The sequence below is a fragment of the Microtus pennsylvanicus genome, chromosome 1, assembly GCF_037038515.1.
Source record: "Microtus pennsylvanicus isolate mMicPen1 chromosome 1, mMicPen1.hap1, whole genome shotgun sequence".
NCBI lineage: Eukaryota > Metazoa > Chordata > Mammalia > Rodentia > Cricetidae > Microtus > Microtus pennsylvanicus.
This window is the reverse complement of record NC_134579.1, coordinates 47,505,953-47,566,900: the sequence shown is the minus strand read 5'-3', so window position 1 is coordinate 47,566,900 and position 60,948 is coordinate 47,505,953. Positions and strand designations below refer to the sequence as shown.

At 40.5% G+C, this 60,948-nt stretch overlaps 1 protein-coding gene and 1 long non-coding RNA gene across 7 annotated transcripts; both read left to right on the top strand.

The window, feature by feature from the left end:
* Positions 1–271: 271 nt before the first annotated feature.
* Positions 272–8,524, top strand: LOC142839185 (uncharacterized). The gene is made up of 3 exons (XR_012908709.1): positions 272–381; positions 6,467–6,521; positions 8,363–8,524. It is a non-coding gene; the product is annotated as an uncharacterized LOC142839185 (long non-coding RNA).
* Positions 8,525–12,154: 3,630 nt separating this feature from the next.
* On the top strand, positions 12,155–37,825 carry LOC142844878 (OX-2 membrane glycoprotein). 6 transcript variants are annotated; one of them, XR_012909784.1, is made up of 7 exons: positions 12,161–12,309; positions 19,536–19,617; positions 23,252–23,578; positions 25,555–25,827; positions 28,036–28,179; positions 33,272–33,359; positions 36,483–37,825. XR_012909784.1 is itself a non-coding variant. In XM_075963674.1 (6 exons), the coding sequence occupies exons 1-6, from the start codon at positions 12,298–12,300 to the stop codon at positions 36,488–36,490; spliced, it is 810 nt and encodes a 269-aa protein (XP_075819789.1). In that variant the 5' UTR covers positions 12,161–12,297; the 3' UTR covers positions 36,491–37,825. The 6 variants fall into 6 exon arrangements, 5 of the variants coding, with proteins under 5 accessions (XP_075819793.1, XP_075819789.1, XP_075819784.1 ...); XM_075963674.1 differs by lacking the exon at positions 33,272–33,359 and having other exon boundaries at positions 28,036–28,143; XM_075963669.1 differs by lacking the exon at positions 33,272–33,359.
* The last annotated feature ends 23,123 nt before the right edge of the window (positions 37,826–60,948 follow it).

The window sequence follows — 60,948 nt, the reverse complement described above, 5'->3', positions numbered from 1 at the left end:
AGAGAGGATTAAAAATTCTGTTTTAAACAGTCATTTTTAAATGCCTATTTTATACTTGAGGGAGTATGTTAATTATCTACATGTATGAATCTGGGATTTGCGCAGCAGATGATAAGTTTTGGAATATAGAGGATATGATCTCCATGGAGACACATTATAAAGTATCGCTCTCTAATTGGTACCCTTCACTGACAATGTGCTGCCAGGAGGGGGAGTGTTAGGTCAGTATTCGGTTTATTTCTCTAACAGTACCATGGTATCTCCAGGTCAGAGAACACACAGCAACAATCAACACAGATGCATGGCCAGTTATCAAAGCCGGTGACCACATGGCCATCAACAGAGACTGAAAAGTTAATGAGCCAACCTTGTCAGACGAAGGTATAATTTGTAGAATGTGATTATTTTCTGTCACTGTATTCTTTAAATTTAAGAAGTAACCTTACAAATTTGGTCATGCAGTGCCTAGTGGCAATTATCATTTTGGAGAAAAATAGTTCTTTCAATGTACAATTCTATTCTGAAAGCAGTGAATTCAAGTGATGTTATGCTTTTGTTAACGCCCTTACATTTTGACATTAAGATTAGGTTTAACTGATACATAACAATTATAGATATTTTTGGAGCACCATGTAGATTTGATCATGTCATACCTATCTTTCTGTCTGGATTTTTTTTACTTAAACATAGATGAACCCCAAGTTCTGTCCATGTTGCTGCAAATGGCAGGCTTTCCTTTTATGGCCAAATACTGTTCACAAGGGTGTGTGCACCACACTTCTCACTCTGGTCATCATTTCCACACAGGCAGTCGCTTCATCTCTCACCTGTTATAAATAGTGCCCAGACATCTCTTCAACATTTCAACATTGATTTCTTTTCCCTTTGAATGTATATCCTGAAATAGTATAGCTTTATCACATAGCACCTTTGTTTTCAACTTTTGAGAAGTTTTCATGCCGTTTTTCAAAATGGCCACTCTAATTTCTACTTCACCTCCACTGTGCAGGGGTTGCCTTCTTCATCTGCACACCCACTTTTCTTTGGTGTTTTTAATAGTACCTATTTTATTTAATAGTAGCATACTTTTGTGGAGTAAGCTGTTATCTTCTGGTGGCTTGATTGGCATTTTCCCGATGATTAGTGATGTTAAGAATTTCTCATGTGCCCACTAGCCATTTTGTATGTTTTTTTTTTGAGATAGGTCTATTTAGGTTTATTGTTCATAAAACCAAGTAGTTTTTTTCCTAAGTTCCTTATATGTTTTCAAATATCAAATCCTTTTCAGAAGTGGAGTTTGTAAATATTTTCTTCTTTTCAGAAGATATTCCCCTTCTTGCTACTGATGACTATTTTCCTTGTTGACCAGAAGTCTTTTACTATCATGTAATTTGGTTGTTTATTTTGCTTTTGTTGCCTGGGGTTTTGGAACCTTGTCTGAAATGTCCATAGTCCTTACTGTTTCCACTTCCCCGAATGTTTTTCCTAATATTTATTCTAGTGGTTTTATCATCCTATATTTATAGAATTTTGTATTTATATTTTAAAACCTATATTATGTATAAACATATATGCAATATATAATATTCATATATTGCACATATAAATGTATAATATATAAACTTATATATAATATAGGTTTTCAAATACTATATTTGAGCTGTCCTTCTGGTTGTATTTGATTTTTACAACTTGTGTGAGAGATCACTCTACTTTTATCCTCTTGCATGTGAGTTATCCAATTTCCCTAACATTATTTATTTATTTATTTGCTGTCTTTTCCCAATATGTTCGTGTGCTCTTAGTACTGTTATTGAAAATTGATTTTCTGTAAATGTGTGGGTTTATTGAAGTCTTTATTCTGTTCTGTTTATCTATGTGTCTGTGTTTTGCAAATAAATACCATGTTGCTTTGATTACCTCCAGTTTCATGGTATCTGTTGAAGTCAGGAGGTCCAGTGTCTTTAAGGTTCTTTTACTAGTTATGTGGAGAATGTCATAGAATTTGTATGGCCTCTGGAGCACATTGAGTTCTATAGACTATTTAAACTCCCCCAGTCTATGAAAACAGAGTGTCTTTTCAGTGTGTGTACCTTCTTTGACTTCTCTGTCTGATATTTGATGATTTTTTTTTCACTGTGACAAGCTTTGGGAAGACTGATGACCTTCTAGTGTTATTTGTCTCACCTCATCTTTGCTATATGTTTATCAAGTCTTTCCTTTGTAGGAAAACTCACATTGTTCTCTGTATATGAATTTTGTAATTTTCACTGATCTAACGCCTTGGTTCTTTTTATTTGTTCACTGTCATGAATGGAATCCTTATTTGTACTTGGAATCTCAGTGGCTGTCAGAAATAAAGGAAAGTTCCTTGGTAGTACCGGCAACATTGTGTTTGGAATGCTGGCAAGGTCTATATCTACTTGACACTAACTAGAGTCACTGGAGAGGAGGGAACCTCAACTGAGAAAGTGCCTTGAAAAGATCGGGCTATAGGCAGGCCTGTAGGTTCTTTTCTTTATTAGTGATTGATGGAGGAGGGCCCAGTCCATTGTGGGTGGTGTCACACCTAAAATGGTGGCTCTGGGTTCTACAAGAAAGCAGGGTTTAGTGTAATGCCTGCATTACTCTCTATGGTACAGTTTGTGCTACTGTACCATTCGAGAGCCAGGCAAGGGCCTGGAGATTAAAGGAACACACAAGAGACATGGGTCATTCCTGAGGAGAGAATGCCGAATGCCCTTTATTCAAGCTTAGGAAAAACCTTATATACCTAGCTGCTGCACAATGGAAATCCCCCCAGGCAGGTGGAAAATTACGAAGCCCATGAGAGAGTAAAGAGTGGCCCTATAGCTAACCATCAGGGGCAGAGGGAGCACAGGAACAAACACGATGTTTAGCCGAAATCTGCAACAAGATGTCTGGCCAGAAGCTGTCCTCAAGATGAACCCCGAGAGGAGGGGTAGACCCGTGGGCCCTACAGCTGAGATTTCCATAAAGAGCAAGCCAGTAATCAGCACCCCTGCATGACCTCTGCATCAGCTTCTGCCTCCAGGTCCCTGCTCTGTTTGAGTTGCTGCCTGACTTCCTTTGATGATAAACAGTAATCAAAGTATAAGCCAAATCAACACTTTCTTCCCCAACTTAGTTTAGGTCATTTTGTTTCACTAAAGAAGCATAAACTCTAAAGCAAGTTGATACCAGCATTGTAGGGTATTTCTGTGACAGACTTGACCATGTAGTTTAGTGGTGGATTGTGGAAAATTTTTTAGAACATTGTGTAAGAAAAGCCATTGCATGTTCATTCATTGTTTGATTCAGTAAGAGAATGGAGGATGTTGAGAGCAATGAAAAAGATGGAGGAATGGCTTGTGAAGTTTTAGAGTTAATTTTAAAGACTTTATTGGGGATATTTGTTATTTTGCATTAAGATTCTGTGTTTCTAGTTAGCTGGGGCTGAAGAATCAGCTGTGATTAACAAGATACCTACTACAGTAAAACCTTTGCTTTGCTGGGGTAATTGAAGCTGGATTACTGGGACAGAGAAATTTAATGGTGAAAGAGATATCTTGATTGAGGGAGCCACTGTAGGATTAGCATCAACCTGGCTCTGGAGAAATCCCCAGGAATCCACAAGGATGACCCCAGCAATAGAGGAGAGGGGGCCTGATCTTGACTTGCCCAGTAGTCAGACTTATGAATGTCTTAAATATCATCGTAGAATCTTCATTCAGCAACTGATGAAAACAGGCAGAGACCCACATTGGACTACTGGACTGAGCTCCCAAAGTCCAGCTGAAGAGTGGAAGAAATGAGAATTTGAGCAAAGAGTTTAAGACCATGATGGGAATACCCACTAAAACAGTTTACCTGAGATAATAGGAGTACACCAACTCCAGCCAGACTGGGAAGGCTCAAACACGGGAGCAAACTGGTCTCTCCAAGTGTGGTTGTTTTGTGCCTAGACTCTTGTCCCCAAAGATACCACTAGGGATCCAGGACTTAGATGGAAAAAAGCAAGGTTTATTTCAAAGCACCGTATTAGCCTAGGCAAGGAACTCATCCAGTACACTCAACGCAGTGAGCGTGGGAGGAGCTGCCTCCCAAAGACTTTATAGACAATCTTGCAGGACCACCAGTTCTCACCTAATTTGCATAAGTAGTCCTAATTGAGGACAGCAAATGATTACAAAAGGGCGTGGAATACAATAAGCATGATATCATTATGAAAATGAAGCATGGACATAAGTATGTTCTCAGTTGTCCTGTTCCTACTTGTCCTTGGATTGTGCAAATGAAGCATACTATGGACATATTTTTAATTGGCCAGTTCTTGGCTATTCTTGAGGCAATGCTCTCCCAGTTGTCATCTGCTGTAGCGTTGGCCCTTGTCATATGTGAAGTGTTTTTCAGAATAGCCTAGCCTAAACGTGTGGATCAGGCGGAAAGCGATTAGGTCACTCTGACGCTCTCACCAGTTTTTCATTTCTCTCAGTTGACAGTCGCATGGCTGGGGCAGACTGAGGGGCCACTGGCAGTTGTACCAGGATTTATCCCTACTGCTTGTACTGTCTTTTTGGCAACCTATTCTCTTTAGATGGATGCCTTGCTTAGCCTGGATATAGTGAAGAGGGAGGCCCTTGGACCTTCCACAGGGAAGTGTCCCTTGCCCTCTCTGGTGATTGGACGGGGGTGGGCTGGGAGGGTATGTGGAGGGAGTGGGAGGAGGGAAGGGAGTGGGAACTCGGATTGTGGAAAAGAATAGTTTGTTTTCAGATAGATAGATAGATAGATAGATAGATAGATAGATAGATAGATAAACCTTCATCATTGAGGAGAAATCTTCTGGGAAGATTTTATGAGATTCCCCACACAGAAGTTGTGTTACAGAGGTGTCAACTGCTGAACATGTTGCTAGCAGCTGAACTTAATTGTGTGAGAGTCACTGAGGTGATATTGGTTTTAAATGAATAAAGAGACTATGGAGAACAGCTGAGTCTTGGTACTATGAGAGGCCAGGAGAGGACTTTAATGGCAGAGAATTTAAGGGCTCGTGGAGATAAGTTGAGGCTTGTCACTCCAAAGAGAGCCTAGGAGAGGCTATTGGTGAAAGTGGAGCGCAATTTTAGCAGAAGAACTCAGAATTTTGGAGATACAAGAACCACGAGAAGACCTTTGAGAACAGCAGCAGCAGAGGAGTGGAGCCAATGGGAGCCCAGAAGACAAGCTGTGTGGGCTGCAGAAGGCAGAGCTGGGGAAGTGAAACAAGGCCTTTAGAGGAGCTAAAAGACTGTGTGTAAATTGTAGACTTTGGATGTTGAGTTATTTTGACTGTTGGAGTTCGGTTTTGCTTCATATTGTGACTCTGTCCTGGTTCATCCCTCGTGAAATAAGAAAGTATTCCTTTTTTTTTAATTTTACAATACTATAATACAATCAAGAAATGGCATTTGAAGAAACTTTAGGTTTTAAGAGACTTTGGATTTCTTAAAGAGACTGAATTTTAAAGTGTTTGAATTTGTAAAGACTGTGGAACTTAAGTGATTATTGTTTTTAAAGGGAAGATCTTGGGGATGAATAAAAAAGGAAGGTTATGATATAATAGCGATGTATTTACAAGTGTAGTTGACAAAGGGTCATTTGTGCTGGTTAGTTTTATGTCAACTTGACACAAGATAGAGTCACTGCAGAAGCCTAATTTGAGAAAATACCTCAATCAGATTGGAGTATAAGCAGGCCTCTAGGTTATTTTCTTTATTTGTAATTTATGTGGGTGGGCCCACCTCTGGGAAGTTGGTCCTGGGTTCAATAAGAAAGCAGGCTGAGCAGACTGTAAAGAGCAAGCCAGTAAGCAATACCGAGCCATGACCTCTGAATCAGTTGCCGCCTCCCGTTCTGATCCTGCCTGAGCTCCTGTCCTTTGATGATGAATAGTGATATGGAAGTAAAAGCCAAATAAACGTTTCCTTCCCCAGCTTACTTTTGGTTATGGCATTTCATCACAGCAATAGAAACCCTCACTAAGACAAGATGCAAAGTCTTTTGACTGATTCTGATTGTTCCCTATGCACATGGTCATCTCTCACAAATAACACTAATGTGGGATCTCTGAATTTAAACATAATAATTACGACATTTGATACATGCTGGCTGTTAAGAATCTTATTGTGTGTAAGAAATGTCTTACTATTCTGATTTTTAAAATAATTACCATAGAAATGCAATTGATGGCTGGGGAAATAACGTTCTAAGTAAAGTGCCTATCTGGCAAATATGAGAACTTGCATTCTACCCCTAGAAATCACATAAAAATTTCAGATATAGTTCAGAAGTCTACTGCTCTTCTGGAGGTCATGTTGGGTACCTAGATTCCCAGGTAAGACCCACCCATCCTAGGCATTCAAAGATGCCTCAGATCCCACCAAGTTTTTCCCAACAGCACCCTTTACCTCACTTCCATATCCAGGCCCACAACCCTGGAAGAAGCCTACAACTCTACTGGAGGCTATGCTGGTACCAAGGTAAGACCTGCCCTCCTCAGAGCTGCCCACCTTACCCAACAGCATTCCCCGCATCTCTGTATGCCAGTCCACAATTCCAGCAGAAGCACACTGCTCCACACACTGGTTCCCAGAGCCCCAGAAGTCATGCCAGTATACAGAATCCCAGGTGCCACACCAGCTCCCAGAACCCCAGTATCCCAGAGGCAATACTGGTACCCAAAACCTTAGTGGAGATACCCTATTGGACCCAAGGACTCATGGATCACCAGAAACACAGGCCACTCAGACTTGCAAAGAAAGAGAAAACAAGGAGAAAAGTATCCATCCAACAAAGATACATGCAGAAATCAGCACCTAAACCTATAATTACCCTAAGTCCAGATGTCTAGACACCAATGGAAGAACACAATCAACAACAGAGCACTATGCCAGAGCCTAGCTATCTTACTGCAGCAATCTCTAAATATTCCAACACAGCTGGAGCACAAGAAAACAACCTTAAAACCAACTTTATGGTAGGGGTTCTTAAAGAGGAAATGAATATATCCCATAAAGAAATCCAGGAGAACACAAACAAACAATGAGAAGAACTGAATAAATCCCTTAAAAATGTCTCTCTCTCTCTCTCTCTCTCTCTCTCTCTCTCTCTCTCTCTCTCTCTCTCTTTATCTATCTATCTATCTATCTATCTATCTATCTATCTATCTATCTATCTATATGTGTGTGTGTGTGTGTGTGTGTATAAAGGAAATTAATAAAACTATTCAAGACCTCAAAATGGAAGTCAAAACAATAAAGAAAACACAAGCTAAGGAAATTCTGGAGATAGAAAGTCTAGTTAAGTGAACAGGAACAACAGTTGCAAGCATGATCAACAGAATACAAGAGATGCAAAACACTGTCTCAGCTTTAGAATGTATAGAAGAAATTGATTCAGCAGTCAATGAAAATGTTAAGTCTAAAAAATTCCTGACATAAAACATTCAAGAAATCTAGGCCACTATGAAAAGACAAAACCTAAGAATATTATGAATAGAAGGAAAAGAATCCCATCTCAAAAATCCAGAATATTTTTAATAAAATCATAGAAAAAATCTTAGCATTGAGAAGGACATGCCTAAAAAGGTACAAGAAGATTACAAAACACCAAATAGATTGGACTGTAAGAACAAGACATCTCCCATCCTAATCAAAACTTTAAACATACAGAACAAAGAAAGCTGCAAGGGAATAAGGCCAAATAACATAGAAAGGTAGACCTACTAAAATTACACCTGACTTCTCAAACCCAGAATGACATGGACAGATATCTTACAGACTCTGAGAGACCTCAGATGCCAGCTTAGACTGTTCCCAGCAAAACTTTCAATCACCATACATGGAAAAACACAATACTCTCTATCAAAGTCAAATTTAGCCACTTGAATTTCTTCTGTTGAGAATTCTCTGTTCAGTTCAGTGCCCCATTTTTTAATTGGGTTAATTAGCATTTTAAAGTCTAGTTTCTTGAGTTCTTTATATATTTTGGAGATCAGACCTTTGTCCATTGTGGGGTTGGTGAAGATCTTCTCCCAGTCAGTGGGTTGCCTTTTTGTCTTAATGACAGTGTCCTTTGCTTTACAGAAGCTTCTCAGTTTTAGGAGAAACTAAATTCCCATTTATTCAATGTTGCCCTTATTGTCTGTGCTACTGGGGTTATATGTAGGAAGTGGTCTTCTGTGCCCATGTGGTGTAGACTACTTCCCACTTTCTCTTCTGTCAGGTTCAGTGTGTTCAGATTAATATTGAGGTCTCTAATCCATTTGGACTTGAGTTTTGTGCATGGTGATATATATGGATCTATTTTCTTTCTTCTACAGGTTGACATCCAGTTATGCCAGCACCATTTGTTGAAGATGCTTTCTTTCTTCCATTGAATATTTTTAGCTCCTTTGTCAAAAATCAGGTGTTCATAGGTTTGTGGGTAATAGCTGGGTCTTCTATTCAATTCCATTGGCTGATTTCTCCATTTTTATGCCAATACCAAGCTGTTTTCAATATTGTAGCTCTGTAATAGAGTTTGAAGTCAAAGAAAGGGAGGGTGTGGAGAGCTTGGGGGAATGGGAGGGTTCGGATGGAGTAAGGGTGAATATGGGAACATGGAAGTATATATCTTAATTAAGGGAGCCATTTTAGGGTTGGCAAGAGACTTTACTCTAGAGCGGTTCCCAGGTGTCCAAGGAGATGTCCCCAGCTAGTTCCTTGGGCAGCTGACAAGAGGGAGCCTGAAATGGCCCTATCCTATTGCCATACTGATGAATATCTTGCATATCACCATAGAACCTTCATCTGGCGATGGATGGAGATAGAGACAGAGACCCACTTTGGAGCACTGGGCTGAGCTCCCAAAGTCCAAATGAGGAGCTGAAGGAGGGAGAACATGAGCAAGGAGGTCAGGACCACGAGGGGTGCACCCACCCACTGAGATGGTGGGGCTGATCTAATGGGAGCTCATCAAGGCCAGCTGAACTGGGAATGATAGAGCATATGATTAAACCGGACTCTCTGAACATGGCAGACAATAAGTGCTGACTGAGAAGCCAAGGACAATGGCACTGGGTTTTGATCCTACTACATGTACTGGCTTTGTGGGAGCCTAGTCTGTTTGGTTGTTCACCTTCCTAGAACTGGATGGAATGGGGGAGGACCTTGGACTTCCCACAGAGCAGGGAACCCTGACTGTTCTTTGGACTGGGGAGGGAAAGGAGGGGAGTGGGGGTGGAATGGGAGGAAGTGAAAATTATAATAATAACAATAATAATAATAAACAACAAAGTCAAATTTAAGCACTATCTATCCACATATCCAGAACTACAGAAGGTACTAAAGGGAAAACTCCATTCCAAGGAGGCTAACTCCACCCAACAGAAACACAGGAAATAAATAATCTCACACCAGAAAAACCAAAAGAAGGGAAGCACACAATATGTGAATGCACTCACTCATATGTACACACACACATTCTATTACCACCATCACCAAAATAACAAAACTTAACAATAATTGGTTATTAATATCTCTCAATATCAATGGGTTCAATTTTATCAAAAAAGACAAAGGCTAGCAGAATGGATGTGAAAACAGGATCCATTCTTCTGCTGCATACAAGAAACACACCTCATCATCAAAGATAGACTGTACCCCATAATAAAGAGTTGGAAAAAGATTTCCAAGCAAATGGACACTAGAAGTAAACTGGTGTAGCCATTCTAATATCTAACAAAAAAGATTTCCAACCAAAATCAATCAAAAGAGATAGGGAAGGATACTTCATACTCATCAAAGGAAAATCCACCAAGGTGATGTTTTAATTCTCTACATCTATGCCCCCAAAATAAGGGCAGTCACATTTGTAAAAGAAACATTACTAAACCTTAAATCACACTTAGAACCCCACACATTAATAGTGGGAAACATCATCACCCTACATTCTCCAATTAACAGGACCTCCAGATGAAAACTAAACAGAGAAATAATGAAACTAACAGGCATTATGAATCAAATGGACCTAACAGATATCTACAAGATATCCCAACCACAAAAGAATATACCTGCTTCTCAGTACCTCACAGAACTTTCTCCAAAAACTGATCACATACTTGTTCACAAACTAAGTCTTGAGAGATACAATAAAATTGAAATAACCCCTGAATCCCGTCAGACCACCATGATTAAAGTTGAATTTCAACAGCAGAAACAACAGAAAGCCCACAAATTTATGGATTCTGAACAAGTCTCTACTGAATGACCACTGCTTCACAGAAGAAATAAGAAAGTAAAGAGTTTCTAGAATTCAATGAAAATGAATGCACAACATATTCACACTTATGGGACACAATGAAAGTGGTACAAAGAGGAAAGTTCATAGCATTAAGTGTCTACATTAAAAAGTTAGTGAGATCTCATACTAGCAACTTAATAGTATCCCTAAAATCTCTAGAACAAAAAGAAGCAAACACAGCCAAGAGGTGGGAAATAATCAACCTCAGAGCTGAAATCAATAAAATAGAAACAAAGAGAACAGTACAAAGAATTAAGGAAACAAAGAATTGCTTCTCTGAGAAAACTCAACAGATACACAAACCCTTATTCAAACTAACTAAAAGACACAGAGAAAATATCCTAACTAACAAAATCAGAAATAAAAAGGGGACATAAAAAGAGACAAATCCAGACAATTATTAAGTCATACTTCAAAAGCCTATATTCCACAAAATCAGAAAATGTAAAATAAATGGACAATTTTCTTGATAGATATCACTTACTAAAGTTAAATCAAGATCAGATAAACAATTTAAATAGACCTATAACCCACAACATAGAAGCAGTCATAAAAAGTCTTCCATCAAAAAACAGCCCAAGGCCAGATCAATTTAGCATATAACTCTACCAGACTTTCAAAGAAGAGCTAATACCAACACTCCTAAAATTATTTCACAAAATAGAAACAGAAGGAACATTGTCAAATTAATTGTATGAGGCCAAGTCACCCTTATACCCAAACCACACAAAATCACAACAAAGAAAGATAATTACAGACCAGTTTGCCTTGTGAACATTGATGCAAAAATACTCAATAACATACTCTCAACCTGAATCTAAGAACACATCGAAAAGATCATCCACCATGATCAAGTAGGCTTCATCTTAGATTGATAGAGGTACTTAAGAGTCTCTGTTATAGAAGCACATTTGTATCCTATTCTGTGGGATTCTGTAGTGCACAGTGCTAATGATTTAATTGTTCTGAGTTAACCTGTCATCTAGGAAGCTTGAGAGGAGAGCGTTATTGGCCCTAGTGCTTGGGAGCCTCCTCCACTGCACAGAGATGATGAAGATGGGCAGTAGGTTTGCCCCTGCTACACAGAGAAGACAGCAAAGAGAAAAGACACACAATGTCGATCTCAGTGACAAGACTGAGCACCTGACCAGAAGGGACAGCCTAACTTTAAAATGATTCACTTCCTGTTTCCATTTGCCACATCATTGGGCTAAGGAAGGAATGGAAGAAAGATTTTTATTATGTGTGTAAACGTAAGTCACAAAACAATCCCACACAAGTTTGGAATTATGATTAATAAAAGGCTCATTTATTTAAGGGTAAAACTTACAGATCACTGTCCAAGAGAGAGAGGGGGAGGGGGAGGAAGGGAGGGAGAGAGGGAGGGAGGGAGAGAGAGAGAGAGAGAGAGAGAGAGAGAGAGAGAGAGAGAGAGAGAGAGAGAGAGAGAGAGAGAGAGGCCTTTAATACACCAAACTGTAAAATAAAGCTGTCCTCTTCTCCAGAGTGTCTGTATGAATTCCCTCATCCCTCCAGGCCATTGCTCTTCTCTCCAAGTTTTCTCTTTTGCTGGTCAGGACCACCTTCCAGCTGTACGATGGACTGTAATCTGGCGCCCTCTACTGAAGCAGAGAGGAATTTGAGCTGACGCACGGAGACAAAAACATTCATTTGCGTAGGAAAAAAAGATAAATAAATCTAAAACGAGCAAATAAACAAAATCTATAGAATGATTCTTTTACGTTTGCTCAGTCGCAATAACAGAAGCGAGGGAAAAACCTGGGTCCGTGGCAGGGGTGGGAACAAGGGGTGGGAGGGAGGGCGTGTCCACGACTGCGTAGACAGCGAGACCGAGGGGGCTTTACAACATCGGATTGCTGAATACCGTTGCTGACAGGTGTTGCTACGATACCCTCCACAGTGGAGGAGCTCAGACCCCAAGAAGCTGGTGTCTAGCTGCGACCCAGAGCAACGATGGGCAGTCCGGTGAGTGGAGTCTGGGATCTAAGGAGGGCGGAATGGGTTATTCAGACCCTGTGGCTCTTGGGAGCCCGCCTAGTCAGGCAGCGAGGGAGGCATGGGATTCTGTTCCTTGGAGAAAGGATCTCTGGGACTTGGGACTGCCTAAGCGAACATGGGCCAGGAGAAAGCCCAGGATCGCGGGTCCCACGGGGTGGGCGGCTTTGCTCCTGGCTGCAGATCCCACTGCGAGGAAAACATAGCTAGTGCTCAATGGCTCCCAGAAGGGGAAGGGTAGCGCTGGGTAACCCCTGTGTTGGTTCTTAATCTGCATCAGAGAACAGCCCAGTGATACTGCTGCTTGCTGCATTCTTGGCCCTTGCCTGGGAAGCCATGAAGCATCATCCAATAGAGCTGCAGCAACCTTCAGAAAGGATGTCAGCTCCGTGGTCGTGTTAAAAGCCAGGATATTTAGAGGGGGCCGACATTTTGAGTCTTCAGTACTGTTTACAAGATAAAAAATTTTAAAAGGATGGGTGGTCATAGGCCCTATTCTTTATACACACGAAACTGGTAGAATGGTGTGAAAATCTAAATGCAGTTAAAACCCAAGGTACTGTTTTCATAGGACTGGCAAGACCACAGGCCAGATTTTGCTTTACCTTTCTTAACAAAGGAGAATGGTGGTGTGTGGTGTCTCCTGCCCAGCAGATGCTCTTAATCTTTGACCAAGGCATTGCTTTTCTGTTTCACAAATAAACGGGCAGGTGGGGGAGGCTTATTTCTTCCAAGTCCTTGTGGCTGCAATGAAGATACAAATTTAGACCTAGAAAGAATTGGGAAATGAGATCTATATACCTAGTAGGTGCATAGCTGTCAGGTAAGACCCAGGCTGTAATGAACATCCACCTTCTTGGTGAGAATTACTGGAGGATTTCTTTGTCTACATGATTGGGTTCTCTAGTCAATTCTTGATTGGTTCATCTTTTAGCATCGGCTAAATTCTGGACACTGTACTGGTGTTTTAATCATGGGAATTGTTACCTTACCCCCGTGATATGACTGCTGTTTTTGCAGCAGACAGGATCCTAGGATTTTTATCATCAGAATGCTATTTTAGATTTTAGAACATTTGCATATGCACAATGAGATCTCTTGGAAGTGGGGCCCAAGACTAAGCAGGAAATTTACTCCTCTTTCATGTAGATATCTTCTGTGCAGACCCTCGGATAATGGCATGATTATACAGTTCCTTTCGGTGACTATGACCATCACACGATGGCAAGTGTGGAATTTTCTATAGTAATATCCTGTCAGTACTCAGAAGTTTCAGATATTGAAACATTAGGATTTTTCAGTTTGTCGCCTATGCTTCATTTAACCCTGAGAGTGTACTGTCATCTTCCTCCAGGCTCCAGGGAGGTTAAATAACGTGTCTTACCTAATGCATCTCGGATCCACTTTTGGCTTGGGTCTGCCCTGGTTAACACCCAGCAATCCCCTCCCCTTCCTGGGAAACAGGCAGCCATTATTCTGCATGAACCAGAAGAGAATATAAATAAATACTACGTGATTTTTTTAACAGTGAAGCCTCACGCTTGGCTGCCTGCTCCCCAGTCTCTGTGGGTTTTTTGTTTTGTTCTGTTTTTCACCATCCCTAGGCCCACTTCTCAATCTTATATATGCATCTGTTTTTTTCTCACCCAGAACACAGTTTATTTTCATTACAGAAAACAGATAATAATTTTCTTATTACAGCCTTTGCTAGGGCTTTGGTTTCATTGTGAGAGAAAGGCATAATATGTAAAAGAAAAAAAAAACCAATACCGCTGAACTAACACACCATAGTCTGTCCCTGGGAATTTCTTAAGATAAACTAAAATGTATTGACCCTTTGGCTGCAGAGTAAGAGGATACATTTTCTGGATTTTTCTAGCTTTCCAACAAAATAAGAAAGGATATAAAACAGTATCAGTAATATAAAGAAAAATTTCTGGAAGTCCCTAGGGCACTTCAGAGTTCAAGCCCCTTTGAAGGTGGTGTCTATGAGCATAAAAAGGGGGAGGCAGAGCAGGTACTGTGGAGGCTGCATCCTTATAAGAAGCTTGCCGCTTTTAACTTCCTAAAGGGTAGTGACTTTGTTGTGAACCTTAGAACAACGAAGTCAAGAGATGTCACAGGTAGGCATGGCATATTCATCATACACTAGAGTATCCCAAAACAAATTGTCCATGCAAATGAAAATTTGCAAATATTAATCATCACTCAGATGATGGGATTTTTAACTTCCTGCAGCCTTAAGAATGTTAGGAAACCCAAGTATACCATACAGATGGATATTGCTGCATAAACCTTTATGGCTCTCTCTTGGGTTCCAGGCAGAAAGTCTAAGACTCTGGGGCTCCGTAGGTGAAGACAGTAAAGCACTCAGGGATATGGTGGCATTGGAGATGACCACAGGGTTGAGACCTCATCTCTTTCAGGGCATCCATCCTGAAAGAGCTCCAGGAATACCAGGACAAGGTCTGTGATGGAGGTTCAGGATCTATGACACTTTTAGTGGGTACAGGCAGAGCCAAGTCTCCCTGACTGTAATGCCAGTTTTCTTTCTCTCGTCCTCCTCCTATCCCTCACCCCCCCCCCCCCACAACTACCTACAGGGTACTGTTGGCCTCAAGAAAGCCAGACATAATTTGTTCATCTTCCAGGATACCAAACCACAGACCCTGTCAAGGACAACTAGGCTTCTATTGCTGCCTAAACTCTAAGAAAGACAGTGTTGATCTCTACCAGTTAATTTTACATAATGAGATTAATGTTCATGACAATGAGATGTGTGTGTTACTTCTCCCAGTAACACTTTCTCCATTCAGCCACTAAGTTTTAGGCCATAGCTCTTTTGTAAGAAGGCATCCATGAACAAAAACAATTCCATACAGTGGAAAGGAAGACATTAAAACTGGGGTGCTCCCACTAGGTAGGGAAGGGAATAGAAACCCTTGTAGCAGACTGAAATTATTTCCAGACCTTCAAACACTTGTTTCCCAGGTCTGGGTGTGGCAGCATATATCAGTAGCTCCAGCACTCAGAAGGCTGAGACAGGAGGATTAGCAGTTGAAGGTTATTCTTGGCTACATAGCAAATTTAAGGCCAGCCTCAACTATGTACTATTCTAGCTCAACTTACCTCCCCACCCCCAGAGTCATTTTTTAAAATACACCACCGTCTTCCTCTACCATCTAACCCTAATTCCACAGGAAAGCAGGTATTATAAGTCAAAGATATTTTATCACAATGAGAATGCCCCACCGTAGAGGAGTGGCAAAAGCACACCTTGAAAATGAAGTGAGTCAGATGATAAACCACTCTTTCACACTCACTCTGATGGGAAACTCCAAACCAAGGTCATTTAAGTGGTTTCAGTTCAACGGTTAGAGATAAGCTTCAATTTACCATGGTAGCAGAGACTGTGGCTAAGCAGAGGCTAATACCTCATTAATATTCAGAATGGTATGTGCACTCTGGGTTTGTTATAGCAATACATTGGAGCAAGAATAATGTGGTCAAAATATCTTGTTGAAGCAACTAGATTTGGTGAATTTGGGCATTCTTGTGGGTCAAGGGGGACAAAACAGAGTCAAATGACACACTGACCCCATGTACATAATATATGCCCCAACTCCAGGAACCCGATGTTCTCTGGGAGTATAGTATTTTCAAAATTGTTCAATGACACTGAAGTATTAGATTTTCCCATTTAGGAAGAAGAAGGAAGAGATTGACAGTTTTGGGGATGGTGAAGGGAAAATGCTAGGCAGGTAATGAAAATATTGTGGGCAAATGAATTCTAGGGAGACGATAGATAGATAGATAGATAGATAGATAGATAGATAGATAGATAGATAGATAGATAGATAGATAGATAGATAGATGGATGGATGGATGGATGGATGGATGGATGGATGGATGGATGGATGGATGGATAGATAGATAGGTAGATAGATAGATAGATAGATCGATCCCTATATGTTTTTTCAATTGGGAAAATTTTAGGTAGAAGGAAGAGGCAAAGGAACTCCAGTACAAGAGGGCTTGGCTATTTAAAGGGACTGAAAGGAAGGTGTGGCAGAGCTTGCTATGCAAGGAGGAGACACAGCAATATGAGGTCTGAGAGCATGCATGTAGGCACTGAGCTCCCAGTATTTGCAAATGAATGGGCACCTAGGACTCCATGAGGCTTCAGGTGGGAACTTATAGCCAATTTCATAATGGCTGTCCGATTGTTTGACTCTGGAAACATCATTAAACGTGATCATCTTGTCCTGACAAATCAGCAAGAGCTCGATAATCCTCACAACCATGGTTTTGAGACAGACGGTACAAAATAATTTTATATTTGTGCTTCATTTTTAAAAAGAACAATGCTTTATGCACTGGGAAGGCTGTGTGGTGGCATGCTTATGGTTGTGAACTGTGTAGCCCGTGCCTGGGCTTGGGTCTTGTCTCTACCACTTCCTAGCTACGCTACCCGAGAAAAGCCAGTTAGTATCTCCTTCATGTTACTCACTGTGTAAGCGTTGGCCTCAACAGCACCTTCTTCGTAGGTTCTTGAAGTGTTGGGCGAAGTATTTGATCTGAAGTGTTAAGAACAGTGCCAGGTACATAGTGTGTTCAAGAAATGTTAGTTTTAGGATCATTAGTAGTTCAGGCACCTAATAAAAGCTAAAAGCTGAAATAAATATTTTGGTACATTTTTCCTGTGTGTGTCTGTTCCTGTCGTTTATTCTTGTACCCTGGTCTTTCAAACCTGACAGTCATGTATCTACTACCATAGAGGAAAAAATCACAAAAAGGTGGAAATGTTTCAGAAAGCAAAGTTTTGCAATGATAATGGTCCGAGACATTCAAGCTTTAAAACCACACAGGCTGAAAGAGGAGGAGAAAGTTCATTCCACAGGCTTGCGGAATTCCAGGGTGGTGAAAGAACCAACGTTTCTGACCCCGGGGAGATAAGTATTTTCCAGTCTTGGAGAAGGGAAGGGCTGACTAGGGTCTATGGCCACACACTAGCATGAATGCATAAAGGAGCATTATATCTAATACCAGCCGTAGGCAATAAAAAATAGAACCTGCACAGAGGTCTTGGGGTCCAGAAGAAGGAAGGGTGCAGTGTAGCAAAATGCCACAGGCACTTAGAGAGGGCATTCATGAATTTCTTTGCCCAGCATGAAGAGAACCTGGGAGAGTTGACAAGAGCACAAGAGAACTGCCGTTTGCCTTTGAAGCGGGGATTGTTCAAATATATGGCATGGTGGTTGAGGGAAACACGGCTGTCTTAGTGAACACGAGGGGGAGAGATGGCTGTATGGGAAACCTGGTAGTCCCATGCTGTAGCATGGTGTGCTGTAGGTGCTCACAAGTTCCGGGAGTGCTAATGCAGTGCCGGAGATGGGCACCTGTGTAGAGCGCTGGGGTGGTGGGAGGCTGAATGGTCAGAGAAGGCACAGCATTGGTGGAAATCAAGTTTCTACCCCCAGTTGTAATGTGAAATAAAATGAAATTCAGTTCATGAAAATTACAGAGAAAATTGGCATGTCTTGCATTCTTTTAGTATAAAATTATAGAATTGTGGCCATGAAAATGGCTCAGTGTGTTGAGGTGCTTGCTACACAAGACAGGTGACCAGCTTGTCCAGCAAGTGCCTCAACACACTGAGATCATATAAAGGTAAAAGGAGAGAGAGCCAAATCCATGTCGTTGTCCTCTGACATCCACACATATGGATAACATGCAACCCCACCCCCATTCCACATCATGGACATACACACACACACATACACACACACACACACATACACACACACACATACACACATACACACACACACACACACACACTGATAGTGAATTAATTAAAACATAGAAATATAGGAACTGGGGCTGGAGAGATGGTTCAGTGGTTAGGAGCATTTCCTGCTCTTCCAAAGGTCCTGAGTTCAATTTCCGGCAACCACATGGTGGCTCACAACCATCTGGAATGAGGTCTGGTGCCCTCTTCTGGCCTGCAGACATACACACAGACAGAATATTGTATACATAATAAATAAATAAATAAAATAAATATAGGAACTTATCCATCTTCTGCTTGTGTCCTTTAAAATGAGCGTACTTTAGATCCAACGAAACAATTCCGAGGCAACCAAAAGGCTGATCAGAACAATCTATCTCTAGCAAGCCAATGCCCAGAATAATATTCCCTTAAATCATGCCGGGGTATCTTTCAGGGCAGAGGATTCCTGGGCACATAAAGAAAAATAAAGCAATGAAGTAATAAAAAAGTTAATATCCGTACTGGCTTCTAGTATTTACAACCTTGGCTGCATTTTCGGGAGTCTGCCTCAGCAAAGCCCAAAGAAGTCACAGGTTTCTGAAAAGTGTTTTCCTTTTGTGTTTTGTCCTTAATATTAGCAGCGGCTGATTATTTGGGAAGGGTAATCTGTCTGACATCTGTATTTTCTCTGACAACTTAAGGCAGCGTGACCCAGAGAGGCTATGTGTTCAAGACTTTGCTCTGGACAATGGTAGCTTCAAAGCAAGGTTCACAGTGCCAGGGCCCACGAAAGAGCCACTCTGTAGCTTTTCCCTCCCCACATCCTGAGTCCTCTGCTATTTAGTCCTTTTATAGCCTTGGGTTCTGTTTCCATGCAACTCTGGTGAGTAAACTCTTGTGATGGAGGAAGGTCATTGGCTAATAAAGGAACTGCCTTGGCCCATTTTATTGGTTAGAACATAGGTAGGTGGAGTAAACAGAACAGAATTCTGGGAGGAAGAGGAAGTGAGGTCAGACTCCACATCTCTCCTCTCGGGAGCAGACGCCTCAGAGAGACACCATGCTCCCTGCTCCCGGGAAGATGCACACGATGAAGCAAGCTGCCAGGTCAGACATGCTGAATCTTTCCCAGTAAGACCAGAGCTACACAGTGTATTAGAGATGGGTTGATCGGGATATCAGAATTAGCCAGTAAGGGCTAGATAGAAATGGGCCAAGCAGTGATTAAAAGAATACAGTGTCCGTGTAATTATTTCGGGGCATAAGCTAGCCATGCGGGGCGGCTGGGTGCGGGGACGCAGCCCCGCCGCTCTTACTACAACACTCTTGGACTCCAGCATTTCCTATAATAGGTGCTACAAGGAGGCTTGCCTGGCTCCATCCCAACGCAATCCCGTTTCTATCGTTTGCTTTCTGTCTTCAGGTATTCAGGAGACCTTTCTGCCATCTCTCCACCTACAGCCTGATTTGGGGCATGGCAACGGTAGCGCTGAGCACAGCTCAAGGTAAAGATGCTCAGTTCTTCACCCAGAGACCTTCTGGGGTGGAGGCTGGCCACTCCTGTGTGTGCTAGGCTAGCCCACTTGTCTGCATGAATTCCTGGAGCATGCCACCCATCCCCCTTGGGGTAATGAGAGTGCTTCTGCCCGCTTTCCACACTTTTGTTTTCAAAGTAGCGGGGCAGTTTGGCATTCTGAGGCTATCCCTGCCTGTAGATAAACTAAAGTTAAGAAAAACATCCTCTCCCAAATAAAATATGACGTCAGTGTTTCACCCACAGAACTGGGTGGAGAAAGCTATGAAAACAATTCCCTGAACTTGATTTTATGGACCTGGGAAAAGTTGGAGTGAAGGAATAGATAGACGTATTCTTCCTGGAAGGCAAGCCTTAAAATTGAGTTCACCCACTTTTTACAGAAAGGATGTTTTAGAAAAATGCTGACTCTTAGAGGTGCTTAAGCTTACCTTATCTCCTGTTCAAAAACTATGCTTGGACCACCTTCTCCCAATTTCCTAATTTGTCTTGTTGTTTATGGGAGGTCACTGCTCAGTTCATGCTGGTTTTGTTGTTGTTTCTCACTTTTGGTGTGATGTCATTCATCATTAGTCTCTGGAGAAGGCACTGCCTGTGTAGCACTGGCTTTACCCCCACCCACAGCCCCGGCACACTATGTCCATTACAGGATTTACTGACCGAGTAGCAGAATCGAAAAGGATTCCAAACTAGCACTGAATTTCTACGTTTCTAGCCAAAGTTTCTACTAAGGGAGATCCTCTAGAGTCAAACATAGGCTTACCCATGTATTCAGCTCTAGTTTTGATCCACTTTCTAAAAGTGAATCTGCATTCTAAAAGTAACACTTTTTTTCCCAAATATATTCTGTAAAATCTCCAAAAGTTTTCAGGCAACCTCAATCTCAGAAATGGGTTCTTAATACCAGAACTTCCTCATCTTTAAGGAGTTCCCATCATTAAATTACCAGCTATGTAATACTTAGTGGTCAAAGTTATAACTGGATGTTACTCCCTCATTTGTTTTCTGTTATCTAGGGAATGTTTGTGTGGGTTCTATTTCCTGGTCATACTTGTTAGTATTTCTTCTTTTTGATTATCTGCAAAGAACAAATTTTAGTGTTTTGTGCAAGTCTATATATTGTCTATCATTTTATTATTTAATTCCCTTCTGTTGTTTGATGTAAGAAGGAGGAGGTTTGGAAGCAGGCATCTATTCATGTTCAGTCTCTTTGGTACCCAGTAAATGTAGTTAGTATTAAACCTGTCCATCAGATAGATACTTTCAAGTTTTACAGACACTCAGTGCATTATGTTCTGGTTACCATTTGATTATGATAATTTATGAATCTTGCTTTGAAATTAGCTATAGAGTTGAGAAGGATTGGGGGAATTTCTGGTTTATTGCAGTGTAAATAGTGTTCAGAAAGAGTAAATTTTTAAGGCCAATTTCAAATTCTGTTTGGGGAAATATTTTATGTGTGCTTTGAAAAGATGATATATTCTCTCACTAATTAGTGTACATATCTGACTAATATATATTCATAAATATAAACACATATGATGACATATAGATCTAGTATATTCAAATTAAAAATAATACCACATATAAACATGTTTATATTTTCTACATTATACTTGAAATTTTGCCTTAATGATTTAAAATTATGGATTTGAGGATTCTGAGAGATGTATAGGAATCACTAATATTATGACTAAATTTATAAGTTGCTATTGTAATTGCTTTATATATCCCAGTGTTAGGTTGTCAGGCACATGAGACTTTATTAATACTATGTTGTCTGATGTTGAATTGCTCCCTTCATCATTTTATAATTTTTTCTTTTCACATATGAAAAGTCCTATTGGGTAAATGTTAGAATGCATAAGTCTATTTTTTTTGAGTTTTACTTTAATCCTTTGCTTGTAAATATCCTTATAGGTGACATTTGGGGGGAATGCCATGGTCTGGCCTTCTGGTCTGCTAATTCCTCATTCAGTAGTATCTATCTGCTAAGTTGAACAGTATTAAGATTTTTTTATTTCTTGTTCTCTAGATCCGATGCAGGATGTCCTTCTGTAAATGTGTTGCTTTTATTGGTTAATTAATAAATTTGCTTTGACCTATGGCAGGATAGAATATGAAGGCTGCAAAGGACATAGGGAGAGTAGGCAGAGTCAAAGAGATGCCATGTAGCTGATGAAGGAGACAGATGCCAGATCCTTACCAGTAAGACACAGCCTTGTGCCAATACACAGATTAATAGAAATGGGTTAATTTAAGATTTAAGAGTTAGTTAATAATAAGCCTGAGATAATAGACCAAGCAGTGTTGTGATTGATATAGTTTCTGGGTAAATCTTCGGGTCTGGGTAGCCTGGAAACATAAGAACAATCTCTGGTTACAGATGGGCATCATTTGTTGACATAGGTTTCTGTCCTGCCTGGTCCCACAGCTATTCAGTCCCAAAGAAACACACAGAGGCCTACTTTATTTATAAACTGGTTGGCCTTAACAGGCTCAGTCTTCTTGTGAACTAACTCTTACAACTTAAATTAACCCACAGTTCTTGTCTGTGTTAGCCTTGTTACTTGATACCTTTTATCTGTGAGGCATTCTCATCTTGCTTCCTCTGCGTCTGGGTGACAACTGCAGACTGAGCCTTTCCTCTCCCCAGAATTCTCCTGTTCTGGTCATCCTGCCTATATTCCTGCCTGGCTACTGGCCAACCAGCATTTTATTAATCCAATAAAGTGACAAATCTTTACAGGGTACAAGACCACTGTCCCACATAGATATTTAATTTACAATGTTGTTTTTTTACTCACCCATATTCATGCCAAAATGCTTATGGATTTAATGCCTGCATTCATTTGTTGTGAGTTCTTGGGTATAGCATTTATTAATCCTCTTTTATTATATTCCCTTTCTCAAATTTTCAGTAATTTGCTATTGGTTATTTATTACATAGATACTAATGCATTAAGTTACTTGTCATGTATAAAAGGCTGGCATTGTAGAGAAGAAATAATTACTATAACATCTGATGAAAATAGAGAATATGAAGATTATCAGTCGGTGTCAAAACCTCTTGATCCTGTTTGGTATATCAAGCCTCCCAGTGCATCATCCTGTACATCACTCTCCTTGTGTGTTTGTGCTCAGTCTTGCTTTCCAGAGCATGTGTCATCTGTGATGCTTCCTTTGTCTTTGATGTTTCCCTCCTCTGTGGTGTTCCCTTTCTCTGCAGTGTGTGTGTGTGTGTGTGTGCACATGAACTCACCTAATGATCTTATTCCAGTTGACATTTTCCTGCTCAGTCATCCTACTTATTTTCAAACTCACAGTGATTCTTCATGGTTTCTGGTCTCTAAGCATTTTCTTGTTATTATATTCTGCCTCTGCTTTTAAAAGTCAAACAAACACATTTCTCTGCTAACATATAGGCATGTACATACATTTTGTTTTTGTCTTTGCCTTTTTCGTTCATTTCTATATTTGAGTTTCATCCTATTTGTTCCCAACTTTTTTGTTACCAGAAGTCCATGTGTGTGTGTGTGAATGTATGTGTGTATGTATATATGTAATGAGGTTCTGAATATAGAAATATTCTTTTTTGTTTGTAGTGGAAGTGGTGACACAGGATGAGAGAAAGCTGCTACACACGCCTGCATCCTTAAGATGTTCTCTGAAACGCTCCCAGGAACCCTTGATTGTGACATGGCAGAAAAAGAAAGCTGTAAGCCCAGAAAACATGGTCACTTACAGCAAAGCCCATGGAGTTGTAGTCCAGCCTGCATATAGAGACAGGGTAAACATCACTGAGCTGGGACTCTGGAACACAAGCATCACCTTCTGGAACACAACCCTGGACGATGAGGGCTGCTACATGTGTCTCTTCAATACTTTTGTTTCTGGGAAGATCTCAGGGACAGCCTGCCTCACCCTCTATGGTGAGAATCTGTGAGAATACATTCTTTCCTTTTCAGAAATGCTATACCTTTTCCAATAGCATTGGGAATGTGGTTGTAGTGCCTGGATTTTCTGTGTCATAAGCATGGACAGGTTCACTAGAAGGCACTTAGCCTTTCATGCCTATTGTGGCTGCTACTGCAGGGTTTGGAGAGCTCTAGGCACTGCACTAAATTGGTTGGCAGGAACTGTCTTCTCTGTGGGGTCTTCATGTCACAAAATTTAAGACAATGATGAGGGCAACAAGTTCTCCACAGAAGTGGTTTGATTTCTGACTTGATGTTTGGACAGCAAATATGCAATATGTTATCTCCACAGCCCTTGGCAATTTCTGGACCTAATGACAGAGGCAGATTAGTCTAACCTGTAGCCAATATCATATCTTTCTTATTTTATTTCAAGGAAGCTGTTTTAAGATCACCAAGGGCACAGCCAGAATAGGCTTTTCATAATGAACTGGCACCACTGATAAATACAAGAGGGTACAAAGCATTCTTTAAACATGCCCTAGGTTTAGTATGGTGATATTATTGCCCCGTTGCTGACACAGGGCTGTGATGGAGCATTAGGAAGTGGTACTAAGGATAACTTTGTAACATTGCACATGAGGTAGAGGTTTTAGGAGGGAGAAGAAAATCCTGGCAGAGTCATTACACATATTGAAGCAAGGCTTTAAGAATGCCATGGAAAAGAAGGGGGTCCACTAGGTAAGAGAATGTGGGAAATGTGTTGGATGCAGGGCTCTTCTACTTACTTCATCTACGATAGACTATCTCAAATAGTATATTAGGCTTTCTTCTTGATTTTCACATCTTTGTTTCTCTCATTTCCTTCCTTCACTTTCCCCCACCCCTTTTCTCTCTCCCTCATTCTTCTCTTCTTTGCTCTCCTTTATGCTTCTCATATTTTCTCTTTTCTATACCTTTTCTTTTTTTCTATGGTGGGTTTTTTTCTCCTCATTTTTTTTCTCTATCTCTCAAACTGGGAATCCTCTTCTCACTTACAATGAATGACCCTTTCTACATCATATTTATAAAAATCACATTCGTTTTTCCTTACTTTTGTCTCTCCCAGCACTTACTGATGCTTGGATTTTGGGCACCCTTCCACAGTTCCGCTTCCCCAGCTACTGGGATCTACCTATCTCCTGAACCTACAGGCACAAACAAGCTTCCACTTACCACTGGCTTCTAATTAACTTGTGAGCTTTCAGGCCAAGTACAAAAGCATTTGTTTGTAGAGGTTGGCAGAAATAAGGTTTACATTCCAGTAGAAATGAAGTTGTTAGCTTGGGAGGCCTATTGACAACAAGAACAGGCTGAAGCTAGTGGGAAAATTAAATGACTTTCCCTGCTCTGTAAGGTGATCCTTGGGGCCCTCCCATTAGTCCCTCTCTGGTCTTCCTAGTTAGGAACTCAGGGTTTCTAGCCTGCATTTTAGGTATGTCTTCCAACCAAGTTTTTCTTTTTTTCCTTTCCATCTCTGCCTCATTCAGCTTTTTGCAGAAAATGGCTATTCCTTGAAAACAACAGGCTCAGGAAGCTAGGCCCCGCCTGGTGCTAGTGATAGGTACAGAGTACACATGCAGAGGTGCTGATGAGGGGATGATGTCAAATTCTTTCTGAGAAACATTGAATAGAAGATATTGCTCACACAACAGATACAGACTTATACTGTGTAGAAGAGAAAAGGATCATTTCCTGTCTTCATCTCTCTCTCTCTAAGCAGTCAGTTTTACTAGAGAAAAACTATGGACATGGTATTTCTCATGAGAGGTTTGGACTCTGTGCTCTCCACCGGAAGGGTTGGGATTTATTCAGGAGAGGGGCTGTCACCTCATCTGTCTAGCTCCCACTGTATTTCTGTAAGGCTCCTTCTCTCATCCCTGTGGGAAGACACAGGACCCACATGAGGGGCTTAACTGATGGCAAGCCATGTTGTTTTTCTTTTGTCCCAGTACAGCCCATAGTATTCCTTCACTACAACTATTTTGAAGACCACCTAAACATCACTTGCTCTGCGACTGCCCGCCCAGCCCCTGCTATCGCCTGGAAGGGCACTGGGACAGGAATTGAGAATAGTACCGAGAGTCACGTGCACTCAAATGGGACCACGTCTGTCACCAGCATTCTCCGGGTCAAAGACCCCAAGACTCAGATTGGGAAGGAGGTGATCTGCCAGGTTTTACATCTGGGCACTGTGATTGACTACAAGCAGACTCTGGACAAAGGTAAGAGAAGGTGGGCAAGGGAGACTGGTGCTTCTATGTTTATGTACCTGGAAGAGGGTCATGGTCTTCAGAGACTTTCAACTGCTCAGCAAAGGACATAATTGAGAGAGAACGAGGCAAGTGTAGGAAGAGTTGAGGGAGCAATAAAGCAGGTTTCTATGTAGTCTTCCCATTCAAAGAGGTGACATTCTAAGACCTCCAGTAGCTGCATGAAGCTGCAGAGAGTATTGAGCTATATGTTTCACACACAAACACACCCCTGTAATTAAGTTGGCTCTCTAATTAGGCATGGTAAAAGATTAAACAACAAACACCAATCAAGAAAATACAATTATAGCAATCTGCTTTAGTAAACATTTGTATTTAAAATCACTTTAAGAAAAAAAAATACATTGAATATAAGCATGTGGTGGGAAAAAAAGAAGTTGATCTGAAAATCAAGGCAGCTACTCCTTCACTAAGAGAAACAGCATACACAGTGTGGATACACTGGGCAATACACGTGCTTTGTGGGGTAGGATGAGATGATGTGGGCTGTGGTCACACTACTCAGAATAGCCCATGAGCTAAAATTTGTGAATTGTTCCTTTCTGGGATTTTTTAAAAATATATATAATTTTGGATGACCCAATAGCTAACCGAAGTTTCAGAAAGTAAATTGCCAGCAAGGGAAGATGGGAAAACAGCGTATTGATTTACACACATATAGCTGATAACAATCAACGTGGAACTATTTTCTAGGCAGTCACAAAACCGTGTGTTCAGTACTGTGGTAAGAAAGCCAAAGTAGACCATGAAAGTACCAACAGTGAAGGATATGGGTTCTCAGATCATTCTGGAGAGTTAGGAAGGTTTCCTGGACAACCCCATGTCTGTGATGAAATCTTTGGATAATCTTCACTGAGAAAGGCCCTATCTGAAGGGTCATCAGTCTTTCAAGAGAAATTGCTTACCATTCATATGGTTTTCTATTCTCTCAGACGATTCTTTCCAAATCTTTCCTGGAACTCATGGATGCCAGGAGTGAGGATTGTGTGTAAGTGACTACAGAGGGCTTGGTTTCAGAGTTAGGAGCTTGACAAGCATGGCTTTCTCTCTATAGTTTTAAGGCATTGGCTCTGGAGTGACACACAGTGGTAAGCATCCTAAAATAATGGCTACTGTACAGGGCATGTTTCAATAAATACAGCCTAGAAGAGCTGTCCATGTCTTGAGCAGTGGCCTCTGGGAAGTAGCTCATATGGCAGTATCTGGGCTCCCTAAAAATTCAAGGCTAGTTTGAAATTGGGCAAAGGGCCTCGTGAGCTGCATTTGGACATTCATGAAGAGAGCTTCAGGATCAGCCAAGGCCAAGAGCAATGTCTTGAAAAACAAGAGCTTGAATAGGAAAATTAGTTCTTTTCCAAGAATTCTGAGTTTGACCTACATGAAATGTTTGCTCTTGTTTGCACAGTGTTTGTTTATTCCACGGAACTTTTATTGATGATGCCAAGAGCATTGTATGCAGCTCTAGAAACCAAGGAAATGAGACAAACCCAAAGGCTTTGAGTTCAGTCATGAAAAATCTATTATAGAGAAGGTGTGCGAAGCTTTCTCTCCCTTTGTGTTATCAACGCCAAGGAGATAGTGTTTTGCTCCATTGGGCACTACTGGAAAAAGATTTAGTAATGAGGACATAGATTGGAAGAAATGCAATAAAACATTGAATGAATTGTTTCTGATGACTGGCATCATAGGATTCATAATTTCCCCTTTATATCTCCTAATATATTTACATTTTTCTTTAATGAATCGGTCACCATAGTGTAACCTATAGCAAGGAATATGAGTTTTGGAGGCAAAATGATTTGACTAAGCCTTGGCTTTTACATTTTCTACCCTGGTATTAAGCTCGGTTAGTCTTCCAGGTTAGGAGTGGTATCATTTTGAAGTTTGTTAGATATTAATAACATTTAACCCATTGACAAAGATCTTGTTATATGTAACTGCATGAAATATGTGTGCTGTCACTAATATCTAAATGTGTTACAAATTAATGAGGTTGTGACTACAGACATAACCAGGTCTGTGTTTCAGGATAATTTTAGGTGAGAATTCAGTTGTCTTTAAAAGTGATTGTACTTGTGGCTTTGTGGTTTTTTTTCACTTTTTGCCTCTGTGGCCTCCTCTTCTGAGTTCCCTTTCCCATTCTCCCCTCATCCCCTGCAGGATTTTGGTTTTCAGTTCCACTGTTGCTAAGCATCGTTTCTCTGGTGATTCTTCTGGTCTTGATCTCAATCTTATTATACTGGAAACGTCACCGAAATCAGGAGCGAGGTGAGTCGTCACAAGGGATGCAAAGGATGAAATAAGGTAAATATCATTCTTTTATAATAACTTGGGGTTGTTTGAATATATAAATAAGTGGGAACAGCACTGTTGTATTTGTTGTTCATAAAATACAAATATATTATGAAATATAAAATTAATGCTGTTTAAGAAAACCTGTAAGCTTTCTTTCTCACAAGTGGACATTTCTTTCTGCTTTTCATTTTCTAGGATAATTTAAAGTTTATCCCAAAAGTTAAGAGTTATGGTTCTTAGGAAGTCAGTAGGGAAATATTGATTGAATCACATTGGGATCTGGTGACATCAAATAAAGAAATCTGGTACCCATACAGGGATCTCTCCACCAGTTAATAAGGACAAACTTTTCTCATTTTACAGCAACCAAAGGCCTTCAGACCAATTAAGAGACTGTGATCACCCAATGCCATCACCCAATAAATAGCACTTCTAGGATGCCCCAAACACTATCAACACAGAAGTGATTCACACATGTATTTGGTATTTCATAGTATTCTGCCTGCCTTCCCAAATTGGGAATTTCTCTTTATCCCTTCATAACATTTGCCATGGCATTATATATAAGTAGCTATATATTTCTCAATAAATACTCATTTATTAAATGAGTGACTATATGGAGCTAGCATAAATAAATTTTCCTTTTTTAATTTTTTTAAATTTTATTTTACATTCCAACCACATTTTTGCTCCAACTTCACCTCCTTTCCCCCTCACTTCTTCCCCAGACCCACCCCCCCATCCATTCTTCCCAGTGTGTAAGGGATCCCATGAGGAGACATCAAAGTCTGGCACATTAGGTTGGAGCAGGACCAAGCCTTTCTCCTCTGCATCAAGGCTGAGCATGGCATCCCACCACAGGGAATGGGCTCTAACAAGCTAGCTCATACACTAGGGAAAGATCCTTATCCTACTGCCAGGGGCCTCTCAGATAGTCCAAGCTTCTCCACTGTCTCCTACATATGGAGGGCTTAGTTCAGTCCCATGGAAGCTCCACAGCTGTTGTCTAAAGTTCATGAATTTCCACTAACTTGGTTCAGCTGTTTCCATAGATTTCTCCATCATGATCTTGACTCCCTTGCTCATATATTCCCTTCTCCTTCTCTTCAGTTAGATTCCCAGAGCTCAGCCTAATGCTTAGCTGTGGATCTCTGGATCTGGTTCCTTCAGTTACTGGATAAAGGATCTATGGTAATAGCTGGGGTAGTCACAAATCTGATTACAGAGAAAGCCATCTGTGCACCCTCTCCTCTATTGCAAGGAGTCTTAGCTGGGGTCATCCTTGCAGATTCTTTGAAATTTCCCTAGCACCAGGTTTCTTGCTAACCCCATAGTGGCTCTCTACCCAGATCTTTCTTTCATTGCTCTCCTACTCTGACCCTATCCCCACTTGAACACCTTTACCACCCTTTACCACCACCTCCCTCTCCCCAGTTTACCTAAGAGATCTCATCTAATTCCCCTTCCCAGAGTGATCCATGTGTCCCTCTTAGGGTCTTCTTTGTTACCTAGCTTCTTTGGAGCTGTGGATTGTGATTTGGTTATCCTTAGCTTCACATCTAATATTCACTTAGGAGTACATACCATTATTGTCTTTCTGGCTCTGGGTTTCCTCACTCAGGATGGTTTTTTTTCTAGTTCCATCCATTTGCCTGCAAATTTCATGATGTCATTGTTTTTTTTATAGCTAAGTAATACTCCATTGTGTAAATGTACCACATTTTCATTATCCATTCTTCAGCTGAGGAGCATCTAGGAAGCTTTCAGCTTCTGGCTATTATGAATAATGGTACTATGAACATTGTTGAGCAAGTGTCCTTGTGGTATGATTGAGTATTTTTTGGGGTATATGCCCAGGAGAATACCTGGTCTTGAGGTAGACTGATTCCAAATTTTCTGAGAAAACACCATACAAATTTCCAAAGTGACTGTACAAGTATGCACTCCCATCAGCAATGGAGGAGTGTTTCCCTTACTCCACATCTTCTCTAGCATAAGCTGTTCTCAATATTTTTTTTATCTTAGCCATTCTGACATGTGTAAGATAGTATCTCAGATTTATTTTGATTTGCATTTTCCTGATGATTAAGAGTGTTGAGCAATTACTTAAATGTCCTTTGGTCAATTGACATCCCTCTACTGTGAATTCTGTTTAATTCTGTACCCCATTTTTAATTGGATTGTTTGGTGTTTTATTGCCTAGTTTCTTGAGTTCTTTATATACTTTCGAGATCAGTCCTCTGACAGATTTGAAGTTGGTGAAGATCTTTTCCCATTCTGTAGGCTGTCATTTTGTCTTATTTGCCATGTCCTTTGCCTTACAGAAGCTTTTAAGTTTAAGGAAGTTCCATTTATTGATTGTTGCTCTTGGTCTTTGCTATTGGTGTCATATTGAGCAAGTGGTCTCCTGTGCTAAGGCATTCAAGGCTACTTTCTACTTTCTTTTCTATCAGGTTCAATGTAGCTGAATTTATGTTGAGGTCCTTGAACCATTTGACTTGAATTTTGTGCAAGGCAATAGATGTGGATCTATTTGCAATCTTATACCAGCACCATTGTTGAAAATGCTTTCCTTTTTCCATTGTACCATTTTGACTTTGTCAAAAATCACTTGTTCATAGGTGTATGAATTAGTGTCAGGGTCTTCAATTCGATTCCATTGGTCTAAGTGTCTGTTTTTATGTCAGTACTGAACTGTTTTTATCACTATAGCTCTATAGTTGAGTTTGAAGTCAGGGATTGTGATGCCTCTGGAAGTTCCTTCATTGTACAGGATTGTTTTAGCTATTCTGAGTTTTTTTTTTTCCACATGAAGTTGACTATGGTTCTTTCAAGGTCTGTGAAAAACTGTGTTGGGATTTTGATGGGTTTGCGTTGAATCTGTAGATTAGTTTTGGGAAGATTATTATTTTTATTATTTTGATCTTACCTATCCAAGAGCATGAGAGATGTTTTCATTTTCTGATATCTCCTCCAATTTCTTTCTTCAAAAACTTAAAGTTCTTGTCATACAGGTCTTTCACTTGTTTGGTTAGAGTAACCCCAAGATATTTTATATTTGTGACTATTATGAAGGGTGGTATTTCTCTGATTTCTTTCTCATCCCATTTATTATTTGTATATAGGAGCGTTACTGATTTTTTTTTAGTTAATCTTGTATCCCAACACATTACTAAAGGTGTTTATCAGCTGTAGCAGTTCCTGGGTAGAGTTTTGGAGGTCACTTATGTATACTATCATATCATCTGCAAATAATTTTCAAAGGTATTTTCCCAGTTCTCTTCCTCTTATTGTAACTAGTACCCCATGAATGTCAGCCAAGTCTTAAACAATATAAGGCATCAGAAAATAAGATTGCCACTAAAACAAGGGAAGTGAGAGAAGTGAGCTATGTTTTGAGAAAGAATTATGTTTTTTTTTCTGAAGGCTATGTACAACCTATTAAGCACAAATCTGCCATTTTTATTTTTTGATGTATTGTGCTTTGTTTTGAAATGGGAATTTCCTTGGGTGAAGGGGTAACATGGGAGTTTTTTTTCCATTTCAGATAACTGAACTTCAGGGTCAGGAAAGAAAACAAATGTTGTCTTTGAGTGATATTTTAGGATTGAATTTAAAATATCCCTCAAATTCTACCTTCTTTTCCTTTTCGCTTGATGTTTTGAGGGTTAGTTTTCATGCCCTCACAACTTTTTTGAACAGTTTATCTTGCCTAACCCTTAAGTCAACAACAGATCAATTTATATGACTTGGCAAAATAAGCAATGAGCCACCAATGTCACTGACCCATTTCTGAAAGTAGATGAAAAGATTTGTTCTGTCTGCAAGATTATAGATCAGACAATTTCACAGCATATATGCATAAATAGAGCATGAACTCTCCCCACAATATCAAAGGCAGAAATCTCTTTGATTTTATTTATCCAAACATTTCTGTTTTTCAATTAGGAAATGGGAGGCCAGATAGAGAAACCAGCCTCCTCGCAAGTCATGGGCAGTTCTCATAAGCAGGATGGAACTAGATTGCTGCTCTCCTGCCCCTCTCCTGCCTGGGAAGGAGCTCCTGCTGCCCTTCATTATAAACTGTTCTCTGTTCCAAAGAAAAATGTATGAAGTATTCAAATTCATTTCTTAAAGTTCATTTTGACCAAGAGTTATATTTGTTTAAGCCCAAGATAAATTTCACTAGACAGGTATATTTGAAAAGTAATATTTCTTAGTTCATTAAGCAAGTCTTAGATTTTCAGAAGAATATAATTGCTAAATAAAAAAAAGGCAGTTATTCAAATTGGAAGAGGTTGAGTTACGTTATAAAGGTACACTAATGACGTGGCCAAGGAAAACAAATACTGTTTTTTCTGTTGTTTCTCTATCAAATTATCAAAAACATTATAACTTACACCATAAAAATTCATTGTCCTACAATTCTTTAGGTCAGAAATCCAACACAGGAGTCACTGGGCTAAAGTCAAGGTGTCTTCAGGGCTATCTTCCTTTCTGCATGTTCTAGAAGAAAATCTATTTCCTGTATTTATTCACGTGTCTCAAATGGACCTCGTCCATTGCTTTTATACCCCCTTACATATGCAGAGCTACTGATGACCACTTAGGTCATTTTCAAGTTGAGTGTCTCCCTGGCTCTTTTTCCTCCCTCTTACACACATATATTTCTGGGCCGGCAATTAAATTGCATGGAAAACCTCCTCATCCATGTAACAGATTACCTTCCCACATTCCTGTATTAATGATGGGAATGTTATCGAACACCCCTGTTATAGTACCACAAATGCAAAGACAGGCTGGAGTAAACAGAGACAGCTGGTACCTGGCTTCCAAATACAAGCATCCAATACCCGTAATTTCTTAGCTTCAGCTTTATTCAAGGCAATGCTATATCAAAGGACATGAAAAACATGATCAGACCCTCTGAACACATCACTTTGGCTTTCTCATTCAAGCTTCATTTATTTCCAACCAAACAAAACTTTGTTTTCAATATTTTCAAAATCATATTTTGTGTTTTAAGTCTTTAACGTAAAAATGTAACTTCTGCTTTCTGTTCTTTATTAATCATCACTAACTGTAACATTACCAACACCAGTTCTTTTAATTGGAACCTCAATTCTAACTACTTCCTGCTTCTCTCGACTCATATGCTCCTCAAAGCAGCAAGTATTGCTTAGTCATAGGTAAGTCCACTTGGATTTTTTGTAAGAGAAGGTAAAATGATGTTAGACAGGGCCAAACTGGTCTTTCCCATCTATCGTAACTTAATAAGATGGAAATTTCTGACTAGGCATGACAGCACACGTTTGTAATGTCAACTGCTGAGAAGTTAACACCAAGAAATCTCAATTTTAAGGCTAGCCTGGTGTATATAATCAAAGACTGTCTAAAGAAAAATATGTAAAGATTTCTGAGTCTCTAATATTGAGAGAACAATATTATGAAGCCATTATAGGTTTTAAGAACCTGAGTATTTTCTTTATCAGTCCTTAAAATCCCTACCAATGAACCTCAATTGATATCAGCAGGTAATACACAATATAACTCTTAAAAAATTCTTAGAACTAATAAGTACCATACTTGTGATACTTTAATGTACACCACACACACACACACACACACACACACACACACACACACCCCTCATGAATTTTTTTCTTCCACAACTTTAGTGTAATCTTCTATCCCACAATATAATATTATGAAAGCTTTAACAGATCAGAAAGCACCACAAGGCAGCCTATTTTTTTTTAATAAGCAAACCAGAAAGAACTCACTGTGACCTACCAATGCTCCCAGTTCTAAGACTGTTGTTCCTGGTTTGCAAAATATACAACTTTCCCTCATATTTATATAACAAAGACAAAAGATTAGACTTGTATTTTGTAAGTCCTTTGATGATTATTTTAAACTAAATATCACTTGGGTTTTCATCTTTGAAAAATGTGTGTACTAATAATTTCAACTTCATTATTTATATTACTTTTTAGACTGTTAAAATTGTATAAACAACGTATAATACTGTGCTTTGAATGTGTGTACAAATTGTGGAATGGGTAAATCAAGCTAAAGAATACAACTTCTTTATTATACTTTAAACCTTTTTATAATGAGAACATTTACAAGCTAAAAAATAATAAGAAGAAAGTTGTGAAGATTTGAAAAGAAGTGCATGCTATTAGAAAAATGCTAAAAGCCAGCACTAACTAGCTTAGGGGACAACCAGTAGAGTTATTTTTGCCAAATTATTTAGTACAACTGTTTTGGTCATGGTAAATTTCAAGCTACCAGCAATTTAATCAGTGGCCTACACTATTAAAGACCCATTCAGATCACTGAGTCATTGCAAACTCCCAGTACATGCTGATTTCTGTGCATACTAAGTCTGTGGTCCTTTGTAGTTTTATCAATGTGTATTTTCATCAGTTGCACCAATGATGAAAAGGAGGTAAGCTCGAGAAGGTAGATAGAAAAAAAGATGTGAAGATACCAGCAAGCTGGATTTGAGGAATCAGAATTCAGAAAACTCATTTGAGCACAGGAATGGGAGTAATTGGAAGGGAGAACACATGATATTGATTCCACCAGCTGGTTTAGGAAAGTGTGGAGCAAGATAAGATGAGAAGGGAGAGAGGATAGAAGGTATATATATATGACAAAAATTGATACATATTGAAAATATTGGCAGTATAATTTGTTTCATTTTGAAGACGTGGGATTATTTTGGTTAAGTTGAGTTGTTTTGGAGGAGGAAAGAGACATGATGATAAGTAGGCTGGTTATTTGCTAATATTGTATATATATCCATATCCATACATACATATACATAGATACACATATACATATATGCACACACACATATATATCAGACAGAGAAACCATATATATATATATATACATAGATACACAGACATATATATGTCATATACATATATATGCACACACACAAACACATATGTGTGTGTCTGATATATATATATATACATATGTACACACACACACACACACACACACACACACACATATATATATATCAGACAGAAACCATAAACAAATTAATGGATAAAGATACAATGAAATAGTGAAAATAGATTTGTGAGAAAACCATATATGGCATACAATGAAAGGGGAAAATGAATGGGAAACAGGAGCCACTTATGTGAGATGAATAATCTGAGGACAGCTTCTCTGAGGTGGTCACATTAGAACCTGGAAACAGAGGACGAGCCTGGTGTGGAGGACAGCAGAGATAGTTGATCTGTAGCAAAAGAATCATACATTTGAAATCTCAAAGAGAGAAAAGCCTAAGAACTTTAGAACAGTTCTACATGAAGCTTGGTTTGAGGAGGGTTTCCCATTCAAAAACCACTTCTTACTAACCTGCAGTAGAGGAAGTGTTTGTTGAGACTAAATAGATGATATGATAATAATTTGACAGGGTAAGTTCATGTCTGCTAAGTACAATAATTTAAAAAAGTCAATTACCCAATATATGTCTGGCCTTTTCTTTATATTATAATATTTAACTTGTTTTAAAATACCCAGTCATGTTAGGAGGGAAGGTCGTGCTTTCATGAAACATTGACGGCTAATGCTGCTGAAAATGTTGGCTTCTAAAATATGCAGAATTTTGAAAGACCCAGTAAAATGACCTAAGAGTACAGAGAGAGGGAAGGAGGTACTAAGATTAAAAATTTCAAGCGTATTATCTCACTGTCTACATTCCTTATGGGGGAGGCTGATATCCTCCCACTTTATGAGCTAGGAATTAATAACTCTTGAAAATATTTCTGTCTACTTAATGACTCTTCCCAACCTGATTTTCAGCAAGTTACAGTCTGGGGGAAATTAAACTCAGCGGGTCTCATTGAAACATTCCCAGGTCATTTTGGCATTCTTAAACATGCACCTTTCTTTGTAGTCTAAGGCGAATCTCTACTCCATTACTGGGTTAGAAGTGTCTGCTTCCAGCCAGTGTGTGAGCCCAGCACTTGGGAGACCAAAGAGGTAGAGAGATTGTTGCTAGATCATGAACATTCTGGGCTTCACAAGAGTCAGTGAGTTCCAAGATAGCCTAGACTACAGAGTGAAACTCTATCTTAAACAAAAAGAAAGAGAGAAAGAAAGAAAGAAAGAAAGAAAGAAAGAAAGAAAGAAAGAAAGAAAGAAAGAAAGAAAGAAAGAAAGAGGAAAAGAGGAAAAAACTAACAAAAACTAACACCAAGAAATTTCTGTTTCTTAATCCTTCTGTTGTTAATTGCTTCAAATATGTCCAGCACTGACACACTTCTCTTTCTTTTATCCAGAACTCTAGAGAATTATCCAGAACCCTGAAAGTTTTTCCCTGGTCTACTTGAATCTGATGTGAAAGGAAAGCAGGAGGGGATGATCATTCCTCATGGGACCTCAAAAGAGCAAAAGACACAGAAGCAAGCATGTGAGGGATTTGACTTCTGGCTGTCATTCTGGGTCCTCAATGTTTGCATTCCAAGAGGAAGTCGTGTGCCTCAGGTCTGTTGTAGGACTTGATTTCTTCGAACAATGCAGTGTCATGCTGTTAGAAATGCACCAGGCTTAGAATCACAAGTGCCAAGCTGGCTCTTAGGCTGACTTGGGCTCCCACCAGAGGGGGGCAAAAACCCTTGTAGTATATTTACCTCACAGAGCTTCCTCATCCTCATACAGCATAGAAAGGAGTGGGACCAGATAATTTGCCACGAAAGTCTGAAACCTGATGGAATTCTAGAAAGAAAGATGAAGAATAACAAAGGAAGAAGTGAAGAGAAAAAATAACACAGAAGGGTCCAAAGAACTTCTGAGACTGCCTTTTGCCGTTCTGTTGGTGTCCCACCTCTGCTTCTGTTCTTAGGTCCACAAGTGTGTTTCCCTGTCCCTGTCGTTTGAGTATCTAGTCTACTACCTGCTATGATTCTGCTAAGTGTTGGCCTTGCTAGACTCCTTGACCCCCCCTGCTGTTCTCCACGTGCTTCTATGAGGGTAACTATGATGAAAATAGGACAGAATTTAGTGTGAAGTAGCATTGGCAACCGTAACGTGTCCATTTAACTTATTTTTATAGCACGTAGGCAATATTGTTAGTCTTAGCCAGTAGTTCACATCTTTACAAAAGCATGCTTTCCCTGTCCATTTGGACCACACTATCACCCTCTTTTAGGCCATCCCAAATCCTGCCTAGTGTAATAATAATAGATTATGAAAACAGATGCGTAACAATTCCCTGTACAGCAGTCAGGTGTATATGCTCTCTCTCCCCCTTAGCTTCTTTTTCTGTGACTTGACTTTTCACAAAGAGAAGGCAACTCTGGAAAAACAATCCCTTCATTCTAAAGGCATCCTGAACCATCCATTCTCAACCCTTTGACAAGACTAGTGAAGTTGTTCTCTGTATCTTTTGCTTCATCTGTCTCTTTGCAGTGACCTAGAAGTTCAAGTGTAAGTTGTTTCCATTGTTAAACTGAATATTTATATACTTGGTATGCTTTTCATGTGTTATTTAATTCTGTATTATTTCTTATATTTGTATTAAAATACTGAGCAATTAAAAGTGTCAACTAAATACATACTTGATGCGTGACATTCCCTTGAGATATATAGAAATAAAGAATAACACTTGTATTTTCTCTCTGTATGTGAAATCCTCAGTGGACTTGTTTGCCTACTCACAAGACTCTTCCTGGGGTGTCTCTGATATGGTCAGTGAGAGCTACTGTAGCTGGGTGTCTTTTGATGTGACTCTACAGGTCACGGTGCTCTCTTGGTTTTACTTTTAAATAGCAGACTTCACACCCTGACTAGCTTAGATGATCTCTCACACAGTAGGAGTCATCGCTCTGGCCTGCTGTGTCTCCAGGTACCTCAGCTGAATCAGTGCTGGGTCAGGGAAGGGGAGTGAAAGCAGCTTCTCCAATGAGTCGTCCTCAGGACCCAGCCCTCTCATCTTTAACACATTGTTGAGGACCACAAAGTTTCTATGTAAAATTTATTATGTATCTTGACATCTTCTATGTCTGAGATGAAAATTAAATTTTCAAGGGAAAATCTGTGAGCACCCGGAGCACCGCTGGCACATGGAGCCATCAGTGTTGGGAAACCACATACCGGAGTTTCTGGTTAACTCCACAGCACAGTTGCAAACGAATGAGAATTAAAGGACAAAGAGTTCATTGGTGCTGCCGTGAAAATAGTTTTCATTCAAAAGGCCCATTGAAATGGTTTTGGAATAATACTAAAGATGGAGCAAATTAAAGTCTAGGCAATACTGCTATGTATACCTTTTTAAAAGTAACTCCTTCTTAGACAGCTATCTTCACAATACCTACGTTTTTCACCATTGAGCCATCCCTTTATTAAAGCTATTGCCTTCCTTGGAGTTCACCTTCCAAGTTCAGAAACTTCAGAGAGCCCTGAACTAATCCTTATGGTTCATGGCTAGTTTAATTTAAATCAAAATGTTAAATGGCTTAGCAATTGCCTACCAGAATATCAAGGCACTTGGACTTAAGCCAGGTGTGTTTGATGGAGAAGACAAGCAAAGTTAGAAGTAAAAAGAGAAGGAGAGCCAATCAAGAGTGTGCTTCCTTGCGTGAGGAGGCAGATAAATGTGAGTACCACATCAGGTGCGCTCTCAGCAGGCCTCTTTCTACTGCCTCAGAGAGATCAGCTCTCACACTCACTCTGAAGTTTCAGCTGAGAAGGCTTCTTGTGCATTTATGAATTAGAAAGAATACTTTGAACTTTGCACATTAAAGCCAACCTGGGAAAGTTGTAAACTTTTTAGTTCATGCTAACCCAGACTCGTACATCTTCGCTAAAATTTCAGAAAAATTCCACGGTGGTGGCAAGGCCGTTTAGTACCAGAGGGAAACAAAAGAATTCTTTGATGCTAAGCTGAAACTGAAGGTGAGGTTTGGTTCTCTCCCAAGTTAGTCACCCACCCTGAGAATGACTCACAAATACGGGCACAAAGAGATGAAAATCCATGCTTTTACTTTACACTGTAGGCTTTTCCTTGACACAGAAAGTTCCAGATCAGGGCAATATAGATAGCAATGCCTTGCCTAAGCAAATGAACAAAATGGGCAAACTGAACTAAACTAAAACAAAACAACATCCCCCAAACACCATGATTCTCTTGAATGAACTTTTTCTCTAGTTTTTCTTATCAAGACCAGATTTCACGTTCTAAAATTATTTCCTCAGTATGTTTTAGTGATCAAATTGTTTGGTATTCTCAAGTATTCCAAATTTGACCTTCATGTTCTCTATAGTTTCTCAGGCTGATCAATTCACAGGAGGTCACAGAGCTATGGTAAAACTCAAGCAACTCAAGCTAGGTGCAAATACCATAGTCATCTGAGCCTCCAGAGTCAGGAAGGTATTTAATCCCGTTTTTATATGTATCACAAATGAGGGTGCAGACAACACTAGACATATGCAATACGGCTAACATTCCAGCTCCAACTGGTACACGTTTATTCTGTTCATGATCTGCCTCCCTCACTTTTTTTATAAGCATAGTGTGTAATATTTTTATTGGCTAATAAATCTTTCCTGGGCTGGAGATGTTGCTCAGTTGGCAAAGTGTTTTATACATTCCTTGCTTGTGTAAAGCCTCAAATTCACTCCTCAGCACTGCATAAGCCAGGCATGGTGGTGATTACATGTGATTATATGCGATTACACACCTGCAATCACAGAACCTAGGAGGTGGCAGTAGGCAGATCAGAAATTTGAAGTTGCGCTTACCTACATAGCAAGTTCAAGGACAGCTTAGGATACATAAGACCCTGTCTAAGTCAAGACAAACCAATCAATCATGCAATCAATATTCCTTGAGTGAAGTTTTCTTCATTCACAAATTATGGGAGGGAGGAGAAATTCATACAATGTTGCCTTGGGGCATCCTTTGTGTCCTATAAAGGCATATGTTTCCAGTAGGAAACAGCTTTTAAAAATTGACAGTTATGGGGCTGGGGAGATGGCTTAGTCAGTAAAGTGTTTACTGCACAAGCATGAGGACCTGAGTTCCCCAGCACCCATGTTAAAACCCATGTGCTGTGCTCCATGACTGTAATTCCAGTTCTGAAGCAGCACTGCATTCTCTGGATTACAGTCATCAACTGCCAAACCCAGCTTTTGATGCGAGTGTTGGAGATTCAACTCAGGTCCTCATGCCTGTAACACCAGGGCTAGGAGGCAAGCAAGAGGATCCCTGGGAGTTCCAGGATCAGTGAAGACCCTGACAATAAATAAGCATATAGATAGATAGATAGATAGATAGATAGATAGATAGATAGATAGATAGATAGATAGATAGATAGGTAGGTAGGTAGGTAGGTAGGTAGATAGATAGATAGATAGATAGATAGATAGATAGATAGATAGATAGATGAGATATGAGATAGATGAATAGATGATGGATAGATAGATGATAGATAGATAGATGATAGATAGATAGATAGATAGATAGATAGATAGATAGATAGATAGATGAAAATATGAAGATGCCTAGACATCTGACAGACATATGGACAACACACACACACATATGCATACACACATATGTGAAAACAAGTACATACACAATTGCAAAACTGGCATTTATGAACCAGTCACTAAATCCAATAAAAGCAGTGCTCAATTGGTCCAGTATAAACAAAACTGCAATGAGTGTATTTCCCTGGATGAACTCAAGGCTCAACGGATGGATGTTAGAGTCTACAACTCTGCAAGTTCATGTGCAGAGTCCATTCTTCCCGTGACCTCAAAACCCCTATCTGACACAGCACATACTTCTTGTCCTCAGTTTCCTTTTCCAGCTCCTCCAAGCTAACACAGAGGCAGACTTGGTGTAAGGAGGATGCTTGAGGCCAGGCAATGGGAACTGTGATCTGACTAAGCAGAAAGAAAAAAAACCCTGACTTGGGGAGCTGCTGAGACAGGCAGAACCAATATGAGTTGACATTTTTCTGTGCCGAGAAACAAAAGGACAAGCAAAAGTCCAAAAACCCACTTACGCGAAGCTGCCTTTCCTGGCATGGTTTTGTAATGTAGCAGGGTTTCCTGTTACTGGGATAGAGTACTCTGAGGAAGCCAGAAAGAATAATTGGCTCACAGTTCAAGCTACAGTCCCTCATGGTATGGGTGTGGGTGTAGGGAGGGGTGGTGTCACAGCCATAGACGCTAGAGGAAGCTGGCCACGTTGCTTCAAGAAGCTGAGCACACTCTTCACTCTTCACATCTTACACAGTCCTGGATCCCTGCCCAGGGAATGGTCTTGACTCCTGTTCAGATGGGTTTTCCACAACAACTAACCTATAGAAAACAACCCTTCCCAGCCCATCTTCCGGTGATTCTAAGTCCTGTCTAGATGACGTAACACTGAAACACCCCATGTGACTTTCAAGAGTGAATGTTGAGACCTTTCCCATGATGACAGTCATGCTCCAGATGACTTGAGTAGGATGTCACAACTGCCCTGAAGGTTCTTTCTCCAGACTCCTATTTCTAAAGCAGAGGTAACACCACAGTCAGGAGATGGCCAAAGGTTGAGAATTCCCTCTGAATTTAACAGTTGCTTTGAGATTTTTCCTTCTGATTCATGTTAGTTAAGAAATTAGGAAGTTCCCACTCACACACATCAAAACATTTCGTGTACAGCACCTACAGTTTAGATGTCCTAGTCTTCACTTGTTTTTTTAACTAAAATAAATAAATTTGGAACTCAACAAAGTTGAGTTCAGTTTTCCTGGGAGAGGCCATCCCTTTCCAGTCTAGTTGAAGAGGTGTGCAGAAGCCCAGCTGCTCTGGCCATGCCCCTCAAATACCACAGAATTCGGGAAAAGTTGCAACACTCTTATAATTCTTGTGTGGTCTGGTAGAGTCAGTCAGTCTACTGCTCCAGCTCAGATGAGAAAACCATTTCCCTCATTTATATATAGTATTAGGACCTCAGAGTTTACCTTAAGTCAAAACTTTCCTAAACTTTTTTCCCATACAAGGTTCAAGCTATTCCCATGATTGGGTTTTGACTGACTTCAGGCATTTTTTGGCAATGCAAAGTACACACAGGCTTGAGTTCTGGAGAGTAGCTTTTCTCTTGGGTAGGGTCATGTGGTTGTTTTTCTCAGGGGTATTTATTTTCCTTGAATGCAGAGAAGTGTATTTCAGTGCATCTTAGCTGGGGAAGGACACATGTCCAGAAATAGCACACTAACAACAAAATTAAAAACTATATTAAAACCAAAAGAACCAATCATGAAGCAAATATATAAAACTGGATTTGAATGAGTTTCCGTTCATACTTCTCAAGTTTTAAAGCCTAAATACACCCTAGGGAACAAGTCTAACTTGAACAAAAGATGAAGAGAAAGAAAACAAATGATTGACAAACACTGGGGCCTGGTTGGTTTTGATTTTGAAGGATAGAATACAAGCACTAACATCGCTTAGAAAGTTTGCCACTACTGCATTTTATACTAAAAACATAAGAATAGTTTTTCTATAAAGGCAGTGTGCATTTCTCGGTAGTGTGTTGTGGCAGGTGTTTCTGTATCAGAACAGAGTTTAGGGCTATCAAATGAGCAAAATACATCCAGAAATGGGCAAACCTTGAACAAAATGTCACTCAAGAGGCACATAACCTGCTGAGAATGAGAAGTAGGTTCAGGGGAAGGAATTAGTAAAACCTTGTAATAGAGAATTTCAGCAGTTAAGAACACATGAAATAAACCCATTTCTATGGATTCAGAGGCAATCTGTGGAAATTCATGAAATAACCTGTTCAAATGCAAAATGTTCATGTTTGAGAGCAGACGTATTTTAACTACTTTTAATTTTAAATTTCTGTACAACATAGTTTTCCAAAAAAAACTAGGACTCAAGTCTAAACACAATTGTTTTACGTTTTATATAAATCATACATACATTATATGTGTGTGCTAAATAAAATTTTATACATTTTAAAATTGTATACAATATTTAAACTTTATACAATATTTCAATTTTTTTTACTATTTGTATGTATGTCTACCTAATGTGTATGTGATGTATGTGGGCAGGCATGCTTGCAAGCACTCACATTGAGGCTGCAGCACACATGTGGAGGTCAGAGGACAACATTTGAGACTGGATTTGCTCCTTCCATCGTGGCTTCTCAGGGATCAGAACACAAGTCATCAGACTTGTGAGGCAAGAGCTTTTGCCCACTGCTACGGGAGCTCCTTCCAGTCCTCCAGCCAATAGCCACTGGGATACCAGCCCACTGGGGTACGGTCTCCCTCTCTTTAAAAAAGCAGCGGCAGCCTTCCTCACTCTCTCTTGCTTCCAGGTCTGCTTCCAGCTACTAGACTCCTTTCCTGATCACATAGAGGGCTGTTGTCTGGGATGGTGATCTGTAAGTTTTTCCCCCTTTAAATAAATAACCATTCTATTAATCATAATTCCAAACTGGTGTGGGATTGTTTGTGACTTATGCCTTCATCTGGCGCCCAAACATTTGGTTTTAGAATCCCCCCTTCCCCACCCCCCACTCAGCTGCCTGCTGCCAGCTCGGCTTGGCATGAGCCCTCCCTCAACCGTGGCAGTGGTGCTATTCTGTCAATCACGTATTTTAATAAAACACTGATTGGCCAGGCAGGAAGTATAGGTGGGTCAACCAGACAGGAAGTAGAGGTGGGGCAATGAGAACAGGAGAATGCTGGGAAAAAGGAAGCCCATTCCTCGGCCAGTCCTGCCAAGACCACAGAAGAAGCAAGATGTAATCTTCCCAGCTGAGAAAGATACTGAGCCATGAGGCTAACATAGATAAGAATAATGGGTTAATATACATTGCAAGAGCTAATAAGAAGCCTGAGCTAACTGACCAATCAGATTATAATTTTATGGAGATCTCTATGTGATTTTCTTTGGAGCTTACCGGCTGTGGGAACTGGGCAGGACAGAAACCCCAGCAAGACAGCCCTCATGTTGCAGCCCACTGAGCTATCTCACCAATATTCGCAAGGTATTTTTAGTGTGCTGCTGTGTCTTTGATCCACCACTTGAGGTCAAGTCTTCCCATGGAGCACTGTGTAGGCACTAGAAATGCTTTTGGTTTTTTTGAAAAGTTCAGATTAAGCATGTCCAATCTATGTATCATGATTCAGTTTGCACAATGATTTCATATAATTACAAATATAACACTATAATGCATTAGATATAGCTGATAAATAATAGGAGTGGGCCATGTCGTAGTCATCAATGAAACTGAGGCCCATTTTATTTTTCTATTTGTTTACAAAATAAAAACCCTCATAACCCAGACAAATTCAGAAAAGGACTTGGGGCCAAGCAGTGTTTAAATGAATACAATTTGTGTGTTGTTATTTCGGGGCATAAGCTACCAGGCGACCGGGGTGCTGGGGACGCAGCCCCACCACTCCTATTACTACAGGGGACAATTTTCCATTATCTGAGGGTGGTTTTTCATCTAAGCAAGAATATTGCTATCTTTTTACTTTCACACTATATATAATTTTACCACCTTTTCATTTAGATAAAAGCTTCTCTTGTTGTTCTTGAATATCTTTACTGTAGACTTCTGCCAATGAAAGTGAAATAAAAACTACTTTCCACTCAACCTTTCATAAATCCTAAATGTTAAATTGACTAAAGAATCACATTCTTAATGATTGTCATCATATAAATAAGCTAACAGAAATCCTGCTCCTGAACATGTATTGAATATTTGGTCCCCAATTGGTGTTTGAGAGGTTATGGAATGTGATGGTTTAGATGAGAATTGTCCCCATAGGCTTATATGTTTGAACACTTGGTCTGCAGCTAGTGGAACTGTTTGAGAAGGATTAGAAGGTATGGCCTTATTGGAGGAAGTAAGTCACTGGGGCTAGACTTGGAAGTTTTCAAAATCCCATTCTATTCCCCATGATTCTCCCTCTCTCTGCCTCATGCTTATGCATCAAGATGCAAACTCCCAGCTACTGCTAAAGTGCCAAGGCTATCTGCCTCCTGCCACACTCACCTATCATGATATCACAGGTTCATTCTGAATTATAAGCCTCCAATAAACTCCTTTTTCTCTAAGCTGCATTGGTCATGGTGTCTTATCAGAGCTGTAACTAAGACAGGGAACTTTTAGAAAGTGGAACTTTACTGGGGTGGGTATGTCACTGAAAGTGGGCTTTGAAGGTTTATAGTGTTTTCCATTTCCTGTTTCCTGTCTTTGTTTCATGTTTTCAGATGAAAATGAGATCAACCAGCTTCCAGCTCCTGCCATCATGCCATCCCTTCCCTGCCATGGTGGACTCATCCCTCTGGAACCATAATTTAAAAGCCTTTCCTCCTTAAGTTGCATTGGTCATAGCAACAGAGAAGTAGCTATCTGAGCATCCCCTTGGCCTTTATTCTTGGATCCCATAATTATCACCTGTTACAAAATGGCTTGCCTCTTTCTGCTAATTTTGGATCCTTTTTTTTTTTTTTTTTTTTGCTCATTTTTAGCCACTCTCGGTGTGCTAATGAAGCCATGATGCTCAGAGCTCCGAGTTGAAAACCAAAACTAGTAGGACCATTTCTTCCCTGGAGAAACTGATAGCCTCCTTTCTGATTCTAACCGTAAAAATGTCTGTTTTCTATCTTGCCGTGACTAAAGAGAATATAAACCCCAATCCAGTTGTTTTTGTTTTTGTTTTATTTTGTTTTGTTTCCTGATCACTTAAAAAATGTTATGAAGTAAAGGAGGATAAAATTGAAAGGCACACAAGGCAAAGAAAAAAATCTAATCTACCATGTAACTCCCTGTCCAAAAAAGCCACTATGAGATCATTTTTGTTAAGTTGAAAAATGAGATTCAATTTATGAAATTGTATTTGCTATCACATTTGATATTAATACGATTACTTTTTATTTGATTCCAACTTTCATAATGTATTACTTTTTAAAACTCAATTTAGTGTGAGTGTATGTGTGTGTGTGTATGTGTGTGTACACACATGTGTGCCTCAGTGAACATGCACAATTCAGAGGACAATTTTGGAGTCAGCTCTATCCTTTTCTCATGCAGGTCTCAATGACAGAAATCACATTGGCAGACTTGGTGACAGGTGCTTGCTGGAAAAGAAAGGACAAACAAAATTTAACCCTTAAATCAACTGATGTGGCAACAATACGAGGCAAGCCAAATCAAGCCTAGCTTTCTTGACATACTCCCCACCCAGATATGATATTATAGAGATTATGATTCATTGGCTCCAGGAGAAAATTGCGAAGTATTAAGATATAATGGTAATACAAGCAGCCAACTTGAGTTGAGGGCGTTGCCATCTTAATCAGGCATAGTGCAGATTGCTGCTCACATAGTGTGTTATTTAATGCTTTCAGCTCTGTAAGAGGCAACCAAGATTTGACTTACAGCCAACAACAGCAAACTTGAGAGGCATAGTAAGACTAAGTAACTTTACCAACTACAAACCAGCAAAGTTAGATATTTCTAGTTGGAAACAGTTTTTGATGTCTTTGACATTTGGAATGTTGAGGTTTTGTTGCTTTAAACCTTTTGAAGAATTTCTCCAGAAAGTAATATCTGAATTCTAGTCTGACTAGTAAACAATAGTTCATAGCACTATTTTATGGAATAAAGGAAGAGTAGAGTAAGGTTGCATTTGGCAATTAGTACAGCCTTGTAGAAATAGCATGGCTCAGCTAGGCATGGTGATACATCCTTGTAACCCCATGACTTAAAAAGTGGAGTGTTGTAGGAGCTGCAGGCCTCTTCCCACAGCCCGGCCTCTGGCCACTTGGCTAGCTTATACCCCAAAATAACAACACACAAACTGTATTCTTTTAAACACTGCCTGGCCCATTAGTTTCAGCCTCTTAACCCATTTCTAATAATCTATGTAGCACCACGAGATGCGCTTATCAGGAAAGATTCAGCATGTCTGACCTGGTGGCTGGCTGCATCTCATCTGCCCTGGAGAGAGCTGCATGGCGTCTGAGCTCACTTCCTCTTCCTCCCAGCATTCTGTTCTGTTTACTCCGCCTATCTAAATTTTAACCTATCAGGGCCAAGGCAGTTTCTTTATTTAACCAATGACCTTCCTCCATCAGTGGAGACAGGAGGATCAGGAGTTAAAAGTTACCCTGAGCTATTCAGAGTGGAAAGATTCCCTGAGCTACACTAGACTCTGCCTCAAAAAAGAAAGAAAGAAAGAAAAGAAAGAAAGAAAGAAAGAAAGAAAGAAAGAAAGAAAGAAAGAAAGAAAGGAAGGAGGGAGGGAGGAAGAGAAACAGATACATGGTGAGAAGAAAGGAGAATCAGGAGAAGGGAGGAAGGAGCAATTTAAAGGAGAAGTTTATTTTGTCTCACGGTTTTAGAACCATTTTAGCATATCACCACAGTGATGACATAGCTGAGTGGCTCCATTCATAGTGCTGGGAGTGTGTGGAACCTACTCACATGGCAGTGGACCATAAAGAAGAGTGTTAGACTAGGACCAAGGGAGGTTATGATCTTCAGCCCATTCCTAGTGGTCTATACCCATGACCCGGCCCCTACTCCACAGGATCCACAGCCATCAAAACAGCATCTCAAACTGGGCAGCAAGCGTGTATAACCCGAGTCTTTGGAGAACATTTGAAATGTAAACTTTAACCACCCCTCCCCCCCTTCAAGAACTGTTTCACTGAAGCTCAATGAAGCTGGGAAAATAAAAGAGGAAGCCAACTTGGGTGAACTGAAGAAGGGTGGGGCAGGGTGAAAAGAGAACTTCTACTCTGAGCTAGATTTTTGGGAAGCATGAGAAAAACTACCTTTAGCCTCCTCCTCCATGTGGCTAGACATTCATTTCAAACAATAGCTTGTTTGTCTGTTTTAGCAGATATGAGCAAGATGTTCTACTTAGCTCTAGTGATGTAAAATAAGACAGGACCCTTTCTCTAAAGAGGCTCTGGGAAATCTTCATAAACCAGGGCAGTGGTGAAATATAGTATGCCTAACAAATATTCCATGTAGTCAAACTAGCGTGTGCAGAAGGGGCAGCTGTGGAACATAGGGATGACTAAAGGAGGCAGAAGAAAAGGTGGGCATCAGGAAAAGGACAGGAAATAGAGGCTGTGCTGTGCATCAGAAGACCACAGAGAGGGGATTTGTGCTGCTTCGTCACTCTAGCTCACAATACATTGAATTAACTTGAGAGACACTCATTTAAACTGGCGCAGGTGCCCCACAGAAAGAAGTCTGATTCCTTGGAGTTTGTCATATTTTACTTTGAACAGTGGAACTGTATATCCAATTCATACAGAGATATTTTGTTTTGGCTTTGCTAATGCTACACAACATGAAGGGAACAGGGGAACTGGATGCTATTTCTAGGCTCTGTTGCTTTCCTACATTGAATGATATGCACCCCCCTGCTCAGGTAGCAGTAAAATCACTGGACTCAAGGGGCCTCAGGATGTATTCACATTTTGCACACTAATGACCACACACTGATAATGATGAGGCTTTAGCTTGGGCTGGGAAGTTTTTTCAAGTGCCTTCAATGCAGAGCTGAGCATGGAAAAGAAGCTGACATTTTCTAACGGTGTCATCTGGGAGAGGGTTCTACTTCACAGTCTTATAAATCAGACCAGGGCATTATAGTCAGCTCAAGTTGTTGGGGGAGATTACATAATCTTCACCCAGTATCCTAGCCTGGATCTCCCCATGTAGTCTTTGTTCATAGAGCTTCTAGAACTCTCCATATTTCCATTCTGTTCACTTCTTTCCCTTGCCCAAGAACTTGATTGAAGTTTTAGCACTTTGCATGACACAAGTAAGTTAACAATATCCTCATGCCTTTTCCTAAGACAGTGAGCAAAAGTGGCATCTGTTATAATACAGGAAAGGGGAATGTTAAATACTAAGAAAGGGGAAAATTGGAACTAACACATTACAATATTAGTTTGACACGTGTTTGAAACATCATAGGTGTTCAATAGTGACGATCATTTCTTTCTTTATCTCACCAAGAGGAGAGTTGAAAGATACATTGAGTCAAATGAAAGAAAACCAGGAGAAGAGGAAATAGATGTATTTCTTGGGGATTAAAGTGAGTTGAACTGGAAAAGTATATGTCTCCACTCTTGCCCCCAGAATCAATGAATATGACTTTTTTTATTTTGGAAAATGTGTCATGAATGTAGAAATTAAGGCAAGGACCTTGAAATAAGACCATCTTGTGATCTGAAAATGCTTTAAATCCAGTTGAAGATGACCCGGGAAGCAGGGATTGGAGCAATAGTGCCACAAACCAAGGAGTGCCTGGAATCAGCAAAATCTGAAAGAGGCCAGGGACAGCTTTCCCCCTGGAATCTTTAAGGAACTCAGACCTGAAAAGTCTTCATTATGATCTCTAGCCTCCACAACTGCAAGGTGATGTATTTCTGTTTCAGGGCATCACGTGTGTGACATTCCTAAGCCTTGAAACAAATAACCTGGACAGGGGATGACCCTGTTTCAAACAAACAAGCAAACAAACTAATAAATAAATAAATAGCTCAGAATAATTACTGAGAAAATAAATGAGCATGCATTACTTTAGAAGTTGATTGAGATTTCCCCTTTTAGTATTTATCATATTTGCATATTTTTAGCATAGTTTCCTGGACTAACTCCTCGGGATCCCCAGACATAATTCCTGCTGTTGGATATAGTTCCTGGCTGGATTAAAAATAGCACAACTAAATCCACTCTAAATCCATAAGAGTGATACAAACTCACTCTTGACCTGGCCTGGGAAAAAGACAGAAGCAGCAGACATAGTTTCATATCTGGGCAACTATTTGCCTGAAGCTGGTTCACTTATTTTCTTCTATTTGTAGGGGAGACATTGCTAGGAGCAAATAAAGAAGCTACCCTATATCATTTCTTTCCTTAGACACCAGACTATCAGGGAAACCAAATTTATGTAATTTCATTGACCTTAAAGATAGCTAAATAGTAAGTAGCCTTTGTTCTTGAGATCATAAAGAGTTAATATTTTGGAGGTACTGGGAACAAAACTCAGAACACATGGTATGGGTGTGTGTGTGTGTGTGTGTGTGTGTGTGTGTGTGTGTGTACCTGCTTTAGAGTTAACTCAACCTAAACAGGTCTAAAGATGAGTTCTTGGTTCTTCCCACATGTTCTCTCCTGGTCCCCAAATGAATAATTAATTGTGAGATGTTCTTTGAAAGGTCTAACAACCTTCTTATAACCTCCATACACAGCAGAGAAGATATTCTTCTCATGTAACAGTCTGTCTCTAGCACTGAACATCTCCCAGAGAGATTAGGTGCTCACCAGGGCTTTGTCAAACGTAAGATTAAACACCAGTGGCCAGGATAAGGATCCATAGATTTCACTGAATTCTTCAATGGGTTGTCACTTTCTTGTGCCTGTGATGACAAAGAGAGATTAATTTTGGCTCCTTGTTCCGGAGGTCCATGCTAGCTTATTCTATTTTGTCTGATCCTGTAGTGAAGCAGAGCATTGTGGCAGAGAGGGAACAAGAGAGGGTGAGAAGCTAATGTCAAGAACATAATACACCTTCAAGGGCATTCCCTTAGTGACTTCTGTCTGTGACTAGGTCCTGCTTCCTCATAGCCAACTGAGCTATGAGCCCGTTGACTAGAGTAGTGTCTTCATCAGCCCACAACCTCTCAACGGTAACATCGAATGAGAACCTATCCTTCAATAGAAGAATCTTTGGGGAGGACACTTCATTACCAAATCTTAGCAGGCTTCATTTAAAAAGTTCAGAACTACTTTCCGAGGACAACATGACCTTGATGAGCTGATGACCTGAGCTTGTGTTCATGCCAGAGAGCATCCAGAGTCCTGATGATGCTTTGGTATTGAGACGGTCACAGAAAGCAAACTCTCTCTGCTTCTTACTTCTGCCCTCCTCCCGTTGCTGTTTTATTGCTACCGTTTATTTTTGAGATTGTAATTTAATTACATTTTTCCATTCTCCATTCTCTTTCCTCTCTCCAAACCCTTCTACATAGCCTTCCTCACTCCTATTCAAATTCATGGCCTCTTTTTTCATTAATTGTTAATGCTTGCAGCTATGTATTTGCATACACATATATTATTAAATATAACCCATTGAGTCCATATAATTTTTTTTTTGCATGTATGTTTTCAAGGCTGACCTGGCCATCCAGCTGGTGAGCTCTCTCTTGGGAGGGATCCCCTCTTCTCCTCCCAGTCTTACTCAGTTGCCTGTAGTTCTGTGTGTAGAGTTGAGGCCTTGTGAACTTTCCTCTGTCTGGCAGGTTCATTGGTGCCCTCAGAGTTCAGCCCACATTTGGGCAGCCATATTAATGAGACCTTACGGGTCATTCTATTTTTGTAAGAAATGTACAATAGTTTGCCATTACTTACAATCTACAGGTAAAGAAACTAAAGGTCAGTGGACTAAATCATCACAGTTCTTGACTTCTGTAGTTGTATTTAATACTTACACTTTCAGTTTTCTTTTTGTGTTCTTTTGTGGCAGTAAAATGAGACATAATCAAGAGACCACAGTGACAGCAGAGAGTTCCCAGAGAAAAGGAGCCAGCTTCAGCTCTGTTTCTCTGGCACACCCCTCTGTCTCTTTTCCTGCCTAGCACAACTTTTACTTTTCTCTCTATTTCTTTTATGTCAAATGGTACCTGGTGTAACTCGTCTCTTAGACACTGTCGGGGGAGGTTAGTTCTTTAAGTATTTTCCTAAGAATCTCAGAAATGCTAGTGACTCTCCCTAAGGGGAGGAGAGAGCCTTGCCCAAGCAGGAAAATCAATTCTTGCTGCAACAAAACAGCTTCCTAATGTGTTCTAATTGAGCTTAAAAAAGGAACTGGCATGCTGGTAGAAAAGCAAAAGAGAAAACGGGTCAATACGGTTTGCTGGAAGGAAAACATAACAGAAAACTTGAAAGAGTCTCCAGAAGCAAAACGTAACACAGGTGGACCTCAACAGAGACTTTTACACAAGTCACTCTCCCCTTGAGCAAGCAAATTTGCAGGATCCATTACAGCGCTTGGTCCCTGTGCTTGGTACAGGTCCAAAGTAAATGCTTGGTTACTCCCACCTGTGTTGGATTTTATGCTTAAGGCTAATCCTATTTTCTGCTTTGAAAGTTTGGAAAGAACTTGCTGCTATCCTTTAGAGCTGCTGGTCAGGGCAGCAAGAACCTGGCAAAAAGGACATAAATCAAACTTGTGTTTGATCAAGAGAGTCTCTTGCTGTAACTCGGAATAGCTTAAATCATAGCCCAGGCTGACTTTGAGCTCTTGATCTTCCCATCTCACCTTCCTGAGTAGTGAGGCTGCAGGCACGTAATCCTTTTTTTGGATTTGGATTTGGGAAAAGTAATCCTCAGAGCATCAGCAATGGGGGAAGCTTATCTTCCTGAAGGCATTTTGACTCCCCCTCCAATTGACTCATTTTATTTCTGTTTAATGACACATCCAGCTTAGGGATGACAACAGCATTTACTCACAAGTTATTCACAGGGTACACCCTTCGTGACTTTTTGAATGTTCATTGCTCTTCTAGGGAAAAGTTCTAGGTCTTTGATTACAACTAAAATAAATATTAACTTAACTATAGACAGATGATTGTTGTAAGGTCCACATACTTCCTTATAGCTTTCCATCCCTTCATCCCTTTCCCCATCTCCCTGCCCTCACATCCTTTCCTCTGGAACCTACCAAATGAAAGGGTTTAGAGGGAGGGAGACATCCTGGAAACGCGTGGCCATATTCCACGTTACATTTATTAGGAACAATATTAGAAATAATAATTGGTCCTAAGGAGCAAATGCAAAGGAAAATATATATGATCCACAATAGTAGTCAAACCTCACCCTTGCTGTAGAATCTTCTTCATCCAACTCTGCAAAGAAAGGGTTAACCGGGCCAAAGGAGACCACATTTCACCACTTGACTGCTTTCTGTTTACAGTCAAGCCACTGTTTCTAGGATGTTTGGAGTTGCTTTCCTGGAGTTATTCCACAGAGAGACTTAGAAAGCATTGGTTCCCTTTACTGCAATAAATTGGGTTCTGATGCATTAATGCACTTGTTTCCAGTGAGGATATCTTCATCTTTGACTATGGGATTCTGAAAACAGTTTATTAATGGAGCAGACATCAGAATTTGGTCACTAATGACCTCAACCACTAGCAGATGTGTTTCGTTTGGCATATAAAATGTTGGATGAAATTCAGAAATTTTCTACAAAAGCATGAATTCCTTGATTTAGCAAAATGAAAGTAGTTCCAATACCTGCCCATGCTTGCCCAGGTATCTGGCTGCCGTACAAACCCATGGCTTCCTTAAGGAAACAGTTATACTTTACCAGAGTCCACCACATCTTGCTATTTTATCTGTGGGAGGTGGCTACTCATAGAGAGTGGATTCATACCTTCTGAACCACAGCAGCTAACATCTGGATTGCAGGTGCCGCCTCCTCCAACAAACCTCCTATGAGATCTAGCTCGCCCCTTTCAATGCTCCACTCATCTCTTCCTCTCCTGGAACTTGTCTATCTCCCTTCCCAGCACCATCAAGCATCTTGAGTCTAGCTTTAGCTATTCTGAAACTTTACACAGCGTGATAAAGACACATGGCTGTCAGCCCACATCTTCCCCAGTTCATTATGAACTCCTGATAGATCCCTTGGAAAATGCTTCCGGAAACTTGTTTAGCTTCTCATAGTTGAGGTCAAGTCCGCCACATCCTTTGACTCCCTATAGAGGGTTACTTTGGAGGTTACAGTTAGGCTCTTAACAGTGGAATAATTCCATATAAACAAAAGATTTTTCCTAAAATTTCAAAAAGTGTGATCGATTAGATGGATTGAATTCCAGTGCCAATGGACAAGGCATTATTTGTACAAACTGAATTCTCACCATTGCTACCTTTAAGATTTAAACATCTGGAGCAGATGTTTTCTGTTTACATATGTCCTCCCACTCAAGCTCCAGCTAAAAGCATCCTCTCCTCTTGATTCCCCCTTTCAGATTCTCCAGGTTACTATGCCTTAACACTTCTCCAGATTTATATTTTTGTATTTTATTTGTGTGGTTTTTCCTCAGTGACCAGCAAGACAAAAATCTATATATCTTCTTTCTGTATTTTACCAGTCGCTTTCAGAACCAGGCACGCAGACAGTGTTCGATAAATGTTTGGAGTTTGGAGTTGCTCCAAATTTAAGACCCACAAATGAACTTAGATTGTTTCTATTAGTCATACTAGAGAAGAAAGGCTATCTGAGTCACATAATGTGGTTCGGACATGTACAGATTTGTGAATTGCTCACAAATATGTGTTATCTATTCATATTTCTTCTTCTGGTCATGTGAAAAAAAATACAAGGTTCTTAATTAAAATGCAGCCAAATGATTTAATATCCACATAACTTGGCAGGTCCTTCATTATGTGGTTTAGCAGTTCACGTGTGGGGAGGGGTCATTACATACTCAAATTTGCATGCTTTTTCTATTTCTTATGATAGTCACATGTTAACCTATCTTTTCATCTAAAACAGTTCATATAATGTATAGAGTCCTTCCTGTGACTGAGAGATTAAGTAGCCATAACCACTGTTTGAGAAACTGCTCCTAATGGACAAACACAGATGACTGAGAGCAACTGAACCAGAGTCCAGCTTCTTCCTCATTAGCTGTATGATTTGGCCCGGGCTGTCTCCCAAAAGTTTGTACAGTGGCAACTTGGCACTTATTATGGTAGTTAGACAGGAGAAACTTTGAGTAGTTGAGCCTCCTGGAAGACATCTAGATCATGGAGGTTTGACCCTCATGAATAGGTTAAATAACAAATTAAAGCTGTCCCACAAAATGTCATTTAAAAGTGAGATCGCTCATACACTTTGGCCCTTGTTCAAATATAGTCTTCTTTTTCAGTTCTCTCCTATGCCGGGCTAGGCAGAAATAGTACACACTTTTAATTCCAGCAGCCCCACTAGTTAGCCATAGAGGCCGGACGGTGGTGGTGCATGCCTTTAATCCCAGCACTAGAAAGGAATATAAGGTAGGATGAGAAAGGAACTAACTCTCTTTTCACTCTGAAGAGAGTAAAGGTAAGAGCTCTCTAGTGGTTGGCTGCTTGGCTTTTCTGATCTTCAACTTGAACCCCAATATCTGACTCTTGGTTTTCATTGTTTCATGTTTCATGTTACATGTGACACAGCCAGGGTGGCCTGACTGCTGCTATAATTTATAAACCATCCAGTCTCCTCTGTTCTAATCCAGGGCGGCCTGACTGCTGCTATAATTTATAAACCATCCAGTCTCCTCTGTTCTAATCCAGGGTGGCCTGACTGCTGCTATAATTTATAAACCATCCAGTCTCCTCTGTTCTAATCCAGGGTGGCCTGACTGTTGCTATAATTTATAAACCATCCAGTCTCCTCTGTTCTAATCCAGGGTGGCCTGACTGCTGCTATAATTTATAAACCATCCAGTCTCCTCTGTTCTAATCCAGGGTGGCCTGACTGTTGCTATAATTTATAAACCATCCAGTCTCCTCTGTTCTAATCCAGGGTGGCCTGACTGTTGCTATAATTTATAAACCATCCAGTCTCCTCTGTTCTAATCCAGGGTGGCCTGACTGCTGCTATAATTTATAAACCATCCAGTCTCCTCTGTTCTAATCCAGGGTGGCCTGACTGCTGCTATAATTTATAAACCATCCAGTCTCCTCTGTTCTAATCCAGGGTGGCCTGACTGTTGCTATAATTTATAAACCATCCAGTCTCCTCTGTTCTAATCCAGGGTGGCCTGACTGTTGCTATAATTTATAAACCATCCAGTCTCCTCTGTTCTAATCCAGGGTGGCCTGACTGCTGCTATAATTTATAAACCATCCAGTCTCCTCTGTTCTAATCCAGGGTGGCCTGACTGTTGCTATAATTTATAAACCATCCAGTCTCCTCTGTTCTAATCCAGGGTGGCCTGACTGTTGCTATAATTTATAAACCATCCAGTCTCCTCTGTTCTAATCCAGGGTGGCCTGACTGCTGCTATAATTTATAAACCATCCAGTCTCCTCTGTTCTAATCCAGGGTGGCCTGACTGCTGCTATAATTTATAAACCATCCAGTCTCCTCTGTTCTAATCCAGGGTGGCCTGACTGCTGCTATAATTTATAAACCATCCAGTCTCCTCTGTTCTAATCCAGGGTGGCCTGACTGCTGCTATAATTTATAAACCATCCAGTCTCCTCTGTTCTAATCCAGGGTGGCCTGACTGCTGCTATAATTTATAAACCATCCAGTCTCCTCTGTTCTAATCCAGGGTGGCCTGACTGTTGCTATAATTTATAAACCATCCAGTCTCCTCTGTTCTAATCCAGGGTGGCCTGACTGCTGCTATAATTTATAAACCATCCAGTCTCCTCTGTTCTAATCCAGGGTGGCCTGACTGCTGCTATAATTTATAAACCATCCAGTCTCCTCTGTTCTAATCCAGGGTGGCCTGACTGCTGCTATAATTTATAAACCATCCAGTCTCCTCTGTTCTAATCCAGGGCAGCCTGACTGTTGCTATAATTTATAAACCATCCAGTCTCCTCTGTTCTAATCCAGGGTGGCCTGACTGTTGCTATAATTTATAAACCATCCAGTCTCCTCTGTTCTAATCCAGGGTGGCCTGACTGTTGCTATAATTTATAAACCATCCAGTCTCCTCTGTTCTAATCCAGGGTGGCCTGACTGCTGCTATAATTTATAAACCATCCAGTCTCCTCTGTTCTAATCCAGGGTGGCCTGACTGCTGCTATAATTTATAAACCATCCAGTCTCCTCTGTTCTAATCCAGGGTGGCCTGACTGTTGCTATAATTTATAAACCATCCAGTCTCCTCTGTTCTAATCCAGGGTGGCCTGACTGTTGCTATAATTTATAAACCATCCAGTCTCCTCTGTTCTAATCCAGGGTGGCCTGACTGTTGCTATAATTTATAAACCATCCAGTCTCCTCTGTTCTAATCCAGGGTGGCCTGACTGTTGCTATAATTTATAAACCATCCAGTCTCCTCTGTTCTAATCCAGGGTGGCCTGACTGTTGCTATAATTTATAAACCATCCAGTCTCCTCTGTTCTAATCCAGGGTGGCCTGACTGCTGCTATAATTTATAAACCATCCAGTCTCCTCTGTTCTAATCCAGGGTGGCCTGACTGTTGCTATAATTTATAAACCATCCAGTCTCCTCTGTTCTAATCCAGGGTGGCCTGACTGTTGCTATAATTTATAAACCATCCAGTCTCCTCTGTTCTAATCCAGGGTGGCCTGACTATTGCTATAATTTATAAACCATCCAGTCTCCTCTGTTCTAATCCAGGGTGGCCTGACTGTTGATATAATTTATAAACCATCCAGTCTCCTCTGTTCTAATCCAGGGTGGCCTGACTGCTGCTATAATTTATAAACCATCCAGTCTCCTCTGTTCTAATCCAGGGTGGCCTGACTGTTGCTATAATTTATAAACCATCCAGTCTCCTCTGTTCTAATCCAGGGTGGCCTGACTGTTGCTATAATTTATAAACCATCCAGTCTCCTCTGTTCTAATCCAGGGCGGCCTGACTGCTGCTATAATTTATAAACCATCCAGTCTCCTCTGTTCTAATCCAGGGTGGCCTGACTGCTGCTATAATTTATAAACCATCCAGTCTCCTCTGTTCTAATCCAGGCAAAACTCCTGTTTTTAACAGAGCACCCAGTCTTGAGTATTTCATTTTATCAACACAAAATCAACTAAGATAAGAAACTAGAACCAAGAAGTTGGGTTGGTTGGATTGTGTAGCTGATCCTGGCTCACCATTTTACTTGCAAGTATAAATTTTGTTTTGTTTTGTATTGTGTTTTATTATGGGATTTGTTGTGTCTTGTGTTGTTTTGTTTTAAACAGGTTTATGATTGGAAGGAATTTGAATCTCAGAAGATGTTTTGAATTTGAACCTTCAAAGACTGGAGGATAAGCTGACTCTGGGAGTCATTGGCATGGAATGAAGGCATTGAACATTAAGTTGGACAGACCTAATGATTAATCTTGATCTGGAATTCACTAAAAGACACACCTCTGGGTGTATCTGTGAGGGTATTTCTGGAAGAATTAAATGAAGGGAACAGACTGTCCTCCAGAATGGGAGAGATCTTTCATCGTGGACTGACCAGTTACTAGCTTCTCCACCTCTCTAGCATTGGATGATGGCTGCTGGACCACTCAGCCTTTATGGATTATACGCCATCCTAGTAAAGCCACTGTATTACACATACACACACACATGTGTGCATGCACAAACACACACACACATGCAAGCACGTGCATACAGTGCACACATGTGCACACACACAAACACCAGTCATGAGAAACTGAACAACATCTATCACCTAAAAAGTCCCTTCTGCTGATTTGTTGGTTCCCAGTATGGAGAGACTGGAGGTAGTGATTGCAGAGACTGAGCCGACAAGAAGATAACAAGGTCATGAGCACTCCTTCCTGAACAGACTAGTGCTACCTCACCAAACAAGAATACTAAAAAGTAGGTCGCCCTCTCATATACATTATGGCCTTGTGCCTCTGGAAGTTCCCTTCCCATGTCAGAGTCCTGTGATGCAGTGTGGAGGGAAAGGAACTTGCCCAATGCTGTGCTTTCTCTATGTATAGTAACTAGCATCATGAGTAAAGTAAATCCTCTTTTGTTTTATAACGGACACAGTCACAATCATTTCATGATAGCCACACAAACCAGACTCAGACAGGACAGAGCTGTGGTACATACCCAGATGGGTCACATTCAAAAGTCTGAACACGTAATTTTTATAGACTCTGGCACAAGTGAAAGACCTTATCTAAGTCTCAAGGTGAGACTATCTGAGTACAGCAACAAAAGCATACTACCCTTGGACCATCACCTTATGTCAGTCATTGCAAGAAACCGAGCACTGCCTCCTGGGAAATCTCCAGTCGAGACACTAATCGTTGTAAAGCCGTGTTAAGCCTTTTGTGACTCTGACATCCACCATTCTTCAAGGCTTGAAATCTTTTCATTCTCTTCTTGGAGTCCATGGCCAACTCATGAAACCCTGATACGTTCTCAGTTTGCTTTCCAGAGTCTCCCTGCTGTTGTACTTCCTGGTTCTGGTGCCTCCTGGAGGACAGCAGTCACTGAACAGCTTTGTTTCTTTGTCTCCCAGGCTGGATGTTGCTGGGGTAGGGGTATGGTTTGCTCCTCGTTGCCCCTAAAAGCTGCTTGCCTTTCCTCTCCCATGGAAAGCCCCCTCTTTGGATCTCAAATAACTCAATGACTTACCAGCTCCCCGTTTTGTTATGTCTACTGTCTTCAGGTCATTCTCTCTCTTTTCTTAAAATGGTCATGGGTGGTAAATAGCCACAAAGCACCAGTATTGGTTATTCCAGAGTGAACATAAATAATCCTATTCATTCCTCTATATCTGCTATCTATGGTTCTCAATTGAGTGTTGTTTTGACTCCAATTATACCAAAAGATACTTGTATTTTTACAAACTTTCTGGTGACGGTTACAGTTAGCACAGGGAGGTGTCGGGGCTGCTGGTAGGCATCCTACAGCACCCTCCCTGCACAGTCCTCCACATCAAGGGATTGTCCAGCTAGTCTAGAAAGGGTCAAGTTTGAAAAGTCTGCCCAGTGCCCAAAGCAAAGAGTCTGACAGAATGAGGCAAACCAGGAGACATCAGTAGGAGAGAGGAAGCTGGTGGGTAGGGAATGGTAAGAGTGCCTGTCTTAGAGTGTGGAGACTAATCAGTAGTCTTTAGACAGAAGCCAAATTCCATAACAGGCAAAGTATGCAAGAGGCAGCTGAAAAGCATTCCCCAGTGCCTCCCACTTTCCACAGAAATGATGGCAAAAACACGCAAACACACGAAACGAAAGCAACTGGCCTTCCGGATGTCCTTTACCAGAAGTGGCTCTGATGGTCACAGTTTAGGAAACTAACGAGGTTTTTGTTGGCGTTTGCTTTCACAAAGGCTAAGCCAGCTCTGTGGCTCCCTTCCTTGCTTTTCTAACCTCTTAGAAATAATGCAATTCTTATAAAAATAATGACAGCAAATCCTGATGACAAGATACACATTTGTTCTGCTCCCAAACACCTCATCCCTTGGGAAGAGAGACCCTCATTTGAGGAATGATCTCCATCAAATTGGTCAGTGGACACATCTGTAATTTCTGGATTAATGGCAGTTGTTGAAGGGCCAAACCCACTGTGGGTATGCCTCCTCTGGGCGGATGTTCCTGAATGCCTAAGGAAGCACGGTAGGAAGCAAGCCCTAAGTTCCTGCATTGTCTTTGCTGCAGTTCCTGACTACAGCTTCCTTGCCTGGAGTTGTTGCCCTGACTTCCTTGCAGGTGGACTCGAGCCTGTAAGATGTAATAAGCCCTTTCATCCCCACCTTGCTTTTGGCCACAGTCTTCATCAAAACAACAGAAAGCAACGAGAACGCGCTCTGCCCGTGCATGTTACTCGTCCCTTCTGTCGACTGTTTAGATCATTTGCTACTGATGTTTGGATTCCCCTGTGATGAGGACAAAAGGCAGATGTAGGTCAAGTAGGACAGGGTTCACAAAACAGTTCTGAGAAGGTCCTTGCCCAAGGCCAGGAAGTGGGAGAAGAGAGGTCTGGTCCCTGCTTCTTTGTCAGCTCCTAAAGGAGCACCTCTGGCTACAGGCCATAAGTGATGA

Excerpts from the sequence above, each read along its gene's own strand:
- LOC142844878 (XM_075963669.1), top strand. Across the intron at positions 19,618-23,251 it reads AGCGCTGAGCACAGCTCAAG|TGGAAGTGGTGACACAGGAT; the intron begins GTAAAGATGCTC and ends TTTTGTTTGTAG. Across the intron at positions 23,579-25,554 it reads AGCCTGCCTCACCCTCTATG|TACAGCCCATAGTATTCCTT; the intron begins GTGAGAATCTGT and ends CTTTTGTCCCAG.